Here is a 72,089-nt window from a genome sequence, read left to right as displayed (position 1 = left end):
GCCTTTCCACAGGCTTAAAATCTCACTACTCCAAGGAAATCACTAATGATAATTTAAAATTGAGTAAAGAAAGTAGTCTTTTTACTTTGAGGGACTATTGGCTGCTTCTGGGGATTTTTCAATTTTCATTTCAGTGTCCAAGAAAGCAGTATATTGCCAAGATAAAATAGAAAGCTTAATAGTCACTATATCTCTTGATGTTTATGGAAACTTTGCCAACATCTTTAAAGAAGCTGAACTGGACTCTGAAATACTGATGCAAATGAAATTAGGAGGAAATATCCCTTGCAATGGTATAATCACATGTCATTCACACTATTAAAATACTGCACTATTCTTCTTTGTACTAGATTAAATTAGAAATCACATGTGTCCAAGAATAATGGGAAATCTTACTTGTAGAAGAAGATGGGTATTTATTTTTTTCAGCAACAGACAGAAATAATGGAAGTCTTCAGGCAGCTTGATTACTTATAAAATGATCTTTTAAAAAAATGATTTTATCTTTCTTAACAATAAAAGGGTACATATCTATTCCATATTTAAAAATTTCACAGGAAACTGTCACAATCCTATGCTAGGGTAGGTGGGGGAAACTGAATCCTCTATTATTTTTGCAGAGTTGTAACATGGCAACATGATTTTGATAGCCAGTTGGCTAAGTGTACTGCTTCTTGCAGAACGCTTCAGGTCACTGTAGAGTACTTGCTATTGTTAGGCACTAGGTGGCCTGCTTGCTAAGACATAGTAATGAACACTTACACAAAGACAATTTGCAAAAGCAATGAGGGAAGAGTAAGTGAATGAAAATGCGTCTTTAATTTCCAATAGAGAACTATGCATTTAAACCATCTGATGCAGATAACATATGCATGGAAATCTGCAGATTGTATAACCTACCTAAAAGCAACTTAGCACATTTTTTCTCCTTGTCTGGCAGACAATATTTAACTCCTCTCTTTATCTTTGCTTAAGGAAGACCAGTAACTCATTCATACAGCAAAAACATTCTTCTCTCACCCAGCAATGTCTTAACAGACAAAAAAATATAGCTATATGTGCATCTTTTTTCCTTCTCAGTAGCATAAGAGATCAAAGTGTCTCACTTAAAGACGGGATACCTGTATGTTCTCTAAATTGTAAACACTTACTTCTCCTGAGGGAAGTTAAAGACTAGCAAGTGCAATATGGTAGTAGCATGTGGCTTAGAAACCTAGTAGATTATTGGATTATGCTCAGAAACATGACAGGGATCAGTGTTATTTATTGTTTCTAAAGAGCAAATGCAACATCTAGGACTTGTACATATACAATGTAACAGCTAGGAGTTGTACACATACTCTCTATCTGGTCTCAGATAATAAACTATAGAAACAGCAATTAAGAGCAGTAAGCAAAGCAACACCTGGCTAGGTTTTGGGGTTTGATTTCTAGCAAATGAAAGCTGGATGCAACTTGAGTCCTCTGCTAGTAACAAATCACAAATAAACTATATTTTTCAGCAATTTTGTTGTTTTCTTTTATTGGTCTGTGACTCTTGCTAGTGTCAGTAGAAGGAGATAATGGTGACTTGAGGTGACGGTCAGTTTAAGCTTTTGAATATGGATTTATTTTTTTTTTTAAGTATTGATTTCTTAAAAATGTAATAAAAGGCTCATTTCAATAACAAGCCTTCATTTAAAAATAGTTTCACTGTTCAATTGAATAGCTAAATAATTAACCATAGCTTTATTTGAATATAATTATTCACCCTCTTAATTTCAGGTCAAAGGCAAGACTAATGAGATAGCTGAAAATCTAATGATTATTTTATCTGTCATTGATAGAATTCTAAAATATTAGCGGTCAAGGAGAGTGCAAAGCTTTTACTGTTCTGCAGAGGCCATGTGAGAAACATTTATCTGAATCAAGGAATGGAACATAATCTGCATTCCAGGCAACACTATTTTGGTCATCAGCTTGGAAATTCATCTTGCAGATATTTTCCAGCTGATTTCCCTGAATATCTCTGTTATCAAACAAATAAATGAACAAAGAACAGAAAGCCCCTCTGCACTGATTTCTAATTGTATAAAAAGGGCATTGTGTGGCTAGTGTTGTTATTGGTTTAATTTTGTATTGAAATTGTATAAATTTAAACAATGGATTCAGATGACTGATCATATTTTTCTAGGACAGGAAAGATATTTCAACCTGATATCTGTGTGCTTTAAACTGTGTAGGAGTAGAAGACACCAGCAAATACAAGACAGAATATGTTGCGTTCCATTAAAACATCTAATTATTATTTTCCTATAAGAAAATATTGCATCCCCACAGAAAAGGAACTACAGGAACTTGTATTTTTGTGATTTGATCAAAAAGTGTATGCCACTGTCTTCCAGCCAAGTCTGAGCATGAATCTCCTGAATTGATTTTAAAGAAATCAGACTTGGCAGTATCCCTCAGGTTACAGAGAACGATTCTCCATTTAAAACAACGCAGCATCCATCCACAGTGTGTACTGAGAAATAATGTGCCTCCTCAAACTCTGTCAGACAAAGAAAAAAAGATCTGTGATATGTGGCAAACACACACACAAAATCCCATCGTAAGAACTCTGGTGGTAGCAGTAGGGAATGAACTACTGATGATCTACATGCTTCTACTGATGCATAAAGAAACATCACTGTGAGACATTAGGCTGCCTCTAGGAATTCATCATCTCTGGGTATCAGAAAATAGGTGTAATGTACTGCATCACATCAAATATAGTGAATTTTGATTAGGCAAATAAACCTGCAAACTTAAGACACCATATCACACTGGTTTTACATACTGGCATATTTGAAAAAAAATTCAAAATATCTCATGTAGTTTAAAGTATACATAGACTAACATCATTAAGTTCTGGAAAGTGTTCTAGTAATCCTGTTAAACCTTATTTTTTGTTCCTCATGTTTACATTGTGGCTACTTTTAAACACCATGGTACTTTAACACTTCTAGCTCCTATATCATAATAGACATTTTCTTTGGGAAATTTGCTCTAGTACATTTAATACATATTGCATATAATGCAACACTGGAATTTGGATAGATGCTAGTAAGAGAACACCAAGTTTTCTTTAATAAACACTCAGGGTTTGGATTTTATAAGTTCTGAGCATCTACCTTACTGGAAATCATCAGGAGTTCTGACTGACAGTTACATTGTCAGAGGTTAAAGATTTGAAATGTTATTATTTTTCTCTATTAATTTAATCATAAATCAATATTTCTACTTCTTATACCAGTTACTGATTGAACAGTTAATCTTGTCACTGTTGTGCTATCTCATGAAGCAACATGTAATTATGTCCTTGTGTCACTTGAGCTGATCTTGCTTAAATAATTCAAAACAACTTCTGCATATAGAGAAAAACATCCATTTTCTTGGTAGGTCTTAGATTTGGAGGCATAATTAGCTGATGTAAAGAAACACTCTATCTGATGTGTTTTCATGACATTTCTATTACAACCTTATTACAAATGTTTGGTTTCCAGAAATAACCAAAAAGCCTTTGGTTATTTCTAGTTAACTGAAACACGCAAAGTCACCAAAATGTAAACCATGACAAAACTTAAAAATGATACAGTATTTAATACAATCCTGTATTATTCAATGATTCTCTGTTGTAATTACTTCAGCTAATAGGCTGGTATGTGTTTTGTGGTATTTTTTGTGCTCTTTTCCATCTTTTTTACATTTAAATAATAACCTGTTATCAAGAGGTGAAGTCACTCCATTTATAGGCAAAATTAGCTTTTTCACTTGAATTTGTGGAGTAGAGACATGACTTGACAAAACAAAGAAAGCATGCACATCTGTTTGAAACTTTAACCATTGCTCACATTGTTCCTCTAATATTTTTTCATTTAATTCCTACCTTCAAGAAGTAATATTCCATTTTGTTCAAAAATGTTCTGTGCAGTGTACCAGCAATGATGGGCCCATGATGTTATGTGAGAAAATATATTTCAATATGACTCTTGAAAGCTTTTTATGAACATCAGTGATTTACAAGACTGATATACATATGTACACTTTTCTCATTAATGTAGTTATGCCCCCCCCCTTTAAAAACCTTTTGAAGCTGTTCATCCTCTTGCAGTATGTCAGAATAAGAAAGGATGGGAAATAAGATCCCATGCTTTTCTGTTCTACATTAGAAGCGTGAGTTTATGCCACATCACTTGTGTCTGTCCACCACTGACACTAGGCTGGCCACACTGAGTCAATTGGCATACAGATTTCTAGCTAGGAATGCTTTTTCCACATTACAAAAACCTTTTTATTTCATCCCAGTTGTTGACAGGTTTCAATGAGGACACAGTGAAGAAATGCAAACAACACATTTTCCAATATTTTAGTACATTCTAGGAAGGAGTTGTAGTATCTTGATAAAATTCATGGATCTCTAGGCAAAACATTAAAAATCAAGTTTTCTGAGATTCTCTTAAGCATCAGCTTTACCATGGCAGGCTTCAGTCAGGAGCATAGCTTCCTTGATCTGGCCTGAAAATTTGTAATAAAATCTATAATTAAGTATTCAGGGCTGACATATAGCAATCTATGCCAATATTTAATAAGTTCTGTTGTTAAGATATGTAGGCTCTCTCACTTCATGCTTAAGTTTCGGTTTCCAGAGCTTTAGCTCTGGCAAGCTTTGTAAACCCTAAAGAAGATGTCACTGATTTTAGTGGCCATTGACTCAATTTAATACAAGAGATCCGTTTATTACACAGGTAAACCAAAATGTAAAGTACAGAATCAGGCATGGCACATCAAAATTCTGTAATACATTTTAAAGTATCCTTATAATTCTGGTTTGTCCAATTCTGTGGCTTTTTTTTACTGAGCATTTTTGTACAAGTAAGTCTGTCTGACTTTTGGTAGCTGCTTTCTCCCAAGGATAAACAGCTATGCTCCATCATTTCCACTGGACAATTTAGTTTTCAATCCCCTTTCCAGAATCACTTCAGTGTAGTGCTCCTGGCACAGAAGTTCAGTGCTTTGAGAAGCAATCCATGTGTTTGCAATCTCTACAGTAGTTTGGGTATCTGTCAGGATAGGAGGTGCTATGCGGTAGAAAGTGGTTTACCAAAACAGATGATTCCAGCATCATTTTGTGTTGTTTTTTAAAACAACACAGAAAAACACCATATTTTGTCTATATAAATATACAATTACAGAAATATTTCTCTTATGTATCAGTAAGGCATGATACTTTTTACCATTAAGAGCAATTTATTCCAAGTTTACATTATTTCACCTTTCAAAAGTTGGTATATCTTCAAGTCACGCATATTCTAATATTGACTTATTAAAAGTTCAGTCCTACTACATTAACATAAAAAGGATTAAGTAAAATTCTGTTGCAATTAATGCATAATTTGCTATATGCCTTTTGTTGGAAACTCAGTTTAAATAATGTGGAAAAAAACTGCAGAAAGCACAGTATGAAAATCTTTATTATCACTTTCTTTCATTACTGGCCCTGTATCAATATATTGAAGCAAAGGTCATTTCAAGCCATAAATATGGTAAGAAGAGTTATTTCTCCTTAGAAGAACTGGAAGAAGAGCAGAAATGAAAGACAGAGTTGTGTCACAAGGAAATAAATGGTATTCCAGAGCTTGATTGAATTTTAAATATATATTTACTCTAGATTTTAATATCATAAGAGAAATCCATGCCCTTAATAATGTAAGATATGAATTAGTAAGGCTTGATCTTAATCCTTTTAACTACAACCAGCTGGGATCCAACTCAGATGCTTTGGTCTCCCACTTAATAAATCAACAAGAAATATTTTATCAAATTGTTTTTCCTTTTCTTTTACAGACATTTATCTCCTGTAGTTAGTAGGGGAAAAGTGAGGTTCACTTATTTCTCAGAGAAAACTTTTGTAAAGCCATGCCATTCTGCTAACCCTTTTTATGTAGATAGCATCTTTCACTTGGACCAATATCCAAGTGCTACATAGACTCTAAATATAGGGACTTTTTTCCTCATAGTTTGTACAGTGTTGCACTGACGTAGCTTTGGGAAAGGGAGCGTGGAACAACCCCTCCACCTGAACCCATGAAACACCGCCATTTTTGGAGACCAGAAGCGGTACTGCTTATGCGTGTTTACAACAAGTTATGGTCTCTCTTTGCCCCAGTTTTCTACACGTGGATATCCCTGCACAAGGAAACATGCACATAGCTTCTACCAGACAGGGTCACTCTCACCCATTCACTCTCACTAGACAACGGTACCTGGCTTCGTGTCTCCCTGTCGCCAAGCAGCAGGGGGAACCCTCGGGCGCAAGATGGCGCCGAAAGCCCCTGAGGTAAAAGGAAGCTTCCTTCTCTCCCGCTCTTGGGAACCTTCCAGAAGGAGGCAGTGGTGTGTGCTAGTTGGAGCGGTGCGGCCGCAGGGCTCACCTCGGGGAGTGAGGCTGCGATAGAGTGGGAATATGGCACCACATAAAGTGGTGTTTGCTCTGGCTTCGTGTAGTTTGTACCACAGGCCCCCCAGTACTGAAGGCGGCAGCTTTGTCCTGCATGCAGGTAAGGGAAAAGGGTGCTGCTAGAGACTGTTGGGGGGGGGGGGTTTGTGGAAGGAGCGTTGAGCCCTGGGGCTGGCTGGGGTTAGGGGGAGCATTTCCAGGAGGAACTGGAGAGATGTTTACTTACAGTCCCATTTTTCTGTTTTGTCTTGATCTGTGTTTATTTTTTTGTTTGTTTATTTGTTTTGAGGTTACTTATTTTATGTTTTTGTTTTATGTTTTTTATTTGTTGTTTCCCCCCCCCCCCCCCCCCCTTCCTGTGCAAGGACTGAGGTTTTGGTTCATATATTGGCATAAGTTAGCTTTAGGTGGTTTTGTTCTGCCCTTGGGAAGGCCTTGCTCTCAAATCATCATCTCTTAGAAGAATCTTATATTACGTACTGTGATGTTTTATTCATACAATGTGTTTAGATAGGGTCAGTTAGCTAAAAAATGTTGTGATTGCTTCCCTGCCGTTTGGACCCATACATAAATGAGGAGAAAGTGCCTTTCAATGTGTGTCGTTAGTTTTCATGTTCATGTTATTCTTGGAGATTCTGGAATCAAGTTTATGGTTTATAAATGCATAGTCTTATATATTTGTATCCATCTGTTACATGTGGCAACTTTGGACTAACATAGTGGGGGCTGTTAATTAGTGAGGCACATGCTAAAGTATAGAAAGCCTCATTTATGATGTACTTACATTTTAAGCTCTTGACCAGTAGCTTCTAGTTTGAATCTCATTTACGTTTAAGCTAACTTTAAGAAGAGCAAGAAATCTGTGAAAATGAGTAGCTGTGCTGCTACTGGATGAAAAACGTACTGTTACTGAGTTTAAGATGTGGAGACTATGCTGCTGAGATTTCATTTTTGCCATACTGTCTAAACTTTTGAAGGAAATAAATTGAATAGGAAACATTTTGTTTCTGTGAAGTGTTCTTGAGGATAAATGTAAAACTGCCTGAACTGTATTCTTCCCATGTTACCAAGGAGGAAGAAAATAACCAGCTAATCATCAAATAGCTAATCTGTTCCATTTCTTATTATTGTAATTAAGGACCATGTAAGTGTATGAATTCTGTGTGGTTTAACATGATCCTTCATGAGTTTTAGAACGAGATATGTAACACAGTGTCTGTTTCCAGACAGCCTGATGGGAGGCTGGAATAAACAAATACAAACCCACATATTATACATTGTTGCTATAATCTCCTGGACCTGTTTTATGTAGGCATGCTGATAATTCACTAAGCAAGAGTTATCCTTGAATTCAGCAGCTCTTTTCCTTTTAGACTTGGAATACTATAAGAACTTGTTATAAAAACCTGTGAAAGTAATTTCACAGGACACTTGCCCTTCTCTGGGTATGTTATGCTGAGGCAGAGAGAAACTGATGGAAATATAAAGGTTTACATGATTGAAAGGGAAATGTATAGAAAAAAAGTAAGGTTCTGGTATCACTTAAACTCTGTGAATCCTGATACATAAGGTCTGTGAATCCTGATATCTTGGGTTTGACATGAATTACAAAATATACATATATATATTTAACTCAAATCTTTCTAAGAAGAAAAAATTGCAGTATATATTGTTTTTCTTGTTTGTTTTCTGTGAGTTTTGGGGACTATTTTCTCACAAATGGAAGTTTTGATTAAGTTGGAAGTGTAAGTGTAGTTACCTCTGCTTTGAAGGATTGCATATAAGGCAGCTGATCCTTGCTACTGTAAAATGTTATGCGTATGACTGGGCTCTAGTCAGAATTGTATTCAGTAATAGACAACATTATTCAGCTGTGGACAATATTCCTATCCTAATTCACAAATATTTGAATTATATACTGGACACTGTGAAATGTATTTTTGTATTATTCAGTAATGAAAGCTATTAACCAGCGGTGAGGCAGTAAAGCAAAATGCATTATGTATGAAACAGGTAATCGTGATAATCACCATTTCTAAGGATTTGACCCAAATGACTCAAATCAGATTTACGTCAGCTTTACTTTTTAAATAAATAAATAAATAAATCTGATTTAAGTTGAAATACATCCAAAGTTCACATATGTGGTTTCACATAATTTCTTACTGTGATAATGTGTTCTACAGCAAGGTTCATGGCTGACTTTTCTTTTGTTTGCTTTAGCAGAGATTTATTTTTTAGATTTGAAGCATGAACAGATTTTCAGGGACCAACACTAGAGCAATTCTCACTTGATTTGTGAAATGTATTCGCATGTGCAAACACACAAATGAAATGGTAAGAGAATGACATTATGAATCATACCATTAAGAACTTTTTCATAGTGATTTTGAAAGTCAGTGATTGAATTGTAGTAAATATATATTTGAATGTGTGGAGCATTGTTGCATTAGCTTAGGAGTTGCAAATTTAAGCAGCTTTGTGGAGGGTTTGTTTGTTTCATTTGCTTGTTTGTTTTGTTACTGAGGTATCCCAGTGTTTTTTTCTAAGAAAATGGGAATAGCTGTGCTTTTCAGGGGGAGATTTTACTTCTTTTCCAAGATTTCTGTTCTCAACCTCTAGCTTTCTGTGCATCTTTAGTGTAGACCTGTTTTACTGCTAATAGCAGGGCTGTTTTCTAGTGTTACTGGTATGTTAATAAATTTGTTCCTGCATATTCTCATAGTTTTCTGGAATAAGTTACTAGATATTTTTAAAGTATTTGCTGAGTGGTTGCTAGATGCACTTTTCCAAACTGGGCTGTGCTTACTATTTTAGTAAAAAATGAGACATCAGCTTCATAGGAATTCATTTAAAACAATTAAAAGAAATTACTCTTTATGCCATATATCAATGTGATTGAGTTCAATTTGTGCATTCAGAATGCTCATTGCCTGTTGTGTATTTATAGTTCTGTTCACTGTTTCCAGCATTTTGATACAAGTTTTAATGTACATTCTGCCTGGTAGTTGCGGATTAATATGAGGAACACGGTATTATGTTTCAGTAAGAATTTATCATTTGCTTGTTTCTCACGTATTGCTTCCTGTGGCTGCAAGAATCTGCCTTTTGGTCATTAACTTCTTATTTCCTCAACTGAAGGAAAATAAAATAACCAACTATAAAAATAATCTCTTTCTAAAGAAACAAAGACTCTGAATCAGAAGAGCATGCAACTGTAAACAAGTTGTGACTCACATTTTATTCTTTTGTGGACTTAAATGGATGTGGAGTGATGTTTTGTCCTCGTGATAAGAGTTTCTGGTTTCATTTGGTTCATCCCTGGGCAAAAAATCAGGTTAAAGAAACCTCACTGGAGTTGGTACCATCATGCTAATGAAAAATAGATCAAAGAATAAATCGGCACCTTAGTAGATTTAGAGTAAAATCATACGAGGGAGTGAATTTGAAAGCCTTGATGATACAGGAAATTGTCTGTTTTTCTTTGAGGTAGGTCTTTCTCTTTGGATACGATCATAAAATATACCATGTAGGGAGTGGATACTGTGGATAAATACTGATGGCTACAAAATAAATTATGCTTGAAACGTTATGGAGTATGAAAATGAGTTAAGGTTTGTTGTTACCATTTGTGTCTGGCCTCAAAAAGAGGGGTAGTGTGGGGAGAGGAAGGGAAACCTTGTCAGGCAGCAGCTCTCTATGTTTCTTAGCCTCTACCTTTTTGATCAAAACTTAACCACTATCAAAATGAGCCACTTCCTTAAATGAAACAAGGTATGTGTTAACTTATTCTTACTGTCGGTGAAATCTGAACCCTGGTATCAAGAAATAGTGTGTTTTCATCTGGAGTGAGTACCTGAACTCTTTACCACATGTACTGCTTTCCTGTGATCTTTTAAGTAAGAAATAGCAGTTGAGTCTTGTAATAAGCTACAGCAGGAATTCTGACTCAGGTGGGACCAAATAGAGCCTTACGTGTAAAGAACAGATTCAGATTCTTCGCATCATACTCCATTAAGTTGTTAAAATTTTAATATTCTGTCTACTCTTTAAGTTATGATTTGACAGGTGCTAAGTGAAGATAATAATGAACAATGATAATATTTAAATTGTGCCATTAATATTTAGTATATTGGACAGAAAAGCAGGTATGTTTAAGTGCATAGATAGACAAAAGGGAGCAAATGTCAAGTTTTTTCCCTTCCTGCTCTCCATCCTGTCCATCTGGACCATTTGTCTGACAAGTTACTGAAGTCAGCAGTACAGGTATCAAGGCATTCTTTTGAAAGCTGGGAAAATGGCTTTGGCAAGCTTTGTGTTACCTTCTGTTAAACAATTTTGTTTATTCTTTTTATTTTTTTATTGCCTTCAAAGTGTTAGTGGCTGCTGGAGCTGATTAGAGGGCCTTTAGACTACTCTCTTTAGCCTTTTATACTTCTTTAACTCTACCCCAGTCATCAAGAAAGGCTGTTTCCACACTGTGCTGTGACTGCCTTTCTGCCCAGTTCCATTCTTTTTTCTTTCTTGTATTTTTATTTTGTCTGAGTTAATCTCTAACTTGTATCACCATCTGTTACCATTCACACACTCTCCTGACAATTTCTCTTAATGTACACTTTTGTCTGACTGCCATTTCCATTTTCTGTTTGCCTTGCCTTTTGGTTTGGAACCTACGTTTATGTTGCTTTCCCATTTTGTTATGTGTATCTATGACATAAGACATACATGACACACAAAAATAGTGTATGTCATTACAAACACTAATTTTTGTAGATGTCTTTAATGATAATGCTTGGTTGAGAGAAAATACCTCATCCTTTTTTACATTGTTGTTGCCATAGTATTCCTAATGCTATGGCCACAAGTGACAGGCAACATACAGTGATGACTATATGAATAGGTTGCTTTAAGAACAACACATTCCCCATGGGGTAATACATTCCACTGTGTATGCAAGCAGAAAACTTGAGTTCTCTTGGGTGTTTTTTTTCCCCCTCTGTAAATGTCTGCTGCTCTAGAATAGGTTTTAGAGGTTCAGAACTGTTCTTAGTATGGTTGTGAAAGACAAAGATCATTTCAAAATAGTGGATTCTACAGAAGTTTAAGAGTTGTAAGTCATTGTAGTTTCTTTTTCTACTTAGAGACCAGTTTTCAGTTAAAACTCTTAACACTACCTATTTTATGTCCATACACTTTTGTAGTTCAGGCAAATCTATGGCAGTAAAAGACAATATAAAAAGTCATCACGTTAGTAATTATCTAACATGGTGTTCTATTATTTCTGTGTTTTAATGTATTTAGTATTACTCAAAAAGTTTTAATAGATTGGTTCAAACATTTTTGATGTAAAAAAGAAATAAAAATATGCATAGTAAAGTAGTGCTAAGAAGTTCCACCCTGCACTTTCCCTGAGAAACTTCCTTAAGAGTCCTGCTCTTGTTATTTATAATCTTTAGAAACTCCACTGCAGTGATAATGGGGCATAGGAATTCTTTGAAGTTATTTGTAATGTAAATAATCTACAGGTACTATCACAGCTTTCAGAACTGATTCAGAAGAGTTTGTTATGAACTCTTTTGACTGTTTGATTTCTATACTAATTCTCAAATTGTTCTGTAAAACTTTATAGGTAAAATAAATATTTGTGTGAGTGAAATTCCATGTATTTTAAAAACTAGAGAGAAGCAGTATAGCACTAATAACCTGATTACTAATCAAAAGGTTTTTTAATAGTGTAAGATTATTTATTTGGAAGGTGTATATACAGGACTATAGAATATTTTGTATATCATACTTTATAGGGAATACTTTTGTTAAAGTTGTCATAGAAGAATTTGGGATAGGGACTGGAATTTGGTTTATCTTTATGTATAATTTTTTCATTTTTTATTTATCTCCCCTCAAATGAACTATAAGCTTAAAATAATACTCTGTAAACATCAGGTTGTGAAGAGGTTTTTGTGTGTTTGCTTCTTGGTTGGTTGGTTTTCCCCTGTTTAGTTGTTTCTCAGTTTAAAGTTCTGGTAGATATGAAAAAGTGGCATAATAGTGCGTTCCAGTATACATAGAACATGCTGGCATTCTGAAACTCTTTATTTTGAGGGGAATATAGAAATGCAAACTCTTCATTATTGGTGTTTTGCATTGAAACAGTGTAAACATTTATTCTAATAATAGTGGATACAAAGAGGTACTTTGCTGAAAGAAGAGCTTTCTGCACGTTCAGTGTACAGGGGCACTTTGGTTGCTGGAGATGTATTTACAGAAATACGGCTTTTAATAAAGAATCATAGAATAGTTAGGGTTGGAAAAGACCATAAGATCATCTAGTTCCAAACCCGTTGCCATGGGCAGGGACACCACAACACTAAATGATGTCACCCAAGACTCTGTTCAGCCTGGCCTTGAACACTGTCAGGGATCGAGTGTTCACAGCTTCCTTGGGCAGCTTGTTCCGGTACCTCACCACCGTCACAGTAAAGAACCTCTTCTTTACATCTAACCTGAACTTCCCCAGTTTAAGATTAAACCCATTAGCCTTAGTCCTGTCACTGTGGTCCCTGATGAAGAGTATCTCCTCGGCATCCTTGTAGGTAGAGATAGTCAATCTATTTGTACAAGATCACCACAGTTTATTTGATTCAATTCATGCTATCATAGTGTCACCATTAATAATAATCAGTATCTGCTTGTGACTTCCTTATTTACATGTTAAGAGGTTAATATAATATATTTATAATATGAGTTTATAGTACACTCTTTCTTCACTTCTCAGTGTCTGTATGGTATTGTATTGTGCCTTATACTGAATTACTAAAGTACTGCAAGTAAGTCAATGAATTACTGAAATATGGAATGTAATGCAGTAACTTTGCCACACAAACTGCATATTCCTTTCTCACCCATGTCAGCAATCTCATTCAGGTTAATTGAATTACTCCAGTGAGCAATACTTTTTTTCATAAGTGAAGACTTGCAGGATTGGATTTTTATTTCATGTTGCTCCTTTTGTATAATCATAAAACCAGAAAATGCTTTACAGTTAAATAATGCTGATGTGGAAAGATACACCTTTGCAGATCTGTTTGGATTGTTCTTTATCTGTTACTTATTCCCAATCAAAAGCAGGTTGCAGAGTTTAAATGGAATAGCAACATTAATTGTTCCTAATATGTTTCACTGCAAAGTCAAATGATTTAATTTAAATTGCCCTGAAAATAGTAGTGCTGAAAGGCAGTAACTAACAGGTGAGGATAATTACTGGCTTCAGTGATTTCTTCAACCACTGCTACTTGATCTGCAGGAGTAAATCAATCTATGCTATGACAGGAGAATAAAATCAGAAAAGACAGGCAAAGAATTACATTTTTGCCTGCACAATGATGAGAATGTGGATGAGTTAGTGCAAGCAGATTTGAAACAGATGCTAAACTGGTAGCAGCTAAAATTTCATTAACTGAAAAATGAATTTGTGGTGCAACTTGAACATCTACCTTGCAGTAATGCTCTCCTGGATTATCTGAAATCCTGGAAAGGCAGATTTATGCAAAGATTAGGTAAGGCAGCATTTTCTATACATGGAATTCAATACTGTGGTTTTTCCCTAAAAGCCTTTACCTGAAGGCTGTAGGTACATAGATGGATGTATGTACCTCTTAAGTCATCCCAATCTACTTATTTTTCTTTCTTGGTTGGTCTCTTCTCCCACATAACAAGTTAACAAGTGACAGAATAAGAGGTAATGACCACAAGCTGGGAAGGTTTATGCTGGATATTGGGAAAAGTTTCTTCACTAAAAGCATAGTCAGACACTGGAACAGGCTGCTCAAGGCAGTGATGGAATCACTGTTCCTGGATGTGCTCAGAACCCATGCAGATGATGCCCTTGGTGACCTACTTGGTAGTGCTGGTGAGCAGTTGGACTTGATCTTTAAGTGCTGTTCCAACCTAGCTAATTTTGTAATTCTTGAGGTTGTTAACTACCTTGAGAGAAGAATATACTGTGATTCAGAAACTAGGTTGAGAAGTACAAAATTTTCTTCAGGCCAGAACAAATGTATAACTCACTTCAGAGGTATCTCTGTATCCGAGAGTACTTTGGGAAATTACTGCTGCAGTCTGTTTGCTCTTCCCCTTCCCCCACCCAACACACACACATGCAATTGGAATGAAGGAAATCTTCTGTTTTGGAAATTAATGACAAGTTTTCGGTAGAGATTGTCTATTTGGTGGGCAGTGGGGGAACAAGAGTTACAAGTTTACACTTCCTACTGGGGAAAAAATCTTTCAGTTCTACATCAAAGACTTCAGTGTTGTATTGTTCTCTTTTTGTTCTGGAATGTGTGCACTTCAGATGCATAATCCAGATTTCAGTAAACTGAGCACTAGTATTTATGTTTACTTTTAAAGATCAAATGGGACCTTGTAATCTGAAAGAAAGGGACTGCTGGGTTAGTGTCCCTGTGTTAGGTTTTCCACCCACTGTTGGCTAAAGTTCACCAGACTCCATCTAGATAACTTTTTTTTTTCTTGCCATTTTAAGTTCCTGTATTAAAAATAGCTGTATTTCTTTGCTGTTAACAAACATTACATAATTTTCTCAGTGCAGTACTTGGGTGAAAGTGTTTTTTGGTTTTCTGTCTCTGAGCATGAGGTATAAAAAGATTGGGTTTTCAGCAGATGGTTGTTTGGAAACTTCTTACCCACTTTTTTCTTTGGAAACAAAAAATTGAAGACAGTGTGGCAGATGTCATAAAGGAAGAGGTTTTCTTAAGGTGCAAAGCAAAGTGGCATGCTAGAAATAGGGGTTTTTATTTTTATTTGTTCATTCACTGTTCTGAGATTCTTGGTAACCAGTTTTAAGTAAAACAAAGTGCAAGAAATTTTGTGCATTTTAAGAATGGTTGTTAAATCAAATATTAGTTTACTAATAGGGTTTCAAACAGGTCAGGTCATTTGCCATTGGGGAAGTACTGCTTTCATGCCTCCATCACTTGAACACAATATTCTGTAAGTTATAAACATTTTTTCTTTCTATTCCTTTTTCCAGCTGCTCTTGGTGTTCTGCACAAATACTCATTAGTCATTCTGGAGATGGACTTGCTGTCTGGAACCTACCTCTTGGCAGTCTTATTAGCCTGTATTGTATTGCAATCTGGCGCACAGGAGAAGAATTATACCGTGCGGGAAGAACTGCCTGAAAATGTCCTCATTGGCAATTTACTCAAGGATCTTAACCTAACACTGGACCCAGATGTGCCCCTGTCCTCACCGCTGCAGTTCAAGCTTGTGTATAAGACTGGGGATGTGCCATTGGTACGGGTGGAGGAGAACACCGGTGAGATTTTCACAGCTGCGAACCGCATAGACCGAGAGAAGCTGTGCTCTGGCATCTTTAGTGAGAATCGCTGCTTTTACGAGGTGGAGGTTGCTGTTTTGCCTGATGAAGTCTTCAGACTGGTTAAGATAAGATTCCTAATAGAGGATATAAATGACAATGCCCCTCTCTTTCCCTCAACAGTTATTAATATCTCTATCCCTGAAAACACAGCAATTAATTCTCGCTATTCTGTTCCATCTGCCATCGATCCTGACATTGGTGTGAATGGTATTCAACATTATGAATTACTTAAGGTGGGTTTCTTCCTTTCTTGTATGTTACTTTCTGCATTACTGCTTTCCCAGAAATGTTGCAAGTCTCATGAACCACTAGAAACACAAAGCCGTCTACCACCTTAGTGGTACACTGCAGGTACATGTCTCAAAAGTGTTAATCTATACTCTTGAATCCACTCTAGGGTGTCATATCTTCCTTAGTGGGAAGGTGTTTATATGTGTGTCTGTCTGTGTAACAGTACCCTAAAACATGCATGAACTCTCCACCAGCATTCAGAGTGTTTGTGAACTTGGGCTAACAGTCATCTTAGACCATTAAAAATGTGTTCTTATTGCCACAACATGGCAGTGGCGAGTGTGGCAACATTTTGCATTGTTTGTGTTTCCTTCTTCCATGACTTCTAGATTTGAGCAGTAGAACTTAGCGCAGAAGCATAGGAGATGTGATGCTCATCTGTGTACTGATGAGCCATTTCAGAATGTAATGAAGTCCATGTGTCTAAACAGCTTTGTAATGTTTGGGCAGGCAAAATATCTGGTCTGGAGGAAGTCCAAGATACACATGAATGTGAGGATAGCAGCGCCAATGGCCTTGCAAGAGCAGGTCTTTCATATTCTTGTTTCTTTTACCCTTCCTAGCAAATAACAGGAGAACTGCAGTTAGGGAATAAAAGAGTACCGTGTGAACCTCAGGTGTGTAAGTGTGTGTGATTGCTAAATAAAGATTACTTGAGTAAACTCAAAAGAAAGTAGTGTTAAGAACAAGAAAGGAACTTACCCTAAAAGTGCTGGATTATTACGTGGGAAGCTGAAATCTTCACTCCCTTGGTTTGAAATGGGGAACTATTGGGTCATTTGGCTGCTCAGCTACTAGTTTGACACCCTTGTTACTGAGTGGCAGAGTACAGACTCTATAGGACAATATATTGCTTGATTGACTTGACAGCTACTATTCACTGATACCAGTAATTACTAGCAGTTTAATAAAAATAAGGCGCTGCCTTCTTTTAGCTCTTCTAAAAAGCTTACAACCTGAAGTATTTGTGACATTGTGGGTTCTAACTAGTGACAAAGACATAGAAGTCTCTTTCAGTAAACTGCATCCCATGGGGGAGTTCTGGTTAGCTGTCAAAAAAAATTATCCCCATATCCATCTGCTTGCAGGGTAGTTGAGCAATTTAAAACTTTTCAAGAATTTTAGGGCTTTGTAGTAAGATCTTTAATGCTGTTAAATTTCTAGGGTGTACTTAGTGCAAGCAGTGTGTGTTGCGGTACTTTGGTTTTGGTTTTTGTTAGGAAACTAACTAGAAGTTCCCAGTCGGAGGCAGTCTCCCTTATTTGGCGTTTAATTGGGAATACAGGAATGAATAACAGCATATTAAAAAGCAGTAGGGGTGGAAAATAATAAAAAAAACTAGGGCTACAGGCAGAATGTGGCAAAATGATACATGGTCTGAAAGAGATATGTTAGTTAATACATGAGAGAAATGTGCTGTTTTTCTAGGAAAAGATGAAAAATAAACCAGCAAAATCAGGAGTCCCTGGAATTGAGTGAGCAACAGTTTTCAGCTCACCGCAGTAGCAGTGGGTTTATTTTTGGACTGTGTGTTCAGAAACAGAATGTAACAGATCAGCAGAATGATAGCATATTTGTATTGCACAAGTGGAAGCACATGTAAAATGCAAGCTACAACTCTGTACCAGAAGTGGTGTAGGGTGTAAGGCCTTGTCTGAGGATCTTACGTGAGATGAGATGATGTGCCAGAGCACGAGCTTTCACCAAGAGATGTGCAAATAACTTTAATAATAAAATTGGTATTTGAATTAGGGGGAAATAAAGATATAAGCACAGTTACATGTTTATTCAAGTGTCTTTGAAAACCTGTTTTTGCCATGTAAAGGAAGGAAAGGTGATGAGGATGAACACACTCTGGTATGACTGGAACTTCTGAGTTCTTGTGCTAGGTGTGCTGCAACAAAAAAAACCGTGTAAAGTCACAGCCCTACAGACAGTTCTTCTAAATGAATTAATTGCATCCTTCTCTTGCATGTCCGTTGGTCAGGTACTTTTTGAGTTATGGATCTACTGACTTTAAATAAGCCAGCAATTTTGCACGCCTTGGAAAGTATCTGTAAAACCAAGAAGCAGTTTATGGCAGCTAGACACTGTTTAGAATCGTAATGTCCAGTTGTTATTCCATTGGTAGTTTTTACAATGTTAATACCAAAAGTGATCATAAAAGGAGAGGGAGAGAGAAGTTGTAAATTCTGGTGAGCAGGCAGGGAATGTAGCATGTATAAAGGTCTATCCATCACTGGGGAAGGATAGGGAGATGAAAAATGAAGGGAAGAGTGGCGATGCCTGAGAATTCTTTCCTGGGTAATACTGAAACAACTAAGAGGAAGGGTGACAGGCACAGGACAATTGCATTGCATGTCTTTTCTCCCAAAATGCTGCTCTTATGCATTATCCTGTGCTATTTTTTAGAGCATGTTCTGAAGATACTAATGTCTTCTGGCTTCTGATATGTGTTGACCTTTTCCTTCCTTTTATAACTAGCAGATAGAAAACTGGGGAAACTGCAGCACATAAAACTGTTACGCCTTCTGAACAGGATGAGTCTAGCAGGGCTGATATGACAGTGTTGTGGGGAATTTTGGGAAGCACCAGATAAGACGGTGGGCAGGGCAGCATCCTTGAAGGATGGCAGAAGAGTGGGAGATGAGATATGCAAGTCACTTTGTAGAAGCACAAAGGCTGTTGCTTTAGCATGTGTGCAGCAACAGAGGAAAATGTGTTGCTCTATATTTTAGAGACAGTAACAGCAAACTGAGAAGCTGTGCAATGAAGAGAGAGTTCTTCAGTTAGCTTAACTTTTTTTATAAAGTGAAATATAAAATATGCTTATTGTCTGTGTGGAGCCAGACCTATTTTGTCAGAAGATGAAGAGATTTATTTTCTACAACTGTTTCTAAAAAAGAATAAACTCACTACAGACTCAGCTGAATATAGGTTTTTAACTCATTTTCAGCAACTCTGTATGTCATTGGGAGGCTAACATTCACGTGTTTACAGTATTTCCCCACTTTGTTACACTTATCTTACTGCCTCTCAAAATACAGAAAAGGTTGCATACAATTGTTGTGTTCATTTTAACTTGCAAAGTAAATAATAATAAAGACTTTCAATTACATGTTAGGCTTCCATATTACTCTAATCTCCTGCTTCTTTCTACAGATCTTTTTTTTTAAATATAAAAAAACAAAGCAAAATGTTGTAAAAAAAAAGTTATTACTGGGTTTTGGTTCAGTAGTATTTGGAAGTTTCCTAACATGGGGTTTGACTTCTTTATTGAAAGAGAGAGCTTCTAATTACCACACAAATCAGCATCCAGATATTTTTCGTTTGCCTTCATTTTCTGAAAATGTACCTCAGTGGAAATGAACTTATTTATCTGTAGCTAGTTCATGGTGCTGCAACTTTAGAACTTTCCAGTTGTATCTGATTCAAATATATACTTTTTGAAATGAATGAACTTTAAAAAGACTACAGTTTTATCTAAGATCTGCATTTCTTCTTATGAGACTTAGCTGCAAGTTATGTGGAGGACAAATTCTAAGAGGTGTTCTAAGGAAAGCAGTGTTATCATATATATATCTACAAATACAAATGTTTTGCTTAAACCCTGGTAGGTAGCTAAGCCTGCAGGTCTTTGTTCACCTCTTCAAGATGTTCATGTTCCTCACATATTGATGTAAAATGGACATTTGTGTCAGGGAATACCACCACATTGTTAAAAATACTATTGTTAATCACACTCAGTACACTTACATTTGACTTCAAGGCAAGCTAATAATTGGTATAACTTCATTAATGCATTTAGAGGCCTGTGAGACTTGTAAGTGAGACTATGAAGATTTTGGCATAAAGCATCTCTTTGGTTTCTTAGATATGAAAAGGAGTAGCTGTCTCAGAGCAGTTTTTGAATAGAATTCCAGGTCAGAGCAGTGTAATGGGGAGTTACATGCATATTTCCAAAAGATTTAATGTAAGTTCTTTTTACTGGTTACTTAGAGTTGCTTGTCAACTAGGTATAGAATATATGCAAAGTGTTACATAGGTGCAGCAGTATCCAATTAGCAGTCAACTTGAGTGAAAGCAGAACTCTATGCTTACAGGAGCAGAGCATTTTCTTCTGTGAGCTTATCCTGTGTGCTACTAGGTTATTGCTTGAATCTGTTGCAGTTTGGGAGGGAATTAGATTGGTTTTACTGTTATAGTTCTATTACCTATTACAGTAATTTTCCTGTATTTACTTATCAGAAGCAGTTGGTGCATTCCATCTAGAATAATATAATAATCTTTTTGTAGCTGTCAGTTCATACCTCTGTAATCTGACAAAATAGATTCTTACTCAGTCTCACAACACGTCAGTCTTGCCTCTGAGGAAGAGAGTTATCTCTTGCTGCTCTAGATCATCACTTGTGATGTCTTTCAGTAGAAGCTTTCCCCTTCTTTCTAGTACAGTCTATCAATTCCATAACCCATAGAAGGTAGAGATCACAAGTCATCATATTTCAACCCTGCTTCTGCAAATAGTTTATTTCTGATCCTTATGGTAATTCTGGATCAAGTAACTAATAGAATTATTTGTGAAAATCAAGAATGGAAGGAAATATATTTTACGTAAAATGAAAGCTAGGAAGGTAGTTAAATCAGAATCATAGAGTGAGACTAGCTTTGTAGTTAAATCTGAACGAGAAAGAGTAGTGAAATTGTTGTTGATAATAATATTGTAAAGTGGCACAAATATAGTGAAAACCACTAACAGTGGAGGAGGGCAAACAAGGTTTTCTATGACCTGTTTGTGTTTTAATGTTGCATCAATACTGAGTAGTTCAGTACATAGAAAGGAAGAAAGCATATTTAATGTCTGTGCAGACTCAGTGCACAGAGGTACAGACTTGTTTTCCTAACAGAGGTGATCCCCAGATCATTTTCACTGTCCCAAGCATTGGCTGCTTGAACTTCATATTTTCTGTCCTTTTTATGCTTTCATGCCTCTCTCTTTTACTCTCATACCATGTTTGTATGAGGGAGAATCCCCCAGTCAGTCATACTCAAATTACGGGGGGTGATTTGTCTGCTTAGGCTTCAGCAGCATGGGAGGACAATGAAGTGGTATACTGGCCCTTTAAGTAGGTCACAAGAAGCCTGGGGTTGTTGTTATCAACATCTGCCCTCTGTGAAAAAAAAAAATTGCTAAGACAGAGTTTTTTCTGCATCTAAACAGACATTTATTAGTATTGTCAGGTCTTACTGAATATTGCAATTAGACACAAATAAGATGAGGTAAATTCCAACTTCATCACTGTTACCAAAAATAACAGTAAATTCGTGGGAGCCCACTAGTAGCAAAATATTTGTACACCTTCTAATTTTTATTAGCAACTCTTTATGTTAACTGTGTAAGGGACATATGGCTGAATTATAAAAGGTGGGTGTTTAAGATCCCAGGAATTTCAATTTTACAGGCTTGTATACACTCAGGAAAATATATGATTCAGGTAGGGAATTTCTTGACTTCCTGATAAGAGAGCAACAATAATGTCCATACAAGGTGAAAATAAGATGCATGTTAAAAAAACATTTGAATGATTGGGGTTTATTTTGCTTTTCCTCCCATGGACATGTAGTTTAGAGATTTCAAGTGTTTGCTTGGATGAGGGGAATGGCTTGTTCCTCTTGCATCACAGTCCTTTAATTGAATTAGCATTGCGATTTAAGTCAGCATAACTTTGTGGAACAGGTTAACTTCCATCTTCATTGTAATGGCTTATATGAATTATCCTTCACATATTTGTGTAACAGTACTGTGTCTTCTTTCCCATTTCATGTGCCAGCATAGATGGGCAACATAATAGATTTAGGGAGTTCAAAAATAGGTTTAAGATTTTTTTTTCCTCTGGAGTTGTGCTCCAGTCAAGCTCTAAGGTCACCCTCTAGTGCTTGTAATTTAATAAATATGGAGAGTTGGACATGTTGCCTTTCTAAAGTAACTTTTAGCTGCCCTTTAGAAGAGAGAGGTTTTCTAGGACAGACAGGCTGTCTTTCGAATGATGCTTAGTGCTCCCCCCAAGCCCACAGTGGCAGTGGGGATTAGGTCAGCACTGAAACATATTTTTGTTTCTCTGTTACTACTACAAGATCAATGTATTTTTTTATCGTTTTTTTTCTCTTACTCCAAGATGTGGATAATTACTATCTGAAGTGTCAAGAATTTCAGCAGTGCTGTGAAGATGTACAAATACCACTTGCTGAGATGGCCAACTTCACAAATGGATGTTGTTCGTAAAACTTATTTACCTGAATATAAGACTGTAGATGTTAAAGTCCCATTGCAGATTTCTGTTAAATCTTGATGCACCTACCTTTCCAGTAATTTAGGGGCTTTTTTATTCTCTCATGAGGTGGTAGTGTGCTACACAACAGGGCATTTAAAACTTAGTCTAAAGCTATAGGGAGGTTCAGGTATTAGTAAAAAGTCTCAAATATTTGAAAGATTGAGCCTCACAGAGTCTAAAACTATTTGCAGATACACAACACTTCCCACTGGTTATGTGATTTAGTTAATGTTGTCCTTAGTACTGTTATATAGAGCTTCAGATGACGACTCTGTAAAACTCTGACTGGTGGAAGAGTCTTTTTGTTCCAGAAACCTGAGATCAGTTGGTTTCAGGTTAAGTAATAAGTTGGATGCCACAGTATTAGAGTTAAATTCATAAGTAGGTGTCATTTACTCTAGAAATTAATTCTGTAGAGATAAATTTTTCAGAAGTTGATACTTTAATGAACAGATATCATGACTTAGGACAGGATATATTTAGGTAATTCCTTATGTTGTCCTTGAGAAAAGAGAGGGGAAAATCTGTTAGTATTGCAAATTGTAAAAGTTCTTAATGTTATATAAATTCTAATATCAAAGAAGTACAGAATTTTCTCATTATCAGTTTCCTTATGACATGGAAGATACATTGAAGTAATGAGGAATAATTCAAATAGAATGGAATAGAGAGTTAATCCAGCTTTCAATTTAGGTGAAAAGTAATTTTCTCGCTACTGTCATTTCTCTGGTCTAGGTCGGGTAGTTTTGGGGTTATGGCAAGTATGGTATGACCTGAAATAAGCCAAAAATTAGATACAGAAACCTGAGAAATGCTTATGAATGCTAAGAGACATCCTAAAATCTTGAAAAGCTCCCCTGCAGATATATTAAAGGGACAAATCACTTTCATTTTGATTTTATTTTCTATTAGTAATGACAGGAAAACTTGAAAGGTGAACTGAGGAAGAAATTGTAAATATTTGTAGGTAGAATTCTTATCGTTTACATTTGACATTATCCTTGGACATCTAGGGAAATTTATTTTCTTCTCACTGTTTAACAATTTTTAACTTCAGGAAAGTAAGGAATTAAAAATATCCAAGCCAAATCCTGATTCCTTCATATAGCTCCCCAATCTCAAAAATCTTCACATCATCTTTGCATAAGACTATTTCCAGTATTTGATGATGTAGTTTAGCATGCACCTTCTTAAAAAGCCACTCCCATTCACCCTTTTTTTTTTTTCCACTTTATGGAATATCTAAGTATATGCTCCTTATGTGCATATACTTGTTTTGTCGTAGAATTAAAATACTGCTCAGTAGTAATTTGTTTAGAGACCTGCACAGATAAGTGGGCATCTGTGAACAGTGTCTTGAAAAAGTCATTGCATCTACTTTTTAAAGGGAAAATACTTGATTTGCATTCTTACAGCTGTGATTTAGTGTCTCTGAGTAGATAAAACTGTACTACTGACTGGTGGTAGTGAGTCAAGAGTCAAGGTAATTGCTTCTTGCTATTGATACAAGGCTCCTTTAGGGTGGTTTATGGCATTATTACTGTACAAACTGTCAGGTCCCGTTATCCTGACATTGCTTTGGGGGATTGACTGAAGACTAGAGGAAAGTCTTGCTTCTAGGCATGGTAAGTTCAGTGGGTTAGGGTGAGGGACAAGTCGGTGTATCTTTTTGCATTCAAGGCTCTGATTTTCACACTAGCTGTCATGAAACAATAATATATAACTTAGCATGTCTCTGTGTGGGAAGGATGATAGACTCAAGCTGGAAGGCACAAATCTGTCAAATGGAGATCTTCACTTTGTCTATTTTATACGAATTTTATCTTTTGCTGATGTCCAGACAGATCAGTATGCTAGTTTAACACAGATATGGTGATGCTTTCTGAACATAGTTGACTAAGGATTTGTTTACTGGTCCTCTGGAAACCAAGTGTGTAGAGAACACCTAGAAATTAATCTTTTCTCAAAATACATAAAGTTAAAACTTTAGTTTCATTTATATGGAAAGAAATGGTCTATTACACAGTTGATAACAGTAAACCACAATAAAAGCAGTAACAAACCCCCCATGTATCTCAATAAACAACTTAGAGTGTGTTTTACGTGTACGCATGATACTGGAACTGCAAATATGCAATGTCAAGCAAAGTTGCAAAAAGTGTGTTGTATTCTTAAGCAGTGACACTGAAGTATCTTCATGTGAATGGTGATGTCTTATATTTACTATACCATGGCAATGTAATGCACCTCTGAGGCAAATGTATACAAAAGTATTAAATGTGACATTCAAAAGCAGTTAACGCATATGAGTGCTTTTAAAAACTTCACAGGTTGCCAACTTTTCTAATGTCAGCAATATGAGTTGTGTACAGACAAAAAATGAATGGCAGAAGTGGTGTTTTCCTTTTGTCATTTGTGTGTTACAACTTTTAAAGTAAGCTCACTCATTAAGTGAACTTTCTGAAGGTCTTTGAAGCTTTCACATAAGCTGCAGTGTACTTAAAGGTTCTTTTTGTCCTTTTCTGTAGGTTTAGATGCTGACCATGGTTACCTGGAGCACGGGTTTTTTTCTGTGTGCTTATTTGGTTTCAGATAGCTGTGTGAGCTACTTGGAGGAAAGAAACAAATCACTGTTACAAGCTGAAGTCTGACTTAAGAGAATTAGAGACTGATGAGGGTTTATGAAGCGTGTGAATGTAGACAGTTAAAAATACTTCAAAAAATGCTGAAGAATCATTGAAGATGAGATTTTATCTTTTTTTTCACACCAGTTAATTGCAGAAATTATTGGCTAAACATTTTGAGTGCAGACAGTGAAATTCTCTAGGAAGATTTCTGCATGTTGAAAAATGAAGCTGTGATTGTGTTTTACTGGTCACTTTGTCAAGGCCTCATTTGATTTTTGTAGTAGCTGCCTTGAGTCTTGAACTTTTCCTTGTTACACTTGCCATAAAATCTTTCTCACTTTAAGAGGATAAGAAACTATCATTTATATTTGATTTGACTTCCTCTACTTTCTCCTTTATACAAGATGCAAGCAGAAAACCAACAGTTTTAAGAGGATATCACTACAGAGTATGCTACTCTTACAGTTGCATTGAGACTTCTTATGTCTCTACTCTGAAAACTAATATGAGTTAGGAAAGCAGAATGTGCACTGTCTCCACATGCTTCACACTCTTTTTGGGGGCTGTATCTAAAAACATATATAAGTAAAAGAATTCTAAATTAACATCTTTATTTTTGCACTTAGCATTCCTTGGGACAATCTGAAATTCAGTCTTGAGAAAATTTAATACCTTCACAGTACTAAAACTAAATAAATTTATTAGCATTTTTGAGGAGAAAATGCTTTTATCAATATAAAGCAGCTCCTGATGAGTGTTTAACTCGGAGATGCTATTTTTAAAGTAAGAACAATTTTGAAATCTGTATATAGAAATGAGCTGCAAATTTGCCACCAAAGTGCTCAGGTGAAGAGGAAGATATCATTGCTCTTTCCTAATGTATTAAGACACCCTTAATGCCTTACAGTGTAATGAAAACTGTGAAGATGAAGAGCAAGTGATTCAGCTTTCACCACTTGGTAATGATTTGCAGACAACTTGCAAGAGTTTCGTGGGCCTCAGATTTCATTTCATGTTCCTGTTTGCCATTGTTGTTACACTTCCCTCACCTGTGTGTCATTCCAACAAGGTAGCCATTGTTTGCTCCCAAATGTAGCAGGACTCACGCTGAACTTGCAGCTGTCCAATGAGTGGTGTAAAAGCCTGTTCTTGACTCTGATAAGTCATTATATTGCTCTCTCTCGCTCCTGTGGTGTTGCGAATTCATCTCGCTTGACTGCTTTGCATGGAGTAGGTCCATTGTCCCGTTCCCCACCCCCCTGCCAGGCATCAAATAAGGCCTTCAGGTTTCTGGCTCTTAATTTTTCCCCAGATCTGATAAGTGAAAGCAGTGCTAACAAATTACCTCTTCTGCAACTTTTCCTCAGCTGCAATAGAAGGATCAATTGTGGCTTAGACTATGTATTTACATATATTTAGCAGGTTTATATATGGAGCATCTTTTATTCTGGCAGGCTGCTAACAGTGCACTTAGGTCAAATTATACTGCACCCATAATCTCCAGTGTCTCAAAATGTATAATATTTTAAAGACTTGGTATTTTGTATGTCAGAGAGGAAAGAGATGGGAGCCTTTTCAGAATACCCTGAGAGTTTGCTGCCAGTGTGCTGGTACATTATTTTTATATATTCACTGTCAGGATCTATAAATAAAGATGCTTCTCTTTGGCCCCTATTTTATTTTTATTTATTTTTATTCTTTAAAGAATGACCTGACATAGGTTTCTGACATTCAGGCAATTTGATTATGAACTATGTTAGTGACACTGCCTTTGGTTTTCTGCTTGATCATCACCAATGTATCCAACAGGTTTTTATTGTTTTGGTAATCTTCTCAGTTAGAAAGTTTGTGACTAAAGTCCCTTATAACTAAAAAAGAACATTATTACTAAAGTTAGCAAGAGCTATCACCAGCCAAGCATAAAACGTATTACATTTAAAGGCCATTATTTTTTGTCTAAATTATTGCTGCATAAAATGTAAAATTTTTTTGGCTCCAAAGTATTTCTAGTTTCAGAATCATTTTGCGAGGATATTTTTTCTTCTTCTTGTAGTTACAGTAATGGATGAAGGAATACATATTTTTCTTGTAATTTGGATGACTTATGAAAAACCTTGAATTACGTTTTCAGCAGACTGCCTGCAAATCCTAAAGCTATTCTGATTATTATTATTAAAAATTCCAAGTCATTAATGAATAATGCTTTTTCACATATGTGTGAGACAAAAAGAACCTCAAACCAAACATATTTGGAAATGTTCAGTGAAGCAAAAGAAAATGTCAGTGATGATATTCATAAAACTGTCAGATTTTTCTTTTGTCCAGGTCACTTTCATGTGACCTCTATTTTTGGGAGGAATGAAGATTTCTAATTTTGAAGCTATGTTTTGCATATAGGAGATGCAGTTTGGATTTATTTTTCATAAAGCACGCAATATTAAGGAAGCTTTTATGATGATACTGTGTTCTGAATTTAATTTTAACTTTTAACTTTCAAATACTGGTTTTTAGTGAGAGAGATTTAAGTAATTGTAGTTGTTTTTACTATGAATATGCTGTATGTAGTATTTTACTTCCTTTCAGGAGGAGAAAAAGGCAAATCCAAAATGATATTCTTGTAGCTATCAAGGAATATATGTAAATCAAGTGTCAGTCATGGGTTGTGGCACTTGACTGCATTAGTATGGTTATTTTTATTCCAAAGTTTATTACAAAGTAATTTATGTTCTGTAGCCCAGAAATATAATTGCCCTGAACATGGAAGTCCTGCAGAGCTTTTGAAGCTGGGAGATGCAGCAAAGAGCATTTCAGACAATTTTAAAGAAACAAAAAGAAACATTGGTAAAAGGAATGAATTCTGAGTCATCAGCTGTCAGTATTGAAATACATTTTTCTCACATTGTGCAATAATTGCTGGCTCTATTAATGTGATGTGTGTTACTGCTTTGGTTATTGCTGATGTTCCAAAGTCAAATAATTGTAGTGTTTTTTCTGTGCTTTATCAAGCAAACTGACTTTTTTTTTTTTCCTTTTTCGTTCCTTTTTCTTTTGAGTCAGGATCTTCCTCAGTGCTTTTCAGAATGGGATATTATATGCCTTTTTCACTTTGAGATTACTTTTCCCTCTTCATTTTAAACCCTGCTATGTAATTTTCACCCTCATTTCCACTAGGGGCTTTTCAAACCTATTTGTTGTAGCACATTTAAAGGTATAAATGAAGTAATAACTTCTGGTTTGGTCCCCATCTCTGTTTCCCATGTAACCTCAAAACCAGTATCCTAGCAGTTACATATTAGTATTTTCCATTGGTGAGTTGACCTTTGGCAATGGAAATCCAACAGAAAATGTGAATACCATAACTGGAAAGTCAGTCTTACAAATAGACCATAAATGATTTAACTTTACTGCTTCCCATCTGTGTTGCACTGAAGTGCATTATGTTAAGACTTTGACCTTTGCTGCACCTTTACTTATGATGCTTAGCTGGACTTCTTGTCTTTCAATTTTTAACCTGTCTCTGATTTCAGAGTCTCAAGTAGTTTTCTCTGCCAAGCGTGGTTGGTTCAGTGAAGTACCAAACAATGGCAACAATGGACAGCAATAGAATCTGTTTTGTTCCTGTTGTGGTTTTTGCTTTCAAGGGTGCTTGTGAAGGTGGGCTCCTAGAGGCAAAAGTGTGCATTTTCATCATAGTGAAGAGAAAAAAATTGTTCAAAGAGTGTAAATAAAAAAAGAGAAAGGACACAAACCATTCCAATGATCTGTCTTCTACTACTGCAGTATATGGATGGCAGGATGACTATTTACAATGTTCATGACTTTATAAAAGATGAGTTGTATCATCATTCATTCTACTAACTTTTGGAGTTATCTCCAAAATGAACAATCTGAATAAAAGTTTTTTGTCATTTAGAGCAATGCTGTATGAGAAACAGTGGTGTCTTCTTTCAAACTGCCTAGGCAATTTTCTAAAAGGGTATGTTGACTTGAAATCCTGTTCTCACCTTGTAATGCTATCTAAACTGGTATTATTAGTGCTTTAGTGTTTTCTGTAATGCATATATTCTGTACTCTTGGTCATGTGCTCTTAGAGGGCCACTGAACTGTGAGATTTGGCTTGTGGTTTGGTTTCTGGTCTGGAGAATAGTTGTCAATGAGTGACTTCTGCTTTCTGTGCCTCAGTTTCCTTTCAGCTAAGTGATGTGAATGATACTGACTTGGCCTGAGAATGGCCAGGAAATAAAATTAATTTGGTTTGTATTTGAAATACTTAAATTCTTGAGCAAAGATAAGAAGTAAAGGTTAGAGGTAGAAGCAGGATTTAGTCTATCCAGTGGCAGAAAGCTTTGTACTACTCAAAGAATAAGGTTTTCTCCAAAGATTTCCTATGTTAAGGAACTGGAAGAATAGTCAAGGCTCCTTAAGAAGTGAATTTACCTTTGTGGAATTAAACCCCAGGGGATTTAGGTGCTTCCATGTTAATGATAAGCTTTGATAATAACTTTTAAATAATTTGATGTATGAGTCTATAATTCAGTATTTGGTTGAAAATTTGACTTCCTGACTTGAAACCTTTCACAACATTTAGTGTATGTGTGTGTGTTCTGTGTGTGTCAAAATTGTATCCAACATAGGGCTAGACAAAATGATAAAACCACCCTTCTTATTGCTTTTCTAATGTCAGATAATGTCAGAAGATTTCTTATAAGCAGTAGTGAAGTCTTTGAGCAGCTTCTGAAGTTTGAAGTTCAGCACAGCATACACACTACCGAGTTTCCTGAGCTAGGTAACAAAGAAATTTACTTTTTGTTATTCACTGCTTCTAACAAAACCAAATCTAATTTAGGTTATGCACAGCGTATTTTTTTCCCCTGCTAGTTTTTGTGTTTTTCTTGTATACTAGTGGGTGGAACAGATTTATCCGTTAGAAAAGGTTTTAAGTTAGTAACTTACTTTGTGATGATCAGGAATTTCTGACATGGTTTGTGTCTGAAATACTCAATGTCATGTAAGTCAAAATATACAAACTCATGCTATAGTGCTGTGTGCTACCTGGCTCTGAAATCACTGAAAACAAAAGAGATATGTTAATATGCATATTACTGTGGAATGAATGGCTGGCTTTTCCTGCTGGGCAGCTGTTGGAATTAATCAGATTGTGCCTAAGAGCATAATAAGGAAAAACTTTAATAATGCTTAGCCCTCTTGGAAGCTCTGTCATTTCAGCAGCCATACTTGCGTTCACTAATTTAGTCTAGGTTTGCTGTTTTGTTAAAAACCATAATGCTGAATCTCAAACCAGATTTAATTTCGTTTTACGATGGATTATTCCACATACATTCACAGTAGGCCACCTCTTACAGTAACAGTAAAGTTAATTGAGGGTGGAAGCAGAGTTTTGACTCTGTAGGTAGAATGCTTCACAAATTTAGCAACTTGTTTTTATACTGTCACTTCAGGTTTTTGAGATAGTGCTCTAAATTGGGAATCGGTGGAGCAAATGGAAGCTACTTTGGTATAGTGACCAGTACTGCAGATTTCTATGAGCAAAATGACTCAGTCCTTTCTTGGAGAGTACTTGTTTTGTATCTGTGAATTTGACATCTAATCACAGATGTAGTTGTTGGTAGAATGTCCTAGGCATGTTTTAAGAATAGTAATGTGCCTAAAAAAAAAATCTTCAATTCAGAATCAGCTGTTCATTTAACTCACTGCTTCATCAACATAACAAATTGAATTATTGTTCATAGCTTAATCCCTTAACTAATATGCAAGATCCTAACAATACGTTAAACACATTAAAAATTAACATTAAACTCATGAAAGCAAAGAAATAGAAATTAAATGTAAAAATGAAGATTTTAGGCTAAGTCTTGTGTCTGTGTTAAAAATTGTTTAGGGAACGTTTAAGTTAAATTGTTTGAGGTGTGTATATTTTCCTTGTTGATGGTCAGCCTCCTAGCTGGTGGACATGAGTTAACATGTTTATGTGGATTTTTAGGTTGATTTCTTTAAATAGATTTGGTTTGGTTGATTCAGTTGTTTGTATCGTGCCTTTAGAATATAAAGGCTAAGCTTCTCATTGAATTATTGAGAACATATTACCTCCAGAGGGTGCTTTCTTATAGCCATTTTCCTGGTTCCAACCTGTGTGTAGCTGAGAGATGCCGTCTTTGTTAGTAAGTGTCTCAAAACACCATTAATTCCATGGGTTTTGTGGTGGTTCTTTAACCTGAGCTTGTTGTCATAATGGAGTAGTTATGAAGAAGCTAGGAAAAAGTCTCAGCTCATGTTTGCCACACTGAGACCTTGGTGGTTGAAATCGTGTTGGTTGCCCAAAAGCCGTTGATGTTTTAAACTAAGTACAAGGCCATAGATCCATTTTCTGTGTATTACAAAGTCTTGCTGTACCACAAACAGCATGCGTGCTATTATTTGGAAACATCTGGTTTAGGACAGTAGTTGAATTAATCTCGGGAGACCTTTGAGTGGATGCAGAGCTGGGAAAGCTTGCATTTGCTTCTACTTTGGATTACGCAAATCGTTGAAGTAACTTCTGCCCAGTAACAACCTTTGCCTAACTTGCTTTTTCTGGAGTAGTACAGTTTTGTGGGGTCAGGCATATAGCTAAGTAATACCTCAGCTATTCTGTTCATTCTGGTGTTAGCTTTCCTGTGAGCATACACTCTGTCATCCACTTAGCTGTTGAGATTAACTGTTATATGCAGTTTTTGTGAGAGACATTCTTTCAGCCTCAGAGGATAGATAGCTCATAATTTATTGGAGGGTATATGTTTCTTGGTGGGACTTTACCTAGATTGTTACAACAGGAAATGGATATTATATTTACCTCCTGAAGTTGATGTTCTTCATGCTTAAGTATTGGCTTCTTTTGTTCTATGGTTCTCTGTTTTCTTTTAATCTTTTTTTGTTCTTGGAGAATAAAATCCCTGCTTATTAGCCAGAATTTATAGTCAGTACTCAAGACTGACTGCTACTAGGTAATATAAACAGTGAACAAAAACTGAGCAGAAAAGCTGGAATTGAATGAGGAGTAAACATGCAATTTTAATATAGTATCATAGAATACTTAGGGTTGGAAAGTCTGCTATGAGATCTTCATGCAGCTTTCTCTTCTCTAGGCTGAACAGCCCCAACTTTCTCAGGCTGTCTTCATATGGGAGGTGCTTCAGTCACCTGATCTTGTGGCCCTCCTCTGGACTTGTTCCAGCACTTCCATGTCCTTTTTATGTTGAGGACACCAGAACTGCACACAATACTCCAAGTGAGGTCTCACAAGAGCAGAGTAGAGGGGCAGGATCACTTCCTTTGACCTGCTGGTCACGCTTCTTTTGATGCAGCCCAGGATGTGGTTGGCTTTCACCCTTAGTGAAGCCATGCTGGCTGTCACCTTTCACCCTTAGTGAAGCCATGCTGGCTGTCACCAAGCACCTTGTTGTTTTTCATGTGCCCTAGCATGCCTTCCAGGAGAATCTGCTCCAAGGTTTTGCCAGGTACGTAGATGAGACTGACTGGTCTGTAATTCCCCGGGTCACCCATTTTCCCCTTCTTGAAAATGGGGGTTATATTTCCCTTTTTCCAGTCGTCGGGAACTCCACCTGTCTGCCATGATTTTTCAAATATGATGGCCAGTGGCTTTGCAACTTCATTTGCGAGCTCCTTCAGGACCCGCAGATGGATTTCATCAGGTCCCATGCATTTGTGTATGTTCAGGTTTTTAAGATGGTAAATATATGGTAAATGTGCTTAATTTGATTTACTTTGTTACAAATCAATTGTATCAATTTCATCACTGATTATAAGTCTGAGAAATAGCACAAAACTATTCAACTAGAGTAAAATTGGAATTTTGTTCTTATTTTTAGAAAGGAATATGTTCTTGAGTATAGCTACTTATAAACCTACGTATCAGTTACACTTTTAAGATTTTTTTTGTTCCCAAGCAACTCACAGGGAGCCTGGTTTTGAAATAGAACTTGTCAACTACAAATTCACGACAGTTTATGTACTAGAACTTTGAATACGCACAGGTAGCATGAGGGCTTTTTCCAAATTGCCTTTTTGTTGTGGTACTGCCTTAGAGTACCTCTTTTTATCTTGCTTTTGTTCTGTTGATTCAGTTGAATAGGAGTCAGTAACACTGGAGGAAGAAGAGGACAAGTTGTCTGCTTGATAAATCCAGCACCAGAAAATACATTTTTGGTTTATCCACTATATTCTGTGATCAGTGTGGTGAAAATACTTTTACTTGATGAGGTTTAGAGTTCGGTCTCCCTGGAACTGTTTTTAGCACTTACTGTCATACTGTATGTCTTCGCAGCAACCGCCTCTGATTTATTACTTTGAAATTGCAGTATTATTTATTATCTTCCAATGTCTAGTGAAGTGGCATCTTGCAGTTACATACATCACATACTTTTACAGTTTAATATGGTAGTTCTACTTTTTTTTTTCTCTTGCAATAATATAAAAAGGATCAGTTATTATTATTTGGTAAAGCATAGCTTCATTTCTTTCAGAAGCAAAAGTGATGCTGTGGTAGTTAAATGCCCCACAAAAACTTTCTCTTTGTGTCTTACAAAACCCTACAAAGAATGGAGGCCTTTAGCAAGGCTTACCCTCATGTTCATTTCAGCACTTTTGGCAACAGGCCTATAATTCCTGAAGCTGGTTTGTGAAAGTTGGGGATGTCTATTCAAAATGAAAGAAGTGAACTCTTACAGTAGGTTTTTTCTCATTCTGTTTTGTTTTTATCCCACATGAATTGTGAATTTTCTGCATGAAAGCTGTGTATTTTTTAATGTCAAAATTCATAAGGCAGTGATACACACGCATTAAAGTATGGTCTCTGTGTGTGAAAATGTGCTTGTGATGTAAATCCAGAGAACATGCTGTCTTACTCATTTATTGTCTTTTGTGTTTCTGGATGCTAGGATCCCTGAAGAGAAGTGTGTGTGTGTGAGATACTCTTGACATTCAGATGAAAGTTTTGTCAGCATTTTTTTTCCTGAAAGTGTAAGCATAAAGGGAAGATACAGTTATTTTGCTCACAGCTGAACTTTAGTTTAAAAGATGAAATGAGATGATCTTAGTAACTCATTGGAAAGACTGCAGCTCTGAAAGTTAACTTACGGATTTGTTTTAGTGAAGATGCCATGTATTTGAAGAAATCAGGCACCTTAGATGTACGTGTGTGTATAAGAAGGAATAAGATAATAACAATATCTTAATTTAATGAGCAGTGGTTTGCAAATGTTTGTACTCCTCTTTAACAAAGGACAGAGCTTTTCAGTTTGGTTGTGGGTTTTTTTGTTTCTCCTTTCTTCGCAAGCCAAAGACATATGTATCCGTCACCCTCATTTTCCACAGAAATTACTTGAATCTGAGGATACTGGATGGTCTCTCATGTAGGGTAAAGGAATTTTGAGAAACATCTATATCCTTGTATATGAATTCTGTTTTTGTTATGCAAGTCACTGTCAGTTTTAATCTTCTTCTACCTGAAAGTATGGATCTTGTTATAGAGTAGGTAGTGAATAGGAGGGCATTAGAGGTTCACACTCCTGTAACACCTGGTCAGCATTCATCTGAAGGCTTGAAAACGTTCTTTTAGGAGCCCAGGATACTTTGTTTGGCAGTTGAAGTAAAATGAGGTTGTGATTTAGGAGCAGTTCTGAACAGAAATACAGAACTGTTAGCTGTTACCTCTGAAAGCACAGTGATGCATTAGAGAATTATGCTACTGAAGCAGGGACTCATTTATTTCTCTCTTTTTAGAGATACATGATTCTGTTATGTTGATGTTCTCAACTAAGAAATGAGAGAATATGTGATTGTCACACATACATAATACAAATATCAGTATTCATTAGTTGAATATATTGTTGCCTAATATAAATCCTCTTTTTCTTAATGAAATGTCTATAGTGTAACTACAAAGGGAAGGTACTGAAGGACAAGTCGGTTATCTGGAGTTTTATCTAGCTGTGGGAAGATGGGAGTTTGTTTCAGCAAAGTTTAAATGTATTTAATACTGTCCTGGGTTTAGCAGTAGCAGTCACTTTTTCTCCTTCTTGGTAGCTGGTGCAGTGCTGTGTTTTTAACTTGTGGCCTGGGAACAGTGCTGATAGCACTGGTGTTTTTAGTTACTGCTCAAATGTTTGGTCTGGCCAAGGACTTTCTGAGCCTCAGGCTCTGTGAGGGAGGAGGGAAAGCCAGGAGGAAGAAGAGACAGGACACCAGACCCAAACTAGCCAAAGGGGTATTCCATACCACAGCACGTCATACCCAGGATGTAACGGAGAGTTACCCGGAAGGGCTAGTGCTCTGGGAGGGTTGGAGGCCGTATTGGTGGGTGCTTGGTCTGGTGGGGTGAGTTATCGGTCAGTGGGTGGTGAGGTTTCGTATTCTCTTCACTTGTTATTTCCTTTATCATTAGTATTATTGGTAGTAGCAGTAGTGTTCCGTTTTATACCTTAGTTACTGGGCTGTTCTTATCTCAACCCATGGGAGCTACATTCTTTGGGTTCTCCTCCCCAACTCTCTGGGAGTTGGGGGAGGAAGGGGGGTAGTGAGTGAATGAGCTGCGTGGCTGGGTTTAAACCATGACAGTTCTTTTTGGCGCCCAACGTGGGGCACAAGGGGTTGAGATAGATCTTACCAGAGTGTGTCTAATCGTATCTGTGATAAGCATTCATTGTTTTGGATTAATAGTCACTTGTTACGGTGCTGATTTATTGGCTCTCAAAGTTGTTTCTCTTGATCTCACAGTTTCAGCATATCGCACCTTACTTAGAGCTGGTATTTGCTGTGTTAGTGTTTTTCAAGTGTGGGGCTTGGGCTAAGGTTCTTGTCTCATTGTACTTTATGGTAATGACTTGTAATAGAATAGAATCATTGATCATGAAACTGATCTGGCTTATACAAATATCTTAATCTTAACACCTTCAGGTGTGGTGAAGATACAGTTTCGTGTTCATAAGGTTGTCTGAGCATTTCTGAGCAGGTATAATGGAGGAGATTAAGAGAGGAAGTTACTTCTGTAATTGCTTTACTTGCAGCTATTGACCTTTCTTGTTTTGGAAGGGGTGTCTGTAAATGAAAGAGTACTTGTTTAAAGTGTAGAATTCTAAAGTTTACTTTCTCAAGTTTATTTTAAAACATGATTAGTAATTCAGAAGTGTCTGGCTTTTTCAAACAAGCTACAAGCATTGGACAACTGATAACATGTCCCTGTACTTTAGTTTCCCATCTTTAGATAGTGGCACCACTATTTATATAGCAGAAGTATTGTCAAGATAAATTCCTTCAAGTTTTGTGGTGCAGTTGCATATTTTGCTCAAATATATAATTACATGTCTGTGCTACACAGCAGAAGATTATTCAAGTGACAGCCCAGTTCCTGCTGCCAGTTTTTTGCAAGCAATTATCTTGGTAATTTTTGTATCGTATTAGTGCAGTAATGTGGGTACACCATTACTCGTATCACTAGATATGTGAAAGGAATTTTTATTAGAAGAAAAGTTTTGGATGGTAGAGTTTTTGTTTTGAATCATAATCCATCATTCAAGAGAGAAGTTAGATTCCATAAAAAAATAACCCAGAGTTGAAACAGCACTTCACAGACCAAAGATGTGATATGGGAAGAGAGTTACTCTTAAAATCTCGTGCAGTTTCGAAAATGTTAAGTGTGTGTATTGCTACTTTGCAGCTCTTCATATTCTCTTCCTTGTAAAGCTTGTAGATTACTAATATTAATACCATTTAGATATGGAGTTTCAGGCTTGCTTTAAGTGTAGCCTGGACAAATTAGGGCAGCAAAACAGTAGATATATTACAAATGTGATATTCACTGTCTCCAGTTGTTTTTCCTTAATGGAGATGAACGTGGTCTGAAAAATAAGTCTGAGAATTGGGTGCCAAGATTTAATGCAAAAATAGTCTGTCTTAGATATGTATTTTTTTCTGTCTTAGAAAGTGAAGTTGACAAGGTCCAAGATATGACAAGGTTAAGAAGAACTCTTTCCAGAAAGGCACAAATAATCTGAAAGGATTAAGGAGGCTCAAGTGAAGAAATTGTTAAATTGTTTCAGTCTTTTTGTAGTAACTTTAAATTTGTATTTCCAAGGAGGTAATTTTGTATTTAGGTATAACTCCTAGCCATTTTTACCTTTTGCAGAAAATCAGTGTTAAATGCATTGGTTGTTTGCTTCCTCATTCCATATTAGACTTTTTAGTGATCCTTGCCGGCATGAAATGTTTCATTATTCATGAAATGGTTTATTATTATCCTTATGTTCTATTGATCCCTTCTACAGCATTTTGCTTTCTGTCTGTTTCACAGGATGAACAAGCTTTTGTATGTGGTTGTATATATGGAGAGAAAATCTTTGGCAGTGTTTTACATGTAGAGAAGCTCTACTTGTAGTTCTGTTAGGAGCTCAAATCATGCTACTATACACTTTGCTGATATAACAGTACAGATATAGAGCAGTTCCATATGCTTTTACAAAAACAGGCAACGAAACTATGGCTGGAACCTATCGTGTAGTTTTGCAGGAGACCTGCAAAGATTTTTCCATGTTGCTACATCAGAAATACATACCGGTTAACCAACAAGCATTATTTTCTGGATTTCCTGAAAAGATTTTAGTGTTCTTTGGATACAAGATTGAATTTCAGCCAATTTTTTTATTATTAATTACTTTAATGGATTACTGAATTACTTTCTAATGGGAAGCCAATATTTGATTTTTTCCCCGTTTTTTATTTATCTCTTTTTAACATTTTATCTATTTTATTTCCCAGTATTCTTACTTGGTTAGCTGGAATTTAGTTACTCTAAATCTGTTCATTCTAGATTTCAAGCAGTGTAAGATTTTTAGAAATCATGAAACTGGTTTTAAGAAGGTCGTTGACGTGCACACTTACTTCTAGCTTGTTGCAATGCTCATTTCAATAAGTTAAAGTGAGTTACTATAGAACAGTTGTAAATTGTTTTTAGATGTGTGTTGTGTAGCCCTTGACTTTTGTTTTAAGATTCAGTTGAACTGAAGACGTGCATCCTATAATGTGTTTGGCATGAGGTGTAGATACGAAACAATGAGCTGTCTTTGCACCTGTGTCTGTCTTGAAAGGTTCATAATGCTCTTCTTGAATGAAGATTGAGCCCAGTGTGGATCTACTTTGTCAGTTAAACATGTATAGTTATTACATACAGTCACATAATTTATAATGTAGAAAGTAATAATCACTTATAGACTAATTTCAGACTGCTTTCTTTCACAAGCAGTCATTTTTTATATGGTTATTTAGCACAATATTTTTCCTTTCTCTATTTCTTTGAGAAATTACTACTTTCTGTCAAGTTACTGGTGGACAAGTGGACTATTATGAGCATTAACTAGAAGTTGGGGTTATTTTTCCCCATTGTTCTTGACAATCTCCAGGTAGTCAATGCCCCATGGGTTTTATGAAATACTGTAATACTGCAATATGTATATCTAGAGAAGTGTTATATGTAGACTTTAGGTGCACTTTGTCACGTGCAGTCCTGTCCGTAGTACTAGAAGCTCTTGTAGCTTATCACATTAAGTGTCCTTGTGTCATTGATTGTGTATTTATTAATCTATCTAAATGTTTCATTTTTTAAAAAAACTCTTATTTTTTTTATTTACATGACAGCCCAAAACAGCTCCGAAAAGGACTTTTGGATCCATTACAAATGATCAGGTAAATACACAGTAGGGAGTGTTCAACATGAAAGCCAGTTGTATTAATTCAGAAACTACTTTGGGCATGAGTCTGCTGAAAAGTATGTTATGAAAATTGAATAAGGTAATGCAGTTTTATATTGCCCTGATGAAGAATCTTGTCATCAGGGCCAGAGCCTTGTAAAGCAAATCCTGGCTCTGAGATGGGCATAATCTTGTTTTGCCTCAAATAGGTAGGTTACTTTGCCTAAGCTGTCTTTTATAGATCAAAAACACTCAGCCTTTTTTATTTCTCCCTCCCATAGTTGTGGAGATAATATAGCAGATTATTTTTACTACTCAGGCATTTTAATGGCAAAACGTACTATATAAATGTTAATTATTTATTAACGCTTTTCCTATGTACTCATATCCTTTCTAGTGTGAACTAAACCTTCAGCTCACTATGATAATGTAGTGACTGAGTTCAGTCCAAATAACAATACTACCCTATTGGAAATTTCACTGAGGTTTTAACAATGATGAAGCCATTTACTTCAACATCAGGAATTTAATCCTGAAGGTTTTTCTTCATGTTTCTCTCAAATTTTGCTTCTCAATTTATTTGCTCATAAGGGAGAGTATTAGATATTTATAGTCTTAAAAATATGTTTCTAGAAGATTTCATTACTTTTTGGAGCATATAGAATGAGAGAATTTTTCATTCTTAGAAAATGTCTTTGTTAAAATGCAGCATAATGTCACATCAACCTTATCCCCTAAGCAACATGAAATTGGCTTGCTTTAACTAGGCAAAAATATAATTTCATGTAACTTTTTTTTGTGGTTTAAAAAGATGTATAAGCCTGTAATGAATAGCAAGAAATACTCTTGAATAATATTTTAGTATAGGAAATTACTCAACTGTTAATTATTAACGTGGAAGAGATCTTTGCTGCCTTTTCTGTTTCTCTAGGAGTTTACTGCTAGTGATGGGGAACTAAATCTCTGTTATTTTCTATCAAAATTGTATGCCATAATGAAAAATATCTTTCTCATGGTTGATAGAGAAAAGCAGAAAGGGTATGCATATGTATAGCTGCATGTATTCAAAGTCTATAAGAAATGTTTGTTGTAGTTGTAGGATCTAATGACTGAATAATCAGCACCCATCTGTCAACTTGTGTACAAATAAAGAAGTAAAAGATAGGTGACAGGTTTTTTTTCCCTCTCTAGCTTCTGTTGCTTTTTTTTCTGGAAATCTATAGCATAGAATATAGAATTTGTCATTTCTCAGTAATTCTGAGCTTTATTGCAATTGACTGCAAGCCAGATTCAAGATGAAGAGGAAACTCTGCCTTTATGGAGAGATCAGCAGAGAATTACTATTCTAAAATTTAACCTAATTGCTGCAAAACATACATCTTGATTTAGAAACAATTTACAAGGCTTATATTTTCATATGACTTCTGGTGAAGAAGCCAAAGCGGTATTTGTTTTATTGTGTCAAAGTGTGCTCCAGTTTGCTTTGGAGTGTCCCTAGTTGCAACTTAATGTCACAAATACTGTGCAAGTGGCACAGTAATTTTTGAAATGTGGATGGATAGTCCTTTTCCATAAAATAAATGATTACTTAGGTAGGGTCAAATTCTGGCTTTGAGAAAACAAATCAATGAAAGAGTGCAGCCTTATGCCAAAATAGACCTATAAATGCATTCCCCTTAATGATGGCTAGAAAGGTACAATGAATACAAATCTTTTTTTGCAAGTAATGAGAAATAAATAGCCTTGCACACTGGGAACACATTCTTTCCCTTTGGTCTGAAGTGTCTTAAACCACTTTTGAACCTGCATAATTACATAAGTAAAGGTGAAAGACAAATACAACAAACAGAACCAGGCTGGGTGCTATTGTTCATTATTACAGGTATGGCAGATAAAACTAAAATCCTAATTAGTCAGCGTCTTTATTGATACCTTCTTTTTCTGTTCATCCTATACATGCAGCTTTAGTGATCTGCATTCTAGCTCTGCCCTTGTGGAGGGGAAGATATGGCTGGAAAACTGCCCTTAAATCCCTTCCTCCTCTGAAGGGTGAGAGATATGAGAAGAGACAATAATTGTGATATTCGTAAGCCCTGCTTGTCTGAAGAGACAGCAGAAGAGGGAATCTACTTCTAGATTCCAATCTTTCTTTTAGCACACTACTTCTGTTAACGCTATTTTTAAAAGAAGTTGTTTGTGCAATGTATGTAGCATTTCTTTCAGGGATCTTAGGTGTTCAGCAAACCCCAGGAAAAAGATTGATCTCATAGTTCTGTAATATTTTTTGAAATGAAAACATACTTCCTTCCTGGGATTGTGTTTTTCACTACAAATGCAAAATGCGTCATGATGAAGAAAGGAATAGCTTTTATGATGTTTTAGAGTGTAGTTGTAATGAACTTATGACTTAATCTCTACCATTGAACACCTGAATTAGGTAGTAAGCCTCTTTTCAGTAATGGTGGTGGTTTCTTATACTAATAGTTTCAGATGATGTTCGGAGTTGCTCCACAAATAGAAATTCTTGTTTTCCTTAAAATTGAATATTGGTTTAAGTCCTCCACTGTGTGCATGCTATCTTGCTTTGCATGTGCGCAAACTCTGGTTTCATTCCTCCTTTCCATACTCACTCATGCAATGGAGGAACCATTTCTCCAGGTATTTAATAGTTTTTCTGCAGAAATAGAGAAACTGATTTAAAAAAAAAAACAAAACACACCACCACATCCTCCATCTCTCTCCCTCCCTTCCTCTCCCCCTCTTCCCACCTTTTTCTAAAGTGTCTGTTTCTTCCATGTTTTCTCTGAAGCTTTCTTAAGGCCCTGAAGCTTAAAGTAAAACCAGGTATTGCAAAATAAAAGTAAATATAAATGTATATTCCTGTATACAATATATATAAAAATTGTATTCAGTGAAAATTTTAGAACACTGAGATATTTCTCTATTTACATATGCTGTCATGCTAAAGTATGTTCTTTCTGTGTCTTGTAGGGTCAAAACGTATTTGGTCTTGATATAACTGAGACACCTGAAGGAGATAAGTGGCCTCAACTGATTGTCCAACAGATCCTGGATAGGGAACAGAAGGATACCTATGTGATGAAAATTAAAGTTGAGGACGGTGGAAGCCCTCCAAGATCTAGCACTGCCATCCTCCAAGTCACAGTGACTGATGTGAATGATAATCGCCCAGTCTTCAAAGAGAATGACATTGAAGTCAGTGTCCCAGAAAATGCTCCAGTGGGCACCTCTGTTTCTCAGCTCCATGCCACTGATGCGGACTTGGGCTCAAATGCACAAATCCACTTCTATTTCAGCAATCAGATCTCCAGTTTGGCCAAAAGGCTGTTTGCCATAGATAACACCACTGGTCTCATCACTATAAGGGAACCACTAGATAGGGAGGAATCTCCTGTACACAAATTGACTGTTTTGGCAAGTGATGGCAGTTCAACTCCATCAAGAGCAACAGTGACTGTTAACGTTACAGATATTAATGACAATGTCCCATCAATAGACACGAGATACATCATCAATCCAGTGAATGGGACAGTGCTTTTGTCTGAGAAGGCTCCCCTTAATACGAAAATTGCATTGATAACAGTAATGGACAAGGATGCCGATCTGAATGGAAAAGTTACTTGTTTTACAGATCATGATGTTCCTTTTAGGCTAAAGCCCGTGTTTGATAATCAGTTTCTTCTGGAGACAGCTACGTTTTTAGATTATGAAGCCACACGGGAATATGCCATTAAAATAGTGGCTTCAGACTCAGGGAAACCTCCCTTAAACCAGTCTGCAATGCTCCTCATCAAAATAAAAGATGAGAATGACAATGCCCCGGTTTTTACACAGCCCATCATAGGTCTTTCCATCCCTGAAAACAATGCTCCTGGTACTCAGCTAACCAAGATAAGTGCTACAGATGCTGACAGTGGGCGCAATGCTGAGATCAGCTATATCCTGGGTTCTGATGCACCCCCTATTTTCAACCTTGACCGCCGTACAGGTATTCTGACAGCAGTGAGAAAGCTGGATAGAGAAAAGCAAGACAGGTACTCCTTCACTGTGCTGGCTAAGGATAATGGGATACCACCCTTGCAGACCAATGCTACTGTGACAGTGTCTGTCCTGGACCAGAATGATAACAGCCCTGCTTTCACACACAATGAATACAATTTCTATGTACCGGAAAATTTACCCATGTACGGCACAGTGGGGCTTATCACAGTTACAGATGCTGACTCAGGAGAGAATGCTGCGGTTACTCTCTCTATATTAAATGGTAGAGATAATTTCATTATAGATCCACTTACTGGTGTAATAAGACCTAATATTACCTTTGATAGGGAACAGCAGGGGTCATATACTTTCCAGGTGAAAGCTGTGGATGGAGGAAGAGTGCAGCGTTCCTCAACTGCCAAAGTGACCATCAATGTTGTTGATGTAAATGACAACAGGCCTGTTTTTGTTATTCCTTCATCTAATTATTCATATGAGTTGGTTCCAATATCAGCCAGTCCAGGGTCTGTAGTTACTAAAGTCTTTGCAGTTGATAATGACACAGGAATGAATGCAGAGCTCCGCTATAGCATTATAGGTGGGAACTCACGGGGCTTGTTCACAATTGACCAGTTAACAGGCAATATAACTTTGAAAGAGAAGGTAATCACATCAGATCATGGCTTGCACAGACTGGTGATAAAAGTCAATGACCTAGGACAACCCGAGTCTCTTTACACTATAGCTCTTGTGCATTTATTTGTCAATGAGACAGTCACCAACAGTTCCTACATACAAGAGCTAGTGCGCAGGAATATGGAAACTCCAGTTGGCCAGAATGTTGGGGATGGGGAGATAACCCCACAAACCAATGATTATGTCAAGATCATCATTGCTATTATTGCAGGCACTATGACAGTTATTCTGGTAATTTTTGTTACTGCTTTAGTACGGTGCCGCCAGACACCTCGGCACAAGGTTGTCCAAAAAAACAAGCAGAGTGGTGAATGGGTTTCCCCAAACCAAGAGAATAGGCAGATCAAGAAAAAGAAGAAGAAGAAGAAACGCTCTCCAAAAAGTCTCCTCCTCAACTTTGTGACTATTGAAGAATCTAAGCCTGATGATCCTGGCCACGAGCACATAAATGGCACTTTAGACATTCCTGTAGAGCTAGAAGAGCAGACTATGGGAAAGTATAACTGGGCCACCACCCCAACCACATTTAAGCCTGATAGCCCAGATTTAGCAAAGCACTACAAGTCTGCTTCTCCGCAGCCTACCTTTCAAATTAAACCTGAGACTCCTGTACCCCCCAAGAAGCATCATGTCATTCAGGAACTGCCTCTAGATAACACCTTTGTGGTGGGCTGTGACTCACTTTCCAAGTGCTCATCAAGCAGCTCAGACCCTTACAGTGTTTCTGAATGCAGCTGTCAAGGAGGCTTCAAGACCCCAGGACCCATACACACCAGACAGGTAATGGAAGTTTTAAGGTGCTCTCTTTCTCCTTCCCTTCTTACTTTGCCATTCCTGTAACTCTAGATCTAAGCACTGCAAAATAACCTTTTCTGCAAAGATTAGAAGCCTGAAAGTGCATGTTAGATTGAGGCACTGAAAGGTAAACAATTTAAAATTCATCAGTGTTAAGAGAGAAAATGAAATGTCTGTTGGCTGCAGGGACACTGAGCAGAGAATTATGCCATCGGAGGGTATTACTAACTGCAGATGGCAGCATGGCACTGCCTGCGTCACTGCAGTACCTCGTGCAGCCCTGCAAGGCACAGAGGGGTTATGGTGCTGTCCTTTGTAGTATTTTGTGCTCAAGGATTGAGGTAATCTAGGCCAGGTGGAAAGCTATAAAGCCTTACAGGATCTGATAAGTGGTTCTTAATATTAATGGAGTCTGGAATTGCAGCCTTCATTTGGGCATAGCTTTACTTCAAGGTCTCTCAAAAGCAGAGAAGAATTTTCCTTGGAGAGTTTCAGTGCCATTTTCAGACTAGAAGCATACTGGACTATTTAAATCTGGTGGAGTAATACAGTCGACAGGCCAAGTTACAAGAAAATGAGAAGCATCACTATAATTGCTCTGACTTCTATGCTGCTCTGCCTGATAAACCAGATAGTAGCTTCTCAGAAATCCAGTACATCCAGCAAAGGAAATGTCTAAAGAATCCTCATCTTAAAAATGAATTGAGAACCAAAGTACATTTTAGTCTTCTGGACACTACAGCAAGGCTTTAAGTCATTTGAAATGGAATTTAATGGTTGTCCTTATTTTGGACAATATTATTAATCATAAAGCTTTGCTGTTTTTGTTTCCTTCTTTCTTCACATATCACAAAGTTTTCAGTGGAGTAGTTTTCTAGTTAAGCTTTAATTGGTCAGGGAATTAATCATGACAGAAAAATGTCAGGAGATTTAATATTTTATTGATAATATATTTTAATACTATTCCCTGGGAGCAAATCCTCAACATGACTGAGACGGTTAGACTTGTTGCTTTAGCTAGGTTTTGGTTCTTTTTATTGTGGGCTTTGTTTTATTACCATGACAAAAAATGTGATAATGGTGTAGTAAGTGATAACAACATGTGCCTCAAAAAACTGCTCATTCCAAGTAGCCATCATATCTTTGAAAATTGCAGGTTGGGTTGTTTTGTCTGTTTTCCTTACCAACCCAAATCTGTGCTATATTCTATATCACTATGCTTTAGAGAACTTCCATCTCTTTCCGAGGTGCATTAACAGAAAAATTTAAGGGGAGAGTGTGAGAGAATTTCTTATTTCTAAGATATGGCAGCATTGAAAAATGAAGCTTTTTGAGATTTGAGTATTTTCTGTTAAAGGTATTTGAAGATGTTAATTTAAATTGCACATTACAAATACTTCTTGCCAGTTTGTTCATCTGTTTGAACTCTCATAACTTTGAGGAAGCTAGTGCTACAGAAAAGCCTCAGCATTTCTGTAGGTCTCATCCAGGTGATTTTTCAATTGAGTTCTGGTATAGTTCCTCTGAGCCAGAAAGGTTCTTCCATTGTCTGCTCAAATACACTGTCAAGCAGTAATGCTGCAAACAAAGCAAGCTTGTAAGTCTCTAGGTTTTCACTAACATAGTTCTTCCATCCAAAGGGGCTTTTAAAGTAGAATGGAAGCAATTCTCTTCTGCAGAAGTTGGTTGGGGAAAAGAGCATTTCCTTTTATTTGTACCTTAAAGGTCAATGATAGGGGCTTCCTATCTGGAAGAACAGAATAGAGTTGTGGTTTTTTTTAAGTGCTCATTGCCTGATACTAGCTTATCTTCATATATCTGTACCTGAAATTATATTAATGTGATGCACTGAATATATCAATAAGAGATTAATGTTACCATGAATCTGTGATCTTACTGGTTTTGTTGTATCTATAGCCTTTACATGTATTTTTCTGTATGAAAGTGATCACACTGGCAAAAGTATAACTGCTCACTGTCAGGGGCTTTTTACACAAATTTGAAAACAACATTAACTTGTGAACACGTGAATTCACCTTCTTATTCCTTATTTAAATAAAAGTAGTTTTGTTAATGAATTTATTTACATAAATTGGGCAAGAAAAGCTATTAGATTTAAATCCTTTGTGTTGGACAGTGATCACAAAGGCAGAATTATATTTCATAAGTAAAACCAAGTACAATATTTCTTAAACCTTGATGGATCTTGTAAGTCAGTCTTCCTTCTAACCTGGTTTTGTATATGGCGGTCTGTGCAGTTTTCTCAGGTGGGGCTGTGAAAGGTGACTCAGGGTGGGTTGTCACTGTTAGCCTGTAAAAAGACGAAGCGAACAAAAATGAACTTCTGCCACAGTGGTTCGGCTGTTGTGCTGTCCCACTGCCCTCCTGCCTCAGAGACTAAGAGGGTATTTGTGCTTAATGATGCATTTGTGTTGTGTGGGCTCTGAATTATCAGGAAACTAAAGGCCAGGCTGGAGAACTGGAAGACAGGAAGGGCAGCTGACTAGGGAGGTGTGCTAGTTTGACCAATGAAAGTAGCATGTCTAATGTGAGTAAAAATATTTTACCACTAAGAATTACTGTACAAAACAAAAAGCTTTCTCAAGGAGGCTAAAAAAGATTACATTCACTGTGAAGATAACTCTTACGTTTCTACTGCATGGTGCTATTAAGAGGTAGCACATCTTAACTGTTCTTAGTTTTGTCCATGCAAGGCTTTCTGCTCAGATATTTGAAGTAATATGGAGTTAAAGCTAAAAATATGTTTTCTTTTGAAGCTCTAAATTTTGTGTATGTCCGAATGGTATCGATTCAGGTCTTTAAAGAAAGGAAATTATGTCTTTGCTTTACTGCTAAATTTGTCTAAGTGATCTATAAAATGACAGAAAGTCATTACAACAGTTGTACTCAAAAAGCGTGCAAGACAAGATGGAAAGGTTCTTGTACTAAAACCCCCAAAGTATCTCTTTAGTGGTCATGTGGGAAAATAAATACAGCAGTACAACAGCTGAAATTTTAATGGAGAAGGAATCGGAGACTCCTGAAGCAGCTGGGGACACGTTGAATCATGAACTACAGGAAGCTGAAGAGCAAAAAGTATGGTCCTAATATAGTGTCTCCTATGTATGTGAGAAGGGGGAAAGGGAGAGAGATATTAATATTATTCTGAAATACCTGTGATAGCAGAGCTGCAGAATAGCGTGCTTTCTTTTGGGATATAATAGAGATAATTCTTTTAAAGATGTTTTACCAAGTGCTAAAATTGTGAACAGGCTTCTTATTCATAATAAAAATTTTCAAACTTGTGTATTTGAAGCTTGTAAATGAAATTCACTTTCAGTGCCATAAGATTTTCATTGTTTTGGTAGTCGTGGGCCTTGTAGAAAGATGCCTTTCTTTACTAGAAAGGCATACAGCACCTTTTAAGTTTATCTGTCTGCAAGCTTTGGAAAAGCTCCATTGCTTTTGACATTTACCTCAATGAGAGCAGACTATATGAAGTGTTCCATACCGACACCAGTCTTCTAATTCTTTTTCCATTTGTATTGGAATGAGGAAAAGAAAGGAGAGGTTTTTCTAGTCTAGTTTTTGTGTAATTTATGACACAATTTTAAAATATATATTCTTTGATCAAGTACTTGAAACCATGTTCAGACAATTGAAATACCTGTCTAGGGATCAGCCTGCCAATTCAAACCATGTATAGTATGATATGTGGCAGTTTGGTTCAAGGAAGCTCCTGCCACAAATGTTCATTAGAACTTCCTGTGCATTTTCTGCCTTCTTTCTTTTTGTTAATGCTATTTCATACATTCTTTTCATTTCAGAGTAGTATAACACATACTATAGGAACAGTTGAAATCTGAAAATAAACACCCAGGCACTCAGGGTGACCTTTTGTGTTGCCATTTACAAGTTAAGAGCAAGTTTTATTCTGACTTTGTGTTATTGAAGAAGTGTGAGTGTTCATGAAGGCAGTATCTCTTCTGATGATAGATTTGAAAGTACAATCACGATCTGAATCTACTCTTATATACTTCTTGGTGGCTCTCCATGCTTCACGAGGAACTCTGGTCTGTATTAATTTAGCTTCACTGCTAGCACACTATACCAAGCTTGTGAAGTTGTTGAGGAAGTGAAGAAGCAAGCATGCTGGTTTTATTTACTAATGCAAATCTTCATCAGTTAATTTTAGTTGCCAGCATTCTATCATTTGAGAACATATCCATACTTAAGAACAGAAATTTCAGGTGACACAGTGATCCCTGCTGCACTTGCTAGAAGCTGGTTGGAGAGGGACATTATATTCTGTAGAAATCTGAATGGGGGGTAGACTTCATTTACAATACATTATATTTTGGGCCCCTACAGTCACAATTTTGATACTGTTAGTAACTGCTTAGACCTGCTTACAGTCATGGTATGTTTCATTTTCTGATTTGAAATGTAATGAAGAGTCATTATAGCTTCCCACTCACTATGAGAGCAGTGTGCTTAGGATGTGAATTGAGAGAATATTACACTATTCCTGAAATTAATAGCTCTAGAAAGTCACCTGTTATCTAAATCTATAGCTGCAGGACTTACTGTTTCATATAATAACATGAGACTAGTGAGTTTGACCTAGTACAGTGTTCATCAGTAGTCAGTGCTGATGCTTCTGATATGTAAAAGGGCTTAGAAACAACACTGGTAACTTTGCATTGGCAGATACAATTATACTCAAAGCACAGTATCTTCTAAATATCAGTTAAATAGCTGTTGGTATAAGCCATTTCAAAATTGATCACTGTGATTCTAAAAAGGTTTGTTATTTTCTCTTAATATTCTGGTAGCTCTGATACACTGCCGTGTGTACACATTTCAGGAAAAAAACCTGACATTCCCATCTGGAGAATTTCTAACTCAAGGATAAGTGAAAATCTGCAGCATGGATGTTACTGAGCAGCTACTGAATTGTGCAGTGCTACTGAAATAAAGCTGGTCAAAAAATGCTTTTCCTTTGTGGAATACTTTGAAGGAAAACTTTAGAATTGTTCTTCTAACACGTCTTTCACTGGAAAAGTGAGGACATACCTAGAATGGGCCCCCCTTGCTCATAGTAGAAGACAGAAATGGTGCAAATGGGATGGAAACAAAAATGTTTTGTATGAGGAAAAAAGTGAAGTATTTTGAATAGGACACTCAAGTAAAAACTAATTCAGAGAGATCAAAGGCTCCTCCCTCCCTGCTCTGGTGCCCAGTAAGAGCTTGGTGACTGCATTTATACCAAAGTTGGAAGATGAAGCTCCAGCATTAATAACTGGGTGATATTTATGCAAGCTAGAATGATACACAGCTCTCTCTTCAACAGCAACTTGCTTTAGAGTAGTAGCAGCATAGATTTTCTTAAACATTAAGTGCATTTTGCCTTCATTTTTCAGTGGGATAACTGAAAAGTTACTCTCATGATCCAACTTTGTGGGTTTTTTTTAATGACCTAGAGCTATAAACCATTGCCAGCAATGATGCCTGATTTAGATCCAGCCTAATTTTCGCATTTCTTTCTTTTCCTGTTTTCTTTTTTATTGCACTCAATAATTTGCAGTTGATAGCAATTTCCTGACCAGGGAGTGGCTAGTATCTTGGTGGTGGTGCTATTGATGGTGTTGTATTTCCTGTGAAATAATTGATTGGAATTGATTAATTTATGTGATTTTTTTTTTTATGACTCTAACTCTGATGATAAATAGAGATCAAGGATGCAAAATATCTCTTCAAGTCAAAGTATTTTATGCTCTTAGGATCAATGCTCTTGCATGAAGTCTGCTAAACCTCTGTAGAACATGTTCTAGGTGGTATGTGAGTCTTTGAATAGCTGTAATCTTGCAACAGCACTTGGGGTTTCAAGCTGGCAAAGCAAAAAAAAAGCCTAGAAGCTGTTTCTTTTTCAGCATTTTTGCTATGGGTATATAGATGTGTGGAGATCTTTACTTGTGTATAGGAACATAAAACCACAACACACATCAAAAAAGGTTGGTTAGAGCCACAGTAGCTCAGTACTTCTCAAATCCATGCATTGATTGACAGGGTAGAAATTTGGAGACGAACTTTACAATATGTGGGGAAAATTATGCAGGAAAGGGCTTTTCTCATGCTGTTTCTCTGTTTGCCAGCTCTGAACGCCATCGCATCTGATGTTATATACTGAAGTCGTACGTGTACACAATGATGTTAAGCCAGCAAACATGAAAACAAGGAAATAGCACGAGAAAGCCCTTTGTCCTGTCTCTGATTGCCGAAGAAATTTATCGTCTGATCTCCAGAGGGGTTTGGAAGTGACGATGAACTGTTCAAGCTGCCCTACTGAAAGGTATCCAGGGCAAGAATTTTTTAAAAAGCAAAGACAGAGATTTTAGTACGTTGTGCTATAGTGTTCTATAATGTAGTTTTGCTAAGAAAAAAAGTAATGTGACCCATCCTTCTGCACAATTGGTGATTTTGGTAAATCTATTTTGCTTGTAATCATCCTCTTGTCCCAGTTTTCTTTTTTTTCTTTATTTATTTTAGTTGAAACAATTAGGAACTTTGTTTCTATAAATATATTAAAGGGAGCAATAAATTTTATTCATACATTAAGAAGAGAATGTAAAGTTCTTTATACTCCCTGCATTTAAAATAAAACCAAATTGTTGTCACTTATAGCACCATTATCCATGTTAAGAATTAAGTGTTATTTATATCTATACCATAATATTTTTAATGATGATATTGCTGCTATGGATCATAAATAGAATTGATCAAATCACTGCTTTCTCATTTTATAGGCACAGTAGTAGTAGTAAAAAATGAGTACTTCCTGCTTTCTTATCCACAACATTTTGTAATAAATAAATGATCACCTTTTAAATAACTGGAAAGTATTCACTTAACTTTCAAAAATAAAATCCGATTTGCTTGCTGAAGTCTGGCTAATGTGTGTGTAAAACTGCCATATGTTTAACCTTTTGAAGTACTTTTATTTAAAACAAGAAAGTCCTGAGTCCATTGACTTGGTTTTCGGTGTGATAAAATAGGAGAGAGCATACGTCATTTTTTCACTGTTAGCCAGCACACGGGGAAGAAAACGGCCTAATGCTGGTTCCCTCCTCTCCCCCCACCAATTATTTCTCTATGTAGTTAACTTTTTAAAAATTCAAGTTTTCTACGTGATAATTTGTTATTCAGCACGGCTCATCAAAAATAAAATCTGAGTCTTGTAGCTTTGTTTGCAGGTTGGTTGCAGGTTCTTGTATATTGCCTCACCTTTTAGGGAGTAATGCTTAATATATATCATCTATTATATTAGAATTTCATATGCAAGGTGAAATCTTTTAGGAAGCAAAGGAGTATAAAGAACCCTGTTTTCTGCACTTATATAAAGACATGTAATATTAGTTTGCTAGAATAAAATGAAATACAGACACTGCTTTTAACTGGGATGTATACAGTATATATAACTTTCTTTTAAAGAAAAAATTATTAATGATTCATGAATTAGACTACAACATGGAATTCTTACACATTAGTATATGTTTGATGTAAAGATATTTATAGGCTTGTACTTAATAATCACGTTGCCTCAGTTCTTGGACTGCAGAATGTCTACCATGACTGTTGCCTATAGTTTGCTCCACATTTGCTATCTGGCTCTTTTAAAAATGTGTATTTGGCTATTTGATCTGTAAAATAAATCCTATTAATGATGAAGTACGTATTGTAATTCAGCATATTGTATTGCATAATTATAGCTGTGACTGTTACAGAAGATTTTTCATTTCTGATAATGAAATAATTTTCTTTGGAGGAAGTTTATGTATCTATAAGACAGTTTTACTATTCCTGTTTATCATACCCTTGCAGCATTTATGTTTCAAACTAAAAACCCAGCACTTTTAGTGGTTAGACATACAGTAATGATATTTATTGACTCAATGCCACAATTCAGCCAGTTGCTTTGGCTTGAAAGTTCATTCTTAACATAGAAAGAATTTATCCAAAAAGTGGTTAGTGTAGCAAAGATTGATCCTACCTATTGCTGTTGAAGTTGTTAGCTTATGTGGGTGATGGGAAGCATTCAAAGGTATTGGTTAAGTATAGTAACCCCTCAGCCTAGAAGAGTTGTTTGTCAGAAAGATAGTAGGATTTCACAGACCTTCAGTTTCTCCTTTTTTCTATGGTATTTGAATCTTTGGATTTCTGTTTTTATGATAATTTGGTTGGATTTCCTCTGTGAGAGGACTCGTATACGTAAAATTAATGTTTGAATAAGAAAAGCACCAAATAATTTCAATGCTTATGTTGTATTTTACTCTTTTTTCCTTTCTATTTTTTTTTTAATCAAAGGATACTGAGTTGAGATACTGAACTTGGTTAATCTAATCTAACCTTAAGCATGTAACTTAGTCATTTCAAGTGGACATCCATTTGCCCTCAGTTTTTACTCTGGTAGTGAAAAGGCATAATTATACTATAACAGGTTATTCTGGTATTAGGACAGCATGCCCTCTAGAAGTGCCTACATTCTTAACACTGAGTATGAAGAGAACCTTTTATAAATATCTTTTAATTTAAATGTGCCAGTTATGTGCTTGCGGAGCAAAATGTTTTTTGTGAGATTCCTGCTTTTGTTTTTAACCTAGCTGAAGGTCTACATTTTTCCCAATATTTCACTGGTCAAATCATTCCAGTCTATCAATCAATAATTCCAACAGAATTTGAAAGTTAAAAAAAAAGGTGCATGTATGAAATAAAAGGTACATCAAGCAGTTTATTGGTTCAAATTGATAATCTGTTTTAGTTTTTTCTTGAGTTAGCACAGCCAAATACAATAACCCTCCAAATGCACTGAGGGTAAGGCCAGTGACCTCTTAAGTGGTAAAGTTTCATGTTTTTCCTCTGTTTCAGTTGTTTGTTTTCTTTCTTTACATGTAAGTATCACTTTTAAAAAAGTAATTGTTTTATAGCCTGGCATAAGTCTTGTTCAGAGAGCTCATTTCTTTCTGATGGTTAAATGCATTCATGAAAGCCTAATGCATAGTGACCAAATATGTGTGTGTGCTGAATGTAAATTTCTACACTTCTCAATGATGTGAAGGTGAAATAGAGACCAGTCAAAAACATTCCATATTCAATTTTGGGTTTTTTAAATGAATATAAACATCCTGAGTCAAAGTACATGTGTCAAAACCAACTCTGTTTCTCAGATGTTTTCACCTACAGAAATACTGTTCTCTGCATACAAGTCATGTAAATTAAGAGCAAACATCACTGAGTTGACCAAATGGTGCTTTTGAAATTGATAACTCATTATATTTTCTTTAGAATATCAGCTGTATTTTCTAAGGGTTTTTTTTTTATTGTACTTTAGACAGCAGTTATTATTGCTCACTATCATCTCAGTAAACTTCTGAAGAGATTCTTCCATATATCCAGTGCACGTTGCCAGCCCTGTCTAGACAGGCCTGTGTCTGCCAGTCAAGTCCTAGCACCTGGTTTTGGTTAGTTACAGTGTTATGTGTGGCTCAGCCAAAAGAATAGTTCTTTATTTGTTGCCACTTTTACAGAGTAAATTAATCACATCACTGCTTTTAGCCCTATAGTGCCAGCAGCCAAAGACTACTCAGGTTTGCTCTTCTGCATCCTGTATCATTCGATCAATGCCTGGATTTCGTATGGATGTGAGTCTACCAAACCTCAATGCCACTTGATCTCAGATGTGCCCTGGTATCAAGTGAGTCACTCCAAGGAAAAGCAGTGGCACACAATCTGCAGTTTGTATGAAAGCTGTCTATCATATCAGAAAATATATTGGACTTTGGAAGCTTTAAATCCTTGTGAATTGGAGGACAGCTGAAGGGCAGTAGGTGCTGTCAGGAACAGAGCTGGTTTGTGATGTAAATAGAATTATTTTTTTAACATAAACTGTAATGCTGCGGGGTTTTTTGTTACACATTATCAGTGATTTCCCATTTTGCCATAAAACATAAATTTATGGTAATTCCTGGTCTTAAGTATTATTTGTAAAATCTTTTTAACAAATATTTTTAATATATATATTTTCCTTTCTTATTGAATTATGGAGCACTGTTCCTTTTATGTCTTATTTCTAAAATAAATTTTCTTTGAAGATTATATTTGTATACCTTCTGGAGAAGCACTGTTTTTAAACATACCTCTAATCTATTTGGTTAATGCATGCACAATATCAAAGCTGTATGTATACTGATATTTTTTACATTGATTAGGAGCTAATTAACATAACTTCACCACACAAATACTGTAAAGCTTACCAATAATCTGTCTACAGAAGTGTGCTACTTACGAAACCTTGTGCTGCTTACCAGTACATTTCTTTTGTCTAGGTTTTCTTCAAAGAAATTTGGTCTAAGCAGGAATTTCAGGAATTGCTCTTCTGACAATGTTTATGTGTCTGTGTGAATGTTTCTACGGTGCTTAGCACTAAAAGAGAGCAAGATAGTGCTTATAAATATGTGTATCTTGTGTACATATGTGTTTTGTGTGCATGTGTATATAAAGAAAGAGATGAGGGTGTATATAGGCATTTATCACATTCAGTTAGCAGAATTTATAGGCCGTGTGTATTACATAGGCACATGCCTACAGTTATATTCTATCTTAGTACCCAATATATCTGCTAAGAAAGCCAAACACTAAGGTTTTCACTTGACCACATTAATTAGAGATTTGGAAAGGTCTGTCTTCCCTTCCGAGATAGTATGTTGTTTTCACTGTACAAGTAAGTGACTCTTTATAACTTGGAGGTTAGGATGCAGTATGACAAGTACAGTTTTGAACTGCAGTTCTTTTTCTTTCACTGTTTCAGTTTTACTCATTCCTACATTGACTTCTGCTTTACTAAAATACTTTTTTTTTTCTGTTACATGGAGTTGTTCTCTTAAATCTTGCCACTGAAAATGTCATGAGAACGACTTTGCTCTATTTCTTCTAAATTGTGAGCCTCTGCTTATTTCATAAATACACATGTATATAAAGTTCAGTTACTTATATTCATACAGATGGATATTAAGTAACTGTGTTATCAGGTAAACTGCTGATTTTGCAGTCTTTTAAATAGGTTTTATTCTTCTGTATTTTGTATGTTTTTTGCTTCCATAGAAGGTGTTCATTAAAGCCAAATGGCTCCCAGTAAAAACTGAACCATGATACCAAAGATAGGAGGTTTGATTTCCTATCACTGAATAGCAACTGAGAATTATGTGGGGAATTTCATCTGTTTTCTCAGTACAGTTTTCATCCTTTCCCTGCAAGGAGATGTCCATGATTGTCAGGTGGATGAACTGCCCTCTGCTTATGCTCTCTTGTTTCTTTCTGGGCTGTGATGTTGTTTGACTTTGTTCTTGATATGATCACCAGAGTCTGACATGAAATTTGAATCTAAGACCTTTCCTCAAAAGAATTTCCTCCCTTTTATTGTCTAGTCTGTACAAAACCCTCCCTTTTATCTGTATGCATCAGTAACAAACAAGTTGCAGGCATGCAGACACACTGACACGAATATGGATCTGAAAGACTTCAGTCATAAACTTTCCCCACAAAAATACTTTTCCTACATTTGTATCAAATCACCGATGGGTGGATTCTTCCTTTCTCTCTTCTTCTATTAAAAAGCAACATCTGGGGACAAATTCTGGTCTTATGCAGACACTAGTGCATGTGTGTTTCAGATAAACAGTTGACCCAAAGACAGAGTGCTTCAAACAGGTGAATGGAATTTGGAGCATTATTTCCTTTGACCTTTTAGAGTATTGGAGTAATTGGAAATACTGATGAAAATATGTCTTGCATGACTTAGACATATTTTATGGGGAGAAGCAATTCATGGGGAGAAAAAAATCCTCTAACTCTAACCAGGTACTATCATGAACATTTAAACTGTTATTTTGTATTAAATAGCACTTAAAAAAATTAAAATATAAGCTGATTACAATTAAACACAAAATAACAGCTCATTTTCTGGTAGAACTGGAATAGCTTCTTATAAGCATAAATCTGAATATTTTAATTTTATGATATACTGAAATTTCCACCTTTTTGGGAGTGTGCCATTATTGGAGTTGTACTGGAAGATCCAGCATGGTAAGAGGAGATTTTGGCTTACTTGTGGTATGGTAGTTTATTTTTTTTGGTCTTGAACACTCAAATTGCTCTATATTTTCAAATCCATCTTTTGATAAGGTGATGTTTAAGATCTTAATTTCTGAGGTAGAAGAAAGCATCTTAAAGTATTTGAAAGAAACTAATGGAGTACAACAGTAGTGTATTCACTCTTGCCCCCCAGGTATATAAAAAATACCTATACCTTGGCTATTCGGTGCTGTATATCTTATGTGATTATCTAGCCGAAGGCACCAGGGTCTACATGAGCAAGGTCATGATCATGGGCAGGACCTAGGCTATATTGGGGTAGAAGTGGGATGAGAGGTAAGGAATATCATGTTGGTGTATAATTTTTCATGTTATGAGATAGCTCTATCAAAATCTCAAGTGCCACATCAGAGGCCTTTGCAGATGTAGTTTTCAGTCACATTCTGACATAATTTCCTGATTGGATTAGTGTGGATCTATTATTATGGCTAAAAGTAGCAGAATGTTGCCTACTAACTTAGAACATATGCAAGTGCATGGGTCTGTGTTCATATCTGCATTGAAAAGTCTGATTCATATCAGGTTTATTGTGTCTGTAAGGTTGTATTGTTGACTGTTTTTTATTGTTTGTTAGAAATTCTGTTTCTCTCCCTTTGAAAACTAATGCATTTTGAAGTGGAAGTGAAAAAAATGCAACTTCGGATTCAAAAGCATATGGTACAGTTTTCTTTGCAATATAAACTGGATGGAAACTATTTCAGTTCTTAAGGGTGGTGCGAAAAGTTATGGGTAGGATTTACCTTTTTTTCATTTTTGAACTTACCTGAGGTAAAATTACAGTTCTTGTATAACAATAGACTGTCTTGTAGCTTTGTTGCATTTTTATTTCTTGAAATATATAAAACATAAAAAGCAAGTACTTTTTTCTTTTTCCTTTTTTTTGCAAGTATCCAGTTATAACATCCACATGTAGATTTTTAGGATTATACACCATGAAAGCATAAGGATTTTTTACCTTATATCCTCTGTTTTTTAAAGCATCTGGCTTTGGGGGTGTTAACATGAAACTCTCTGCAGCAAACATATCAATAAATCAAACTAAAGCTGGGAAAGTACATTTCTATTTTGAATATTTGTAAACAAAACTTGAAGAGGGGAGGGAAACATTGGCTTATGTTCTCAAGCTTAACAGGAAGGAGGCAGTAACTTCTGCAGCCTGCTGAGATTTTGATTGCTATTGATTTCAAAGTTAGAAGCCAAACCCACTGCAATTTATAGAAGAAATGTTTCTCCCAACTCATGTTAAACTGAGAACTTGGTGAGAGCTGCCACCAGTTGTAAAGGTACATCTGATACTATTGTTAGCAGCAGTGATCAGCCTTGTTATTTGCTGTTGTATTAGTCCATGCAGTCAGTTTGAGCTATAATATTTTTTGAAACTGAGTGGGAACTATGTATGTACCAAAAATCCTACAAGAAAATCCTTTCCCCCCCCCCCCCCCCAAAATCACAGTAAGGTACCTTTCCAAATAAGTTTATCTAATACTTCTCAGAAGTATGTCACATTAGAAACACTGAAGTAAGATCATAGCTTCTATGTAGTTCTTTGTTCTTCATACTAAATATTTACATTTTAAACTCCTTATATATCATAGGGCTCTAATGTGCACAGATACACACACAAAAAGAAGGTAATTTTCTAATACATTTTAAATGCTTGTTTTGTCTATAAGGGAGTATTTGAAGATATTTATTGCTGTTCAGTAGTATGGCTGAAGCCTTTTTGAATGGCCCAAAGTAGGTTTTTATTTTAATCTAGCAAAATGACATTGTGTTAATTAAAAACATGGATAAATAGATTGGTGTTTATTCACATGTGGGACAATCATCAAACCCACTAATTTGGAAAACATTAGGCTTGAGACTTCCTTCAAAGTTACTGACTCAAAAGATGATAATTTCCAAGTTCTTTGGCAGTTGTGTGGTTTGCTATAGACCTCCTTCAGTTGACCTCAGAATATCTCAGGGTGGGGATTCCAAAACCTTTCTGAAACACTAGTTCCAATTTGACTACCCCTGTGATGAAAAGCTTTTCCTTGTCTTTATTGGAATTTCCCTTGTTGTGTTTAATTCCTGTTGAAAGAGCATGTACATACTTTACAGATTGATACGAAGTTCTTGAATACCATTGAAATCTTTTCTGGGGCCTTAGAGAAAATCCAACAAAGTCTGTTTTGAACAGAAGTCATTAAAGTAGTTAAGTCATTCATTTTCTTTCAGGCATCTTTCTGTTTCTTTGACAAAAGTGTGCATTGTATCCCAGACAGCATGTGTGCCTGATTGTACTTCTAGTGATTATATTGTGACCTTTCAAAGAAGAAGGGTGTTTCCTGGCATCCCAGTTGAAAAAGTTAAGATGGGATAAGGTGAAAATTTCTAGTCAGCTCTAGTGAGAGCCTCCCATGTTCAGGTGTTCAGTCATCCATCCTGCCTTCTTATCTAAAAAATCACTTTATTTTGAATGAGAAAACTGAACTGCTTCACATAAGGAAGCTGTAGCATAAGTTCGTTACTTAGTCTTATTTCTGTCTGTATCTCCATCTTCCTCTTAATTTCTAGATATTGAACAGTCTTCAGCTGTCTCATCCTGCTTCACTGGACATGTCTTTATCTTGTTCAGCCTCCATGTCTTTTGTAGTCTTTCTGTTTAAATGCATACATCAGTATGTTGTATCCTCATGCTGTTTATTTTGTGTGGCTCCATATTACTGCTAATTGTAAATTAATTTTAAACTAATGCTGAAAATGAAGCATACTTTGGAGAATTTGTCTGTGCCATGTCAATACTTTCAATAAAACATTTTTTCCTATTTAGCCTACTTCTGGAATCCTCTTGGAATTCTGAGATTAATACATTCCTATGCCCATGGCAGGGGGTTGGAACTAGATGATCTAAAGGTCCTTTCCAATCCTATTTTATGATTCTGTGTCAGTACAAATATTTGATAATTCTGGATTCTCAAGTATAGAAGTGTCTCAGTGGAAATCGGAATATTAATTGCTTTTATGGATCCACTTTTTAAATGTAAATATCCAAATGAATTCAATTTACTTATAGGTGTAAATATTGTAATATATATCTGTTCATATGGATTTCTAGGGTAGAGCCCAAAAGAACCCTGTTTTTTTGCTCATTTGTATGGCTCGTCAACTTTAGTATTTGTCTTTATTTTATAAATATGTTGTGAGTTTTCAATTGGATTCCATCTGGTTCTGTTAGTGAAAACACTGATAAGTTGCCAATAGTCATGATTGTTTCACTCAAAGTGATGAGCAAATCAAACCTTTTCAGAAACTTATCCTGAAGGTTAGATATTAAAAGCAGATAGAAATGACAGAATAATTCTGTCAACAGCAAATAAAAAAGGAAAATGCAGTTGGAAGGAGAAATTATTCTTCTGATGTTTTCTGTATGCAAGATGTACAATGGTGCAATTATCTGTTCGCTTTCAGTTACCAAGCATGATTTAGTAGTTACAGTATTTTGGCTTTGAAACACTGAACATGGATAAGACAGCACGTGCTCAGTTGTGTAAGGGTTCCAACATCTGTCCTGACAATCCTCTTAACAGAAAGTCTTTTTGGGATTAGGAAATGGCAACATGAGTTCTGAAATGGATATGAAAGAAAAAAGGGTAAAGGGGAGGAAGGGGTTTGGAAGAAAATATTTCATTATTTTATTGCCCCTTTTTAACACATTAACTGCTTGAACTGTTTGTTTTTGTGATTCCAGATGGTAGCAAGATGCACATAAATGAATAAAATGAAATAGAACAAATCAAATGCTTGGCTGCTGTTCAAGAGCAGCTAAGGCTAAGCTTTATTAAATTCACATGAGGATATGATAACTGTGGAGTTTCACAGAATGAACTGCAATAATATTACTCATGAAGAACATAATTCTTCTTCAGATATATGGGACAATCTAAAATTTTATCATGGAAAAAACGAAGTCCCTTTGGAGTTTCATTTTCAGAGGGCATTCAGTAACTTGAGTGCAGTCTATACCTGTACCACAAAGAGAATCAGCATGCACAATCCATTTGTACATACCAGAAGTTCTAAGGGTTTGTTCTTCCTCACTGACCAAATAGAGAATGCTATGAAGAAAGTTACTTTGTTCAAAGTTAAAACTGTTTCCTGTGTCATATAAAGTCCCTTTAGGAATAAGCATATTTGTATTTAAAGGGGTGGAGGGGAGAGGGAAGCATTAGTTTTTAAAATTACAGAAGCAGAGAATGGTTTGGATTGGAACAGACCTTAAAGCCCATTCAGTTCCAACCTTCCTACCATGGACAGGGACATCCTCCACTAGACCAGGTTGCTCAGAACATGTAGTTTATCAAGTTCTGCAAATCTTGGTATGTACACTGATGGCTCATGTAAAGTAATTAATTCTCTCTTAGTGGAGTTACTACATGGATCCAGAGAAGAGGGGAAAAGAGATTCCCTTTAAGGAGAAATTCACAAACATGGGAAAGGACATAGTTCTTGCCTGCAAATAGGTTTTTGTAAAAGTGCCTGTTTGAAAGGTCAAGAAGATTTTGAATCTTTGAGATAGCCTAAAAGGCACCTCTGATATAACAACTTGGGTAATTGGGTTGTTTTTTGTTTTCTGTTGGTTTTTTTTTAAGATGTAGGTTTTGGGGTTTTTTTACAGCTATTTGTCCATTTGATGGAAGGTGTGAAGTAAGCTGGATCCTCAAATTCTGTTTAATAGTTTGAAATGGTTCAGTGCTGGGTGCAGAACCAGTGCAAATACATGTTATATGGACTGGAATTTTTGGTAACAAAAAGTATTTTATATGACAAGTACTTGTATCCTGTTCTGTGACTTGTAAGTCAATTGAAAAAAATTAGACTGGTGACATCTTTTGATCTTGTCTTTAACACTTAGTCCCCTGGATTTCATTTCTGCATTGAAATGAATGGAAATGAATATTTTGGAACAAAGAAAGGGAAAACTGCATTGAGAGAGCAGTAAGCTGTTTGAAGTCCAAAATGTAACTGTAACAGAAACTTTATCTGTTCATTGTTTATTATTTATGAGTGATACTTGTCTTTACATTATATGTACTTATACTAAAGTTATTTTTGAGTAATATACAAACACAGAGCGTAGTTTGCCATAATACAGGGCTGTACTGTATGTAGTACAGTGGTTACAAATTTTTCAGTAGGTGCAACTGACATTTATCTGTTCTCTAATAGGAAAAGAATGTTGAAAGAGCGTGGGAAATTCTTACAGGAAGGGATCAATCCCTACCTTCCAAAAGTTAGGGTGAACATCAGATGGAAATGGAATCAAAAACAGTAAAAAGCAACTGCTGTATTAAGTGTTTTGATGAAATCCCTTGTAGTTGGTTCGGGTAATGTCAAACAGGTCAGTTTGAGGGGGCCTGAATAACTTGTTCAGTGCTGTCCCCTTTGAAAAAAAGTGGAAGACATAAACTGGCTGCTTGATAAACTGTAGGTATTCATCAAAGCCAGAAATGCAGAACTTATTTGAAGGCACCTGTGCTTTTTCCTGAAAATAATAGTCTAGTAGTCTATATAAAAAAATAATGGCCAGAAACGTCTGACATTTGTCAGAATAGATAGATAACCTTTTGTCCTTGTGAAGCCAGCCCAAATAAAACATCTCAGATTTAATCTGAGCTGGTTTCCCCTTCCCTGTGTCAGTCAAACCTTTCCTATTGATAATCTGGACAGAATAGGGTTGAAAGTACGAAGTCTACTTTTATATTATTAAGATGAAAAGATTCTGCCAGGGTTTGATAACATTTGAGATGCAGAAGTTGTAACAGGAACATAATGAATAACAAATATATCTGGAAAAAGGACTTTTTATCAAGATAAAATCCTGATGAAAAATGCCACTTATTCTTTATTTTCCATCAGGCAAGTTTAAAGATTTCAAGTCAAGAATGTAGGTCTGTATTTAATGGAGGTATTTAGTTTAGTGCTCTGTGTGCTGAAATGTGAACCTTGAATTCAATCGTTTCTCATCTGATCCAAAAAAGAATTTAAAACTTTGGCGTACTTCTTTCATATTCAAATACAGAATATTCTATTAATGAATCATAATTTACCAATGGATGTCACAACCTTATGGGTAAATCTGTATAACAAAGGAGTCCTGTAGTATTTAGACTGGTTTCAATGTAACTATCTTGTGGATTATTTCCAGAGGAAAAAGTTTCTGACTAATCACTTTCAGTTTATTCACCTCTGAACTACTAGGTTCCATGAGTGAAGGCATCAAGTTGAGTCCAATCAATCAAAAGTTGCCATAAGCTAATTTCATATAGTAGTTCATGATTTGTCATTTAAGGTAAAAGAGTTATTAGTCTGTTCACTGTTTAATTGGTTTCTGTTTATTTTTGGTTTTATCTGGCAGCACAACACATCTGATCCTGACCTTGGTAGGACAGAGAGTGAGGAGCTTGAGTAGGATGTTCCACTACTGGTCAAAACAATGTTACATGATTGGAATTTGGAACTGAATGTGTTGTAACATTCCACTGGGGTTCTCTTTATGTTCTGTGACTTGTGTGTGGTTGCAGGCTTTGTATGGATTTTCTCTTTTGTAATTGTTTTTTGCCTTAGCCATGCTGTGGCTGGAGATTGGAAGAAAAAGAAAAAAGGTCAGAAAAGCTTAATAGCAAGGCAGTGATTGTACCAAATCACTCATACTGATGCAAGCCAACATTTTGTACATATTTTAGTAGCAGAAATGCTGGAAAGGATGAGGTACTGTTTTCCTTTTCTTTTTACTATCTTTGGGTTACTTAATTCTTTTTTGCAAATCCAGAACAGATCAGGTGACATACTGGATCAGTAAATATGTTGTATCAGGCCTCAACTGTCAGTGAGCTGAAGCACAAGCTTGGTGAGCGATAATAAGCCCAGCACATACAGCCTTACTATTCACTTCAGGTTGTGTAATGCTTTATGTTGAAGACAGACGTGAGAATCTCACAGTGATTTCTTCCAAGTGATTATAGCTTCCATTTTGTATGCCTATAAAGGCATCAGAAATACCATCTTTTTATGAAGGATTTAGGTAGGAATCCATTTCTTCTGTAGCAGGTGAAGGAAGAGACACACCTAGAGAATCATCTGCTCTAGCTGTCTCAAATGCCTAGCATAATCTGGCATGAGTTACTAACAATCTTTCCTCTGTGTTCTGTAGGGGGAAACTAGATGAACACTATGATTTTAGATAGCTAAAGCTGAGTAAGATGGTTTCTGATATACAAAAATAATTTTAAATACTAGGGCTCACACAGGTGAAAAGAATTTGAAGGTATGACTTTCAGTACTATAGCATATGTAGTCTGTCAGAAAGAGCTGAGGTAATTAGATGATAGATAATGTAGGAGTTTTCAGAGTGAGTAGAAGTATTGTACTCAGATATTTTCACCTCCATTAACTCTAATTTTTAGGTGCTTGTTCTATGTATGTTGTTGGAAGTTGTTTGCAATATTAGTAAATTTTACAGGGTAAAGGAAATTTAAATTCTCAGATATTTTCCCTCATTTTTGTAGAATAAACATCTTATATGCTGTGTTGTAATTAACATATTCCCTACCTTTGAGGTACTTTTTTGTCATTATGTCATTTTTATATGTATATTTCCATCAGTTTGATTAATCTCCTTTACTCTTTGCCATAAGGTGATAATGATTCTGGTGCATTTGTTCTGCTTGCTTATTTGGGCATATAATTTGTTACGAATCTAGTTACAAAGAAAAGTACAAAGATTTTGGAGAGCATGTATTTGCTGTATCAGCAGATGCTCCCATACTGCCAGCAGATCTGCAGCAGATACTGCAATGGATCCTGGTACGTTCCAGGAAACCAAAACCCGTGCCTGAGAGAAAGTGTGAAATGTCTTCATGCATTGTGGATAGTATTACTTTCTTGTTTGCGAAGTTCACAGGTAGCAACATGCAGGTTTTATTTCCTTTGATAGTATCTAACCTAATGCGATTCGCTTTGCATTCTGACCTCACTATTCATCTCAGCTGGTTAAGCCTTCCTCAGTTCAGGGAGTCTCTTTGGCAACACTCCATTACAGGACAAAGTTCACACAATGCTGTGAGAGAAGTCAGAGTGAATGTAGTCTTGAGCTGTATTCCTGTATTGCTTCTTGTAACTTGCAGCAAAACATTTTGGGAGAAGCATAGAATCATAGAATCAGCTCAGGTGGAAAAGAACTCTAAGTTCATCAGGTCTAACCGTTCCCCCTGAACTGCCAAGACCACCACTAAAACAATGCCCTGAGGGCCTCATCTACACAGTTTTTAAACACTTCCGGGGGCAGTGATTCCACCGCTTCCCTGGGCAGCCTGTTCCAATGCCTAATCACCCTTTCAGTGAAGAAATTGTTCCTAATACCCTATCTAAACCTCCCCTGGAGCAGCTTGAGGCTGTTACCTCTTGTCCTATCTCCCTTGTGTTACTCAGAAGAAGAGACACATGTGCACTATTGGTTCTTCCATATATGTGCAATACTGGTTGTCACTAGGGATGAAACCCATACTTCCTGAGATTAACAATTTCTAAATCTTAAACTATTGAAAGATTTGTGAATTCAGTGGAACTTACATGAAGGATATTTTAGTTATATTTTAGTTATATTAATTTTAGTGCCTAGTCAAGTAACTTAATTTCCAAAAAATGCTAGATAGAAGTACTACTATCAAAGCTTAAATTGAGTTAATGGCTTTAAAGAGCCCATGTTTCTTCCAGCAGGACTGCTTTTGGAAAAACCGGACTAAGAATGATAATTTATCAGTACACTGATTCCAAGATGGGATATAAATGGAGAATATTGCATTGAGTTGCCTGATTCTGTTCCTGGAAACCTTTGGAAGACTGAGCAGCACAGTTACATCCTTAATGCAGAATGTGGGAGTAGGATTTGGAAGCGTGGTGATAGGAAGATGGGAAATGGACAGTTCGAGGGAGAGGTTTTTTTCCTAAATTAAATCTAGAAACTTCTAAAATGGCAGAGAAAAGCAGAAGAAACTTGTTGGCTTGCACAGCTTTAGGTGAAGTCCAAGTATTTTGAATTGTCCTAAGTAATTTTTACTTTATCCTTCCTGTGCAGGGCAAGAGTGATGCAGGAAAGCAAATGAAATTCTACTGTAATGCAATTCTGCCTTTTATCAAAATAGTCTATTGCTCTTTTACTGTTACTGGATTTAGACATCCCAAATCTCATAAACTGCCATCCCATGAGATAGTAATTAACACATATATTGTGATGTCCAGAAGGATTTCACATTCTAATTAGCATCTGACAGCTGAACTTTCAGCATAAGAGCAGCTCCTCTCATGTCAGGGTTTACCTATGTTCGAGCGATATGGTCAAGCTGCTCTTATACGGTGATACGAGAGATGTTTCAAATTCAGACCTTCCAGAGTAGTCCTGATACGTGTGAGATTTAAGGAGTAGAAAAAAAAAAGCCTCAAACTGCATTATAATCTAGTTTCTATTAGGATATTTTGACAAAAAAATACTTCTGATTGTTTTGTGTTCTGGTAAGCCTTAAAGAAGAACTTATTACTGTTAATTATTTGTCTGACTTTTATTTCTTCAAGACCACATCTTGAATTTCTTCTAAGGTACAATTATTTTTTGATGCTTCATCTCATTTGTTTTCTTCTAGTTTATAGAAATGCCATGCTTTTATTGTCTGAATAAAAGGCTAAGGAAAAGGTAGAGTAACAAAGAAATAGAATGATACTCTATAAAGACATCTTTGCGATACTATACATTGTATTGCATTATATTTGTTCACAGCTTTGCGCTGTAGGAAAACTACAAGGCAAAAAGCAGAAGCCCTAGGAAATGAAAGCAGACACTATCAGAGCATAAAGGGTCTTGCTAACCTTTACAAATGCAATGCAGTCCCACACGATTTTCTTCATTCAGAAGCAATCTGCAGCTCTTTAGCAGCAAACCAATCAGTTAATTTCTCACTTTGATGTATGGGTTGTAATTTAATACAAAAAGAAATTTTGGAAAATTATATTAATGAAGTTTCATTTTCATTATGTCCAGATTTCTTTCATTATTGGTTAGTTCTAATGATATATCTTTTTTTCCTTCCCCAGTGCCCTTCTGTATATTACTTTCTTGCTTGTACGGATTCGTGCACATGCCATGAAATCAGTCTGGTAGTCTCTGCTACTGGTTTCTTCCATCTTGCTGTATTAATTTTAGCTACAAAATCTTATAGGTTAAAATTTTAGAATCATCTGTCCTTCACTGTGCTTTGATATTTCATATTTTATTTCTTTGTTCAATGGCAAAAGTTTAATATCGCTTTATAGGAGATGATTTGTTTGGAGTTTTATATGAAACCAAGTCTTTGTGTGATCACAAGTACTGAACAACAAGCAGAAAGTGAAGACAGTAATGGAAGTATTTTAGTAAATTATTGAAGTTCTAGATGAAGTCTCATTATCTGCTTTTAACTTGCTCTATTACCTACTTTTAGTGACTAAAGTGATGGAACTCAATTATCGTAGTGAATGAGTACTCATATTTTACAGGGAAATCAGAGGAGACTGGATTTGCTCAGGAGTTGAAGCTGCTGAGTGTCACTGTAGAGCATGAGGTCATGCATGTTCTTTAGATTCTTTCTTCTGTGTGTGCTTGAGACATGCTTTTCAAAACTATGCACGCTACCTCCACTTTCACTTGCATAACGATTGACTTCTGGGGAAGTCAATGTACAAGGCTTTGCAAAACTCCATTTATCTGACTTCCATTCCAGGTTATCATTAAGAAGGTAGGCAATATGAGACAGGGAGGTTAACTGTAAATGCAAGTGTCATGGAAATGGCTGCAGTTACAGATGACTCCATTACTGTCACTCTTTTATCTAATAACATATTGATTTATTTTAAAGTACTTATTATTTTCAGGGTTCTGTACAGTTCTGAGATACATCTTTTTTAGCCATGTGCCAAGCTGGTATGGAGTACACTGAGAATTATACCATTTATGATATTACATCAAATCAGATAGTTCTGTGTGGGTCTGTAAAGAAGCATTACATTCAGCTAAACTTAGTATCACTGTAGATTGCAGTTTCATTCTCAGATTTGAAGCAGAAATTACTTTGTTTTTGAATAATCAGAGATGTATGTGTACACGTACATTTATTTCACTGGTTGTTTATAGATGTCTACAGAAAAAAAAAGCTTACTTAGAAGAATTTAGGCATTCAAGAGTCAAGAAGAGCCTATTCTTAGAGCCATTAAAGGCTAGACTTCTCTTTGTTGATCCCTCATTACATCTACTTACTGGGGTTTCTCTCTTACTGACAGGTTAAATTAGGACTGGATAAATCTAAGTGTAAAGAAGACCTCTCTGGTTTGATGGGACTAGGACAGTGGATTGATCCAAGGGAGTTGTAATGGTTCAATTAACTTTGCTGCTTGGAGAGGGAGGGAATTACCAGCATAGGAATGACAATCTGAACCCTCTTTTCATGAAAGGGAGATCACTAGGAAGCAGATGAAGGAGGGGGGGGGGGGGGGGGGGGGGGGGCAGGGGGAATTTTGCCTTCTATTTTAACAGTGGAAATTGAATGTATGTACAATTGAAGGCTAGAAATGGCTGATTAGTGTGTTGCTAAATTCAGCTGGTCATCCTCACCAGTCATCCCAACAAAGGACAAATAGGATATAATAAACAGTTTGTGGAAATCTTAAACTGAGCTAAAATACAGTGTTGCTCAAGCAAACAAAAAGAGCAAGGATTCACTCAAGACATTGCCTATGTATACTTGGAAGATGTGAGAGCAAGGTTTAGGTACTGTGGATGATTGATAAGAGTTTTAAATATGAGATTTCTTGATCTGGTTTGGAGTAGAACTTGTGTGGTACTCCTGGAAGAGCATGTTGTTGTACATTGGTCCATGTCCGTTTTTACTTTGGAGACCAAAATATAAGGACATGCTTGAATCTGACAGAGGGATATAAGGAGAAACTTGTAGTGGCCTGCTAATGCATTTATATGCAGTGTGGTAGATAAACATAGAGCAACATCCACTTGTAGCATGATCTGTTAAATCTCATACCAAAATCTGTTGAAAGAATGTTAACCAAGCTATTCACTGTAGAACCTAGCGACAGTTTATTTGGAACAGTGTGAATCCCTACAGTCTGTTCAATGCATTCATAGGTTTTCTTAGTTTGGATGGCTTAAGAGCTCACCATTTGGAAACCACTGGTGGTAGTTTGGCTATATTTAGAACAGATATTGTGACTTAGCAGTCTTCAGTGTCCATTAGCTATGTTTCCATAGCAAGGACGCAGTTTAAAATTGCACTGTTCTTACATGCTGCACAGATGAATCCTGATAGAGAAACTAGAGAGTGCAGAAGTGTTTCTGAGTACAAGCCCTTTGACACAAGCATCTAGAAGCCAGATCAAAGGTTTCTCTTTGTTGCAAGATATTTCTTGGTTGAATTAACATACATACAGAAGCTGTCCTGAGGTAAAAGCAGTGTAAAAGGGCGTATTAGTTTCACCACAGTGAAAGCTGGGTGAGGTCAGCCATGTGCTGAGGCATGGTGCTGACTATACCTAATTTATATCACAGTAATATGAAAGAGTATCATCCTCTCATCTGTATTTCTTTTTTGTTATGTTGTGTTGTTTTATCCTTAGAGCTTGAATTTCTCATCATTAACTACTCAACAGTAATAACTTTTTTTTTAAGCAATGACAGTACTTTAAAAATATACCTTCATTTCATGATTACTGCAATTTATCATCAGGAAGCGGCTTTTGCCAAATACTATACTCAGCTTCATTGGTCAATAGAAGATTCCAATCAAACAGCTATTTTCTGAAATGTTTAAGTTCAGTAAAGCTTAATTATATCCACTTCTCTCACCTTCCTAACAGGGTCAAATGTACCAACTTCTTACAGTCTGGCAAGAAGCTTCTTAATTCTTCTAATTCCCTAAACTCTCTTTCATGCTTATAAGGAATTGGTGGTATAGTTTTCCTTTTACATCAGTCAAAATAGAAAACTGTAAGCAGATTTTTGAGTTGTGATAATCGTAAATCATGCTAAATTCCTGGTTAATATATGAAATAAAATGTACTTATTCCCCACAAAAGTTTAGCTTGATATTTATTAAAATCTGCCATTCTTTAGAATGAAATAGCAATGAAAAAGAACAGAATATGAATTTGCCTTCCATTTTCTAAATATTTCATATTCCTACAGATAATAGAAGAGCATACGAAGCAGTAATTCAAAATTTGGCCATTTGAATCTGAAAGATGCCAGATAAAAGTCTGAATCTTCATTCAGAAAAGTGCATCACTTTCATTTCCAGTCTGACTTGTACTTACTGTCAAATAGTGTCTGTCAAATTTTCATGATTAAAATAAATCTAAGGGTTCAGTCTCAGCTGAGCGATCTTCTCTAAGGTCTGTTTTTCTCTACCTGCTTAAAAAATAAAGATGATGAATAGATACCATTCACATACTTATGAGATGTACACTGTGGCAACTGGGTTGAATTATCTTTGTCTTTATTTCATGAAGCTCATCCCCTCCTTTTTGGGTAGCATGAGTAATATCTATGCAGTTCAGTTTGAGGTTTTATGATCTAGGAAAATTGCAGTTACAGACAGAATTAGAAACCTTAAATAAAAATACAGAAAAAAATCCCAGCCTTTACTTTGTGCATTTATGTACAAATAGTCACACAAAATCAAGTATATCAGATTTTTCAAGACTGCATCTCAGTGATGTCAGCACACTCATTACTGTGAGCACACTCTGTGAATGTTACAGCATGACAGAAGGCTGTCTGTGACCCTTGAGTCATGAGCTCCAGAGACAGACTATATGCCAGAAAACATGGGGTTTCACCCAAAGACATACTCTGTTTCCATTGCCTCTCATGATCCTAGACTTCAGCCTAGACCTGCAGCAGAGGCCTACTGTTACGCTTTGGGTGGTTTCCCATTCTAGCAGGTATGTTATGATGCTTCAGGGTCCTGGCTTACCTATTTTCTACACTAATAGGTAAGGAGTTTTATTCTGTATCTTAGAACACCGTTAAGGTAGAAAAAATGTAGATGCACAACCATTTGTTCAGAGCATTTGGAACAGGAAAAAATATTACAGCCGTTTCTAAAGACAGATTAAAAAGATCACATCATGTCTGATCTACTCATACAATGGTTACTGCAAGTTTCTTCCTCTGCATTCAGCAGAACACAGGGAACGCATGGTTGGAATGATGGACTGAAAAGACTCAGCAGCATAAATTAACATAGCTGAGCAGTTATTTTAGTTCAAAGTAAGTAGCAGTGTAGTGACATTATACGGTGATTACAAAAGTGGGAGCATCTCTTAACTGGCCTTGTGTTCTGCCAGCCCAGGAACACATGTCTCAACCACTCAAGTGAGAAATCTTTAGTTCAGTTTCTAACATTAGTTCAGCTGTACACAATGAGCAAATTAGCCTCTCCCTCCACCAGGACTCACATTCAGATGATGCAGACATACACTGGAGTTGTTCAAAGGTACCAATCCCTGTCTCTCAGTGAACTGTGTAGCTGAGGCTGTACAGTACTTGCAGGAGTGTTGCTGAGTTAGGAAACCCGATAAATTCTTTACCACCTTCTGTCCTTCAAAACAGAAGCTACACTCAGTATCTGAGTACATCAGATGTAGGGGTGCTCTCTGGTGATATGTGATCCATGTCTGTGGCTGGATCAGTGGTTCTTGCCCAGATTCCTGTGAAGTTTTGAGGCTTTGTTAATTTTCATATGACATCTTAAAATGTAGCAGCTAACATAATCTAATATTGGTATTTATATACAGAAATATATTCTGCTACGTATATTTATTTCCACAGAGATCATCTGATAGGTTTCAAAATGCCAACATGAATATAGCTTACGTAAAGAGACTAAGTTGACATGAAATACCAATGTAACAGTATGATTTAGCCACATTCAGAAATGAGTAACATACTTGGTCATGCTAGGTATAGTCTAGAAAATATACTTGGGAATTAGCCCCTGATGGCAAGAAAATAATAAATGAAGTGATTGTATTCTGTACCAAGGTTAAAAATAACCTAATGGAGTTTTAATGATCTTGCTAAAACTGGAAAGCAACTGTTAGTTTTTCTGTCAAAGTGGGTCATTTAACCAAAACTTGACTGGGCAAAGGAATTGGCCATGTATTTTCTGACTTTGAAACTAGTTTATATGTCAATTTTATTTTGCATTTTGTTTAGCTGGGTTTTGTGAGCAGATTTTCCCTTAATGATTTTTGTGGCATACTTAATTAAGCACAGAAGTGTAACGTGCATGTCATACAGCAGTCAAGGAAGGAAGGAAGGGAGGAAAGCTTTTTGACACCTTAAATCAATATGCTCAAAGATACTGACATTGTGTATTCTGCTGTAAATTGCTCCTCTGCTTTCTTGTTACCACTGGCTATTGC

The 72,089-nt window shown here is 36.2% G+C and overlaps 1 protein-coding gene across 1 annotated transcript; it reads left to right on the top strand.

Moving 5' to 3' along the window:
- Positions 1–15,571: 15,571 nt before the first annotated feature.
- Positions 15,572–52,106, top strand: PCDH11X (protocadherin 11 X-linked). Its single transcript, XM_031048294.2, has 4 exons — positions 15,572–16,111; positions 38,830–38,877; positions 41,874–44,360; positions 50,531–52,106. Exons 1-4 carry the CDS (start codon positions 15,572–15,574, stop codon positions 50,534–50,536), a joined length of 3,081 nt encoding a protein of 1,026 aa, XP_030904154.1. The 3' UTR covers positions 50,537–52,106.
- Positions 52,107–72,089: the final 19,983 nt, after the last annotated feature.

The sequence above is a fragment of the Melopsittacus undulatus genome, chromosome 6, assembly GCF_012275295.1.
Source record: "Melopsittacus undulatus isolate bMelUnd1 chromosome 6, bMelUnd1.mat.Z, whole genome shotgun sequence".
Classification (NCBI taxonomy): domain Eukaryota; kingdom Metazoa; phylum Chordata; class Aves; order Psittaciformes; family Psittaculidae; genus Melopsittacus; species Melopsittacus undulatus.
The sequence above is the reverse complement of the archived record's forward strand: the minus strand, read 5'-3'. Positions and strand labels throughout refer to the sequence as shown.

Coding starts and splice junctions, on each gene's coding strand:
- PCDH11X (XM_031048294.2), top strand. CDS start 15,572: ATGGACTTGCTGTCTGGAACCTACCTCTTGGCAGTCTTATTAGCCTGT. Junction 16,112..38,829: donor AACATTATGAATTACTTAAG/GTGGGTTTCTTC, acceptor TTTACATGACAG/CCCAAAACAGCTCCGAAAAG. Junction 38,878..41,873: donor GATCCATTACAAATGATCAG/GTAAATACACAG, acceptor TGTGTCTTGTAG/GGTCAAAACGTATTTGGTCT.